Raw genomic sequence first — 72,089 nt, 5'->3', positions numbered from 1 at the left:
TTGGATTGTGGACTTGATAGTGTATCACTTCCCAATCCACCAAACTTTCGAGCTTCCTTGAGTGGACATGCTCCATAAAACTTCAAGGTAACCAAGCTAACTCTTGCACTCTAGTAAATGAGTTTATTAGCCAACTAAGCATGAAAGATAGCTTATCTTTAGATGAGCCTAATGTCTCTTTACTTCGTGATGATATGTATAACTTGAGAGCATAGATACACTAGTTGATCTTAATGATGACTAAATTGACTCTTCTAGTAAAATTAATTTAAGTCCACCTAGTGTTGAAGCCAAAGTAATGAGTGACAATACATTGTCTTGTGTAAATTATGAGAACCAACTTATGTGTGAACCTAGTACACCACTTGAGGATGTTGATGATGTGGTTAATGAACCTCAAGTGAGTGATGACGTTGAAAATGTTGGTTGATTGAATAGGAGTGACCCTATATTTGCCTTTGATGATGTTCATGCTAGTTTAGAGGGTATAACTCTTTGTATTGGTAGAACTCTTGGGGGAGGAGAGTGTTACCTAAACCCATGTCTATGAACACTCTACCCATTTGGACCTGGTGACTATTTGAATTGTGGTAGTTATTCTTCACACCACTTGGTGCTTGGTCAAGATGACAAGCAGTCCATGGTAGAGGTTGTTGGAATTCATCCCTATAATAAAAAGCCTTTATTGAAGACTTCTAATCTACTTGAGGGATCAAAGTTGTGTAAGGGGAGGATTTCCTACAAGGATGAGTGCTATATAGGGGTTATGTGCTTATTAAGACTTGGAATCCATGTGAACCTTCATGATCGGTTGATTGATTACCATGGTTCCTTTAGCCTTCCCCATTAATCTCTTGAATGGCCAAGTATCTTCTATAATATGGGGTTACATACCCTTGATTGATCATTTTGATGCTTAGTTATATCTTAAGTGTGAGAAACCTTGGCATGATGATATTTTTTTCACATTGAGGTTGTTTGGAAATCTTATTGATGGAACTAACTTAGGAGAGTTTCTTGATGCTTATCATAGCCAGCTCCTTTGCACTTTAAATGTTGACTTTTTTTTTATTGTCTTGAAGGATGTCTGGTTATATATGAGATGGGTGTCTCCTTGGCATGGATGTTTTGATTTTAACCCTTCTACTAACCCTCGTACCTTAAGAAAACATTAGTTGTGTTTTCTTCTCTTGTGTTTAAAGGTTATAGATTCGAGGATGAATCTTCTTTAAGAAAGAGAGGATGATACAATCTAAATGGCCTCCAAATTGCTAGAGAGTATGCTTATGGGTCAACAGACACTTGATGACTTCTTAATGGCTATAAAAAGGCATCCATTGGATGATTATGATGATCAAGGAGGCTCAAGGGATGTTACAGAGTCCAATGGAAGACAAAACAGGGCTAGAACACCCTCGAAAGAGGACATGTGCCCAATCCGCTTTGGAGGTGCACCCAACGCGCTCTAGATCCATTAGAATGGGTCAAAATAGCCCAATATACCCTTGGTATGCGCCCCATGTGCACCCCATGTTCTTTACAAATGCTTAAGCATGTGCTTAATGAGCTTTTATGTTTAGTCTTTCATAAATGGGTCACTTTTAGGCCCATATGATGTAATAACTTATTCTAGACAATAAATATGACTTCTTTTTCATTTAGTAAGTAGTTATTGATGAATTATGAATGGAAACACTTTTGAAAGTTTGGGGCAATCTTGTATTAGCATGTAGCAAACGTGGAATCGCTTGTGTGGACTTTTCATTTAAAACATGGATTACTCGGGTATCCAATTTCCTTGAGGTCTACGTAGGAGATTAGGTGATTTGTTTGACATTGAATAGAGGGTTTAGGGTTTTATACACCCTTTAATTGATATTCATTTATCCATTGTGTCTATCTATTATTTGTTCTCTATCTATCTTTAGCTTTCATATTTGTATCGTAGTTGTAGTTTTTGATTTTGTTCTTTGTTCATAGATCATTGGGGGTAGTGACGATTTGTTAGGACGATCCTTAATCAAATTAGTAACTTAGTGGCTTGACTTGGCTCTGAGTACGAGTGGCTCACTAAGAGCTGTGAGGATAGGTTACGAGGGTAGGGTTGAGTCGTATGTTGTCTAGCATTAACCTCATAGGTTTTGTCTTGCATACGACTAGACCATACGACTCGTATGGTCAGGTCCCGATTAGGAATCATGGAGTCGTATGGTAGACAATGTATGGGTATCCAACTCATTATCTTGGTGATGACTCAAGGGTACGAGTCGTATGTTGTGGTCATGAGTCAAGGGGGTCGACTCATAACCACCTGCGGTTTTTCTTACAGTTTTAAGTTGGGGGCACTTTGGACATGTCTCACTTGAAACCCTTAAGACCCCACGTCCCTAAAACACTTTTTGGTCATTCATTCCACACTTTACTAGATTAAACATCCTCTTTACTCTCTCAAAATCCTCTCAAGCAAAATTGGCTAGGGTTTTTTCAAAGTGGTCATCTAAGGGCTTAAGGATCAATTTCTCTCCATGAATCTTTGTAATTCATGCATGTGACTCTTCCCTCATTGTTAGTTTACGAAAAGCATATGTTTAAAGCATTGTTCAAGAATCATTAATGGTGGTTTTGAAACCAATTTTGGGGGGTTTGAATGCATATCATTGAATATTATTTTCTATAATCTAAATTGTGATTATGCATGTTCTAATTTTTGCTTTGCACATGTGGGTGCATGGTAATGGTGATTTAATTGAGGGGTCATGGTTGAACCCCAAATTTGATAGTTTGGCTTTGATAATGGCATGCCCTCAACCTGTTTGTGAAATTGTCAATAAGAAACATATTACCACAAGTTGAATTGTGTTTTTGAAATAAGGCTTTGGCATAACTAAGAAAATAATTGATGAAGAACTTTATAAAGGCTTTGATGACTATAAATTGAATTGAATTGAATTGAAAACCTTGTGGGGTACACGGGAATACCCCAAGTGATTTTAACAATGGAGTCGGCGGGGTACATGGGAATCCCCTAAGTGTTGTGATAGCCTAAATGGCTATGAACACACAAAATTGACACAAGAATGCAAAAATCATCAAGTAAACAAAGGGAAAATCAACACACTGGAAGGAGATAAAGAATAAGAATGCTTGAAATTAAAGGATAGATAGAAAGACCCTTACTCCTATTCAATGATTAGAACTAAAAGATATTTCAAATCTTCAAACACACCTCACAAATAAGAGTTCAAACCTTCCTCTTAGGTGACCCAAAGGACTCACACTTCCTCAAGTACACCTTTCTTGCCAAATCATCCAAGACAAGTGAAAACCCTAACTTTCAAATGTTCATGGACCAAGTTTTGGTTCTAAGAGCTACAACTACAAGACTAAAGCTACAAAATATGAGTAATACTCAATTTCGATTCATCAAAGTCTAAGGAAAATAGAAGATAATAGGTCTATTTATACTATTACATAACAATGATGAAAATGCCCTTAATGAAGGGTGCTCCTTTAGAGTGTAAAAGAGAGCCATGGTTCCAAAACGCCTTCAAGCATTTTCAAATCCGAGGCTTGAACCTTCGACAATCCTAAGCGTGAAGCTTTGATAAGACCTTGTAATACTTGTGATCTTTATGCTTGTATCATGTTGGCTAATAATATTACTTACAAGTTGTAGTTGGTACGACGATACCACTTTATAATGCCTTGATAATTGACTCCTGGAATTGGTGGTTTGGTTTTGTGCTAAGTGTTTTAATTTGGTAATAACGGGGGGTGTGATAGCTAGCTGTGAAGGTGTGAGTCTGATGGACAGACACTGGAAACTCATGTTTGCCAACATTAGGGTTAGTCTTGGTGACCTTATACTTGTGGGGTACACGAGAATCCCCCAAGTCTATACTTGTATATATGTATCATAGAGGGCGAAGGGTACACGAAAATCCCCGGCCCCTATGATATCTCCGATTCGTGTGGCTACATGCACTAGGGCCTATTCAGGGGGTAACACTGGGACCATATAGCTCATGTGATAGCCAAGTGACTACCAAAACCGAAAATGGAAGCAAATAACAAGACAACACAAGATAAATCAACACACACTAGAAAAGAGATGAAGAAGAATGCAAAAATGTAAAGATAGTAGAGAGACCCTCACTTCCACCAAGTGATTAACAAAATAAAATGTATCAAATTTCCAATCACACCTCACCAATGAAAGCTCAAACCACTCTCTTAGGTGACCCAAAGGACTCACAATTCCTCAAGCATACCTTTCTTGCCAAATATCCAATACAAGTGAAATCCTATTTCAATTGCATTCAATGTTCAATTTTGGTTTTCCCTATCTTAAGGAGAAGAGAAAGACTACAATCTAACACTAAGATTACAATCTAAAAGTCACTCAATTCATTATCTCAAAACTAATGAAAATAGAAGGCTACTTGTCTATTTATACTTATTACAAACAAAGACTAAAATACCCTTAATGAAGGGTGCTCCTTTGGAGTGTAAAAAGAAAGTCTTAAAGGACCATAATAGCCCTAACTTAGGGCGCCTCTTGGGTGTTGAAATATAAGGTAAAAAGTCCTTCTTGCCCTTCAAGTGAGGTGCCTCTTGAGTGTATTGATTCCCTTCTTCTCCTTCAACTTGACATGACTTTAAAAAGGCTCCAAACACTTGCCAATTTCGAAACTTGAGCCTTTGATCATGCCTTGTATTATTTGGTGCTCTTCATGCTTGTATCATCCTCTCCATCTTGAAAGGAATTTGTCCTAAAATTCACACCTTGCAAAACAAAAGGAAGGGAAAAAAAACACGCAATCCTCATGATAGGAGGGTTAGCATTAGTACCATAAGTGAGGTAAATATTTCAAGGGGGTACACTCTTAGACTACAACCAACCATCCTTTATGAGGAGTAAGAAAATCCAACCAATAATATCACAAAGGACACACTTAAAGCAAACATCAATGAGTGGAGGATACAATATGAAATCAATACATAGGCCACTTGTTTTCAAGGGAAGACAAACACTCAAAATTGGACATCTATAGCTTAGAGAGGTTCCCTTAACAACACATATCCTATCACTCACTACGTTTCTATGAACATGATTACTATGAAGCATACTACTATCAAGCTCTTCATCAAACAAATTCAAAGAACAATATTCATCATCAAGACCTACATTATAAGCATCTACACTAACTTGAAAGTCTTCAATCACACTATCTTCATGATCAAATACTGAGCTAGCCTTAGGAGCACATGATTTATTATACACATCAAGAGAGCTAACAATGGGAGAGACATGCACATCTATAACAAGAAAAACTGAGATCATTTCACTAGGAATCACCATTAGTAATACACTCATATCATCAATCCTTGGTTGTTAACACTTGACATACACCCACATATCCATGGTATTCAGCATAAAAGACTTGGCATAGAGGATATAAAGAAGGGGATAGTATCAACTGATACAAGCACAAGGAGCATCAAAAGCACAAAGTATGGTCTAAGGGTTGAGGCTTCGAAATTAGCAAGCAATTGAAGACTTTTTAAAGTATTTTGAAGCCTTGATAAAGAGACAGAAGGAAGGTAACTTATACACTCAAGAGGCACCTCAAGTGAAGGGCATTGAAGTCATTATGCACTATAAAACAACACTCAAGAGGTGCCCCAAATTCCCTCCCTCATTAAGGGCATTTTTATCCATTAAATATAATAATATAAATAGACCATTTTACTTCTCTTTTCATTAGAATTTTGATGATATTGAACTTACTCCTATATTGTAGTTTTTAGTCTTGTAGTGAGAGATAAAATCCAAAATAGGTGTGCTTGAGGAAGAGTGTTTCCTTTGGGTCATCTAAGAGGGTGGTTTGCACTTACATGGTGATGTGTGTTTGATGGTTTGATATACCTTCTAGTGCTATTCATTAGTGGAAGTAAGGGTCACTCTACTATCTTTACTTTTATGCATGCTTCTCCTTCATCTACTTTCTTTGTGTGTTATTTTTCTTTGATGTGCTTGCTAGAAATTGCATCTTTTGAGTCCATTTTTGTTATTTCATAGCCCTTAGGCTATTATTTGGTATTAGAGACTTGGGCAGGGTTGTTCCAACATCCCTAAATCTTGGTTTTAGTGTTCTTATTTAGAAAATCTCAACAAAAAAAAAGTCAAAAAATCAAAAAATACAAAAAAAAAATAGTGTCTAGTGTTGTCTTGTGTTAGATCCAATTTAGAGTCTTAGACCTACAAGATTTTACTTTGTTTTTTATACGGGTGTACAAAGCTGTCCAATACATTCTCGGCCATTCACACGAAGTCAAGCTCGGGAGTTACAAAAACTACAAGCCATGTTCATGCAAATAGCTGCGTGTGAGTTGGTACTTGATCCGCCAAAGAGCTTCAACATTTTTAAGTGTGAAAATAAGCCTTGAAGTGTAATAAATTACACTCTAAGGGCACCCCATGACTGAAGGGTAGAAAGGTTATCCTTCATTTTGTGTGTAATATAAATAGATGTTATTAGGGTTATTTTCAGCACTTAGTTTATTCTTCATATTTCACAACAACAAGTCTTGTAACATTAAATATTTCTCTCTCTCTTGTTCTTGAGAGTAGAACCTAAAATCCATCCAACAAGTGTAGTTACACTTTTGATATTTCTTGGCTAGAAACTTGAGATCTTGAGGTTCATGTGTTCCTCTTGGTCTAAGTAAGAACTTGGTGCTAAAGTCTTTTGGTCTTAAGGTCCTTTCTACAAGTTAGGGTTCATAGATTCTAAGATATCTTTGTGTCAAGTTACTATCTTTCATTTTGTACTCTTGAAACTTTGCAGTAACTTAGTGAAGCCTTGTGGGGCTGATTTTTGATTCACTATAGTTACTGCCATTTTTTGTTCTTGTTGTTAACATTGTACTCTTTGTAATCTATCATCTTGTGTTGTTGAACCATTGTTTAATGTTATTGTTATCTTCTTGTTCTCCTTGTGTAGCTACTATTTTGGTGTTGGTATTCCTTCAAAATTTTGTGATTGTTGTTGTCTTCACATATTGGAGTTGTTATCTTCAAGCTCTCAGAATTGTAGTGTGTTTGGACTGATTTTGTGGCAGATTTGATACGCTCCAAGTTAGTAGTGTATCAGTTTTGAAGGTTTCTTGTGTTAGATTCTTGTTCTCTAACACCTACTAGATCTACATTTGGAACAAGATTTGGTCAATTTTGAGCTAGATCCACCATGGTTATGGCATTTTGAAGCTTCAAGAAGCTAGATTCGTGTGGTTTTTATGTTGTGGACGTTGGTTGGTTGTGATGTATTGTTATTTGAGCTGACCTTGGCGTAAGGAACCTAGATCTACGAAAAAAAATCAGATTTGGAGTTCATTTGGTTAGGGGTCAAACTTTGGTCAACTCTTAAATATTCATCTTGTTCTTCCATGTTCATCAAGTCTTGCTAAGGAAGAATATTCAAAGAGTGTGTTTGATCCAAAAAAGGAGAAGAAAGAGAGTGTACTTGGTGTTTGTGAAAGAATATTCTTTGGTATATTCATTGTCATCCAAAGAAATAAGAGACAAAGGAATAATCAAAGTACAAAATCAAGTACATTCCAAGTACAAAGGGGGGACCATTTGTTTTTTAATTCATTTGAAGCTCAAAAAAGGCTTTCAAACCTTCATTTTTCCCTCCCAAACAAAATTCTTCTTCACCAAAGGGGTTCTAGGCCGAGACTTGAGAATTAAGGTTGAAAATTTTGAAAACTCAACGACCAATCACAAGCTGCTACGTCATCACTAGCTAATCGGCCAAATTGAGTTCTTAGGTAGATTTCCTAGTTTCTAACTTTTTATTCTAGTTTCTTTTAAGTTAATTCTATCACTAATTAGCAAACTATTAAGTACCTACTAGGTTGTTAATTAGTTTAGAGTCCGTTTATTTCGTATCTCCAGTCTTTTGTGTGTTTTTCTCGTTTTCAAGTCATAGTATTTTGTTGGTTCAAGTTCGTGCATCACTTATTTTGAGTCGTTTCAAACAAAGATCAATTTCGAGTCAAAGCTTCTCACCTCTCAAGTAACTTGCCAAGTATTGTCGATTCTCCAACGCTTGTGAATCCAAGTGTGAGGTGAGATTGAGAGTGAGTGAAGTGAGGCTTTTGAACTAACGTGTTTGCTCGTTTTGTAGGTTGTTTGCTTGCTGTTTTTGCACTTTTTAGGTACATTTTCCATGGAATCCGAAGGTACTACTTCCCAACCCTTGGGAAATGATGCTATTGGAGCCTTGATGGCTCAAATTGATGCCTTGGGTCGAGACTTTGCTCAAAGAATGGAAGATAGTCATGATGCCTATGTAGGAGGAACTCACGACCTTCTACTCATATTCCCTACCATGCATCCTCTAGTGTCCAAGCCAATAACTCTTCCATAACTATAACCCCCGAAACCCTCCACCAAATGCTTAATCCTCCAAGAGCTCCAGAAAACCAGCCACTAAACCCACCCCAAACCTCTCCTAACCGAACCCTACAAAGACCACTACATTCCTAAATGAACTAAGTCCAACAAGAGGGACTTGGAACTCAAACTCCACCACCCAATTCGAACCAAATACCACCATGAAACACCACCTACCAAATGCCAAATTCCATGGACTAAAGACCTTACCAGCCACCACCTCCAATACCACAAGTCCAAGCTCCAAATAACCAAAGACCAAATCCACCTCCCCAAAGACCCTAAATCTGAAACTAACACCTTTACTTTGAGGATTATGGTAGAGAGAAGTATGAGGGTTATGAAGTTACTTATGGTGATGATTGGTTTATTGAAGAAGAAATGAGGGCAATACATGATCAAAGAGGGCCTTATGGTAGATTTCGAGGGCAAGATATAAGGCATGGGCATGGTGACCAACCAAGAATCTGAGATATTGGCATTAATTCAATCAAGGTTGGCATTCCAATTTTCAAAGGTGATAGTGATCCGAGAGTGTACTTAGCTTGGGAATCCTCTTGTGAAAATTTGTTCCAAGTGAATGACTTAACGGAGGAGAAAATAAGTTGCTATGCCATTGGACAATTTGAAGGCTATGCAAATACATGGTGGGATTACACTAAGAGATTTGGGAATGTCTTGATTGGTGGCCAACCACCCCTTTGGGAAGACTTGAAAAGAGTAATGAGAGAGAGGTATATGCCGGAACACTATAGGCATGAACTTCTTGCAAAACTTTATAACTTGAGGCAAGAAAGCAAGAGTGTCATGGCCTATTATGACGAATTTCAGTAACTCATTTTGAAGCTTGATCATAGAGGTAAACAAGTGCAACATGATGTTATTAGCTTCAAGGTTGGGTTGAACAAGGACATATCCTCCCGTTTAACTCTTCACAAGTTTGAAACCGTGGTTGAAGTCTTCCAATCGGCCATGGAGATTGAAAAAGAGAACAAAGAAAGGTCGGCTTACAAGCTCAAAATCCAACAAGGTTCGGGTTTGACAAGAAACAAAGAGGTAAGTCCTTTGACTTTGGATTGGCACAAAAATAAATCTTCTTTATCTTCTCCCTCTTCTCAAATCCCAAATAAGCAAGTGTCATACCAACCTCCAAAGTTGGAGGTGAAGCTGAATGCCCTTCCTACTTCATCTAAGGGCTTGCAATGTTTCAAGTGTCAAGGTTGGGGTCATTGTGTGAGTGTGCTACTAAAAGAAATGTGATCCTAAGGAAAGGTAGGTTGTACTACCTTGGTGAAGAAGTTAAATTACAAACAGAGGGGAATAATGAAAACTCTCAAGATGGAGAGTGCATAGAACCCGAAACTCAAGATGGAAGTGAGGAAGAGGTGTTGCCTTGTGAAGGGGAATGTGATGTCCCTAGTTATGTGGTTTGGAGGATTTTGTTTAGTAAGGTCTTGAAATAATAATAAGGGTGACTGGAACCTCCTTGTCACTTTAACCTCCGCGTCGGCAAATGCGATTTTTAGTATTGGTTACTCGGACCTCCACTTTTATGACTCAGCTACACAACCTTTATTAAAGCCCAATTAAAATAAATATCAAAGATTCTCATTCATTTAATCATATTCCGTATAAAGGCATACATTGTTGGTATTGTCATATTAACTACACTTTTAAGGTAACAACAACATGCCAAAACAATTCCCATTACCTTGGAAAAAATAACTCTCTTTGTTCATTAATACACAAAGAGGGTTACCAACTTCTTTTGTTCATTAAACCATACCATTGTATTTCAAATACCTCTTTGTATCATGAAATAGTTCAAGAGTAGTTCAATTTTATAAATTCCCACAGTTCTCATAATCAAAACCAATTCTATATTTTGGGGTTGCGGTCATAACCACTTCAAAAGTCACAAGTTTGGAAATATCGCAATTTCCTAGTTCGTTCATCATACCCATGCACCCATAAGTTCAAAATCATATTTAAAGCATGGAAATCATAAATAAACCATTAGAAACATTGTTCAATTCATAACCATTCAAAAAACCCCAACCTTTGTTTCAAAACCCATATAAACATCTCATGAACAATACCTTAAAACACATGATTTTACAAAATTAACAATGAGGAAAGAGTAACATGCCGGTAACAGTAAGATGTACGAAGAGAAATCACCCTTGAGAGCCCTAATTGATCAACTTCTTAAGAACCCTAAGTGTTCTTGACCTTGAGAATTTGAGAGTATTTAAGACGTTACTTATATTGTTTTTAAGAGATAAGGACACCCTAAAGAGGTTAGAAGACATGGGTTTCAAGTTGGGTAAGATGAAAAATGTTTAGAATGCCCTCAACTTAAAAGCTGAAAACGAGTCGACTTTGATTATGAGTCAACCCCTTGGCTCATAACCTCTCCTTACGACTCGTCACCATGAGTCATAACCAAGGCAGTACCACCAAGACACCCTACATTGTTATCCTTACGACTCATGGCACCACTTGTAATAGGATCCTACGACTCGTAGGATCCAGTGTAGTCAACATAAAATCCGATTTGGGGTTTATAATGGACACCCTATGATTACACCTAATGACTTATAACATATCCTTATGGCTCACAGTGAGCCATGATTTAGACTCTCCATTGTGTGGGAAATTGAATAAGTTTTTCGTCGATACCAATTTCTCCTAAATTCGATACTCAGTTAAGAAGTTATGACATTTTTAGTATTGACAGAATGCCATTTATTTAGAGCTTTCCTATAACTTCCCCAAGTTATTTATGACTTGCTGGAGATGATTCTTGATGCGCACGGCTTGGGGATTCCAAATCTTCAATCAATTTCTAAAATAATTTTTAAGGTAGATAAGTTTATTTTATCTAAAAATGGCATGTTTGTTGGAAAAGGTTATGTTGCAAATGCCAACGTATCCAAGTGGAATCAGGTCATGACATAGTTCAAATATAATAGGAGAACTGAAAATATGAAATACGGTGATCGAGCCTGACTCAGGATCTTTTACAAGATCAATTCGGATTGGCTCTGGTTCATTTAGAAAATGTGGTTCAGGGGACTATATGTGGAGCAATTCGGACTAGTTGATAAAATTATGATATGTTGATGTATATTTCCATTCATGTACAATATTATGTAACCATGTACTAGTACTCAGATCAGAACAAGCCACAAACTTGTTGGTTTGGTTACGACTCGTCAGGGCACCCTACGACTCATAGGGTCCAGTTGTAACCAGCAAAGTAGCTCAAAGCTCAGGAAAGTTGCAAGGGCCAAAATTTGGGGTGTTTCATTTACGTAATTTTCAAATATATAATAGATTAAAATAGAAAGAAAAATAAACAAATATAAAAGAAAATATCTGAGTAGCAACACAAGCAAACATGTCAAGTTATTGCCTGCTTATCATTCTTTATAAGTGAGGTAATGAATCACAAATGTCAATTTAAGTGACATAATGATTATATGACCATAATAACTAATTCGGGGTGATATAGTAAAGTCAGGATCGAAGCAACAAAGTAGATATATCTTAAATGACTTACAACAACTGATTAGAAGTGATATAGCAAAATTACTATAAAAAATATTTGTAAAACAATTTAAGTGGGCCTCATATAATACGTCAAATTAATTTAAAACATCAAGAGTTAATTTATCATTTTATGTCTATTTTATTTTTTATTAAATATTGTTAAATTTTTCTTACTTAGTTGACTCATAATAATCAATTAGGAGCTATATTTAGTAAAATTCCGGTTGAAGCAGCTGAAGAAGACATGTCATAAATGTCTATTTTTCTTTTTTAATTAAATATTATTAATTTTCTAATATAAAAATGACTTATAATAATTACTTAGGGTGATATAGTAAAATAATGATTGAAGGACATCAACTTAATTTAAAACATCAATAGTTAAATGTATCATTTTATGTATATTTTATCTTTTTATTAAATATTATTAATTTTTTAATACTAAGATGACTCATAATAATTAATTATAAATGATATTGAGTAAAATTATGATCGAATCTGCTGCAGCAGTCTATTTTTAATTAAATATTATTAATTTTCTAATACATAAATGACTTATAATAATTAATTAGAGGTGATATAGTGAAATTACGGTTGAAGAAACTAATCAGAAATGCCATAAATGTTTGTTCTCTTTTTTAGTTAAATATTATTAATTTTATAATACATAAATGACTTATAATAATTAATTAGGGATGATATAGTACGACAAAAATGCTCTGCTGGGCCAATACTGACATTGAGAGATGAAAGCTAGAGAATGGAATTAGATACCTCAGTAGTTATTGCTATAAACAAAATTAAAGTTATCAATATATTTTTGTGAAAATAACAATTATTTATCGAACATGTACATTAATTTATTTCTGTTACAAATATATTCATAGTATATTCATGTTCTTATTAAAAATTTCCATTTTTAAGAGTACAGTAAACATTGGAGGAAGTTATTTTTCAACATTAAAGGTGACTTTATGGATTCTAGTAGACTTTTAGAAATAGGCATTGCGGATCGAATTCAACTACATCGGATTAATTATTAGGTTTCTTTAATTAAAATTTTAAATTAGATAAATTTTAAATTTTACAAAAAAAAATGAAAAAATATTGAAGCGGCTTGATAAATTTATATGACTAAAATATGCTTTATATAACGTTAAAATTTTCACTTTAATTTGGAATGATGTAAATGATTACAAGCCGATAGATAATTACCGCCTATGCTACTCCTATAAAAATTAACATAGTTTTATCATTATCCGATAGTAATCATAGATAACTCACCGGAGTGGTATATTAATCAAATACAGGATGTTATATTTTGCATATACAAAATACAATATTATTAAACATTATTTGACAGTGCGTTACATTTATCTATCACAATAATAAAATTATTATATATTTTAATTTATTTCTTTTTTATTTGATACATATTCACCCAACACAAATCTTAAGAAAATATTCATTAGGAATTTATTAAATTAAATTATAAATTTTATACTTTAAAAATTTAAAGTTAAGTTTAAATATTAGTATTTCTATATAAGACAAATATATTTTAAAATCTAAATTTACTAAAATAAATAAGTAAAAAATTAATTTTGAATATAAAAGTCAATTAAAATAATAAAATTTGTCAATTAAAATAATAAAATTTACTTACTTGAAATATTTAGTTATAATTAATTAAGATAAAATTATCATCTTATTAAATTACTTAAATTTAAACAATTTAAATTAAACATATGCAAAGTTGGAAAGTACTGTTGGACCACACATCATTATATTTAAGCATATTTTAAAGCTTACAGGGTGATTAAATGGAAAAAATTAGACCCTTTTTAAGGGCATAGTTTGTAATTAAATAAAAGATAATGGGCTTTTTTTAAAGCTATTCATAGGATTCAAATAATATAGCGCAAAAGACAAATTCTTTAAGCAGATTCATCTTGTAAAAAGACTGAAATACCCTCAACTCTTTATTCAATTCCAAGAAGTTGTTATGTTGAAGATAGCTTTTCCAATACTTATATAGAAACTAGTGGCGGTAGGCCCATGCTCAGCACGGGCCCAAAATGCTAATGTTAATTTTTTTTTAATTAGTATGAAAATAGTGAAATAAATCGTTATAAGTAACTATTGATATATTTATATAAAATATGAGTATATTTAAAAATTTAATCGCAGTTTATATTCTCCCGATAATTTTACTACCTAAAGTTTAGATATTTCATTAAGTTTTAAGGAAATATATTTATGCATGAAGTGACATAAAAATTAAATTATTTTACATAATTTAAGTTTTTAGTTATTCTGCCTTATAATATTTTTTTCTTCTATTACAATTTAAGTGACACTAATATAATTTCGAGAGTTAAGCAAGTAGCGAAGCAACTCATACTAACTAATTAGAAGTGATATAATAAAATTGCTATAAAAAACACTTGTGAAATTTGCTATATCAAGTTAATTTAAAATATCAAGAGTTAATTTATTACTTATGTCTATTTCACCTTTTTATTAAATATTATTAACTTTTAATACCTAAATGACTTATAATAATTAATTAGAGGTGATATAGTAAAATTACGATTGAACCAGCTGAACCAAACATGTAATAAATATATATTTAACTTTTTTTAATTAAATATTATTAATCTTCTAATACGTAAATAACATACAATAATTACTTAGGGGTGATATAATAAAATCATGGAGCAAATAGTAGTCGGCATGTATGTCGACCACCGAAATGAAAAAATAGTTAAAAATTAAAATTTAATTTGCTGACGTATTTTAGGCTTCATTTAGTTGTACCTAATAAAGATTGATATTTTGATTATTCAGATCTTAGCTCGTATTTATGTATTTAATTTTTTGTTTGAATCTAATTATTTAGATCTCAATAGGTATACGTTTCATACTTTCTTTTAGATACAGATACTACTACTATAAAGTATTTTATCTAATCATTTTTAATTTATATTTTTTTTAATCTATTTTATCTTTGTTATTAAATATTATTTGATTTAATACTTAAATGACTTATACTAACTATTTAGAAGCGATATAATAAAATTACTATAAAAAGTAATTGTACAAAAAATTTAAGTGAACCACATATATGTCGTCAAGTTAATTTAAAACACCAATGGTTAACTAATTAGAAGATATATAGTAAAATTATTATAGAAAGTATCTATGAAAAAAAAATTAAATGGACCCCATATAAGTCGTTAAGCTAATTTAAAATATCAAGAGTAAACTTATAAATTTGTGTCTATTTTACCCTTTTTAATGAAATATTATCAATTTTCTAACGCTTAGATGATCTATAATAATTAATTAGGGGTGCTATAATAAAATACGATTGAAGCCGTTGAAGCAGGCATGTCATAAATGTCTATTATACTTTTTAAATGAAATATTATTAATTTTCTAATACATAAATAACATAATAATTAATTTGGATGATGTAATAAAATCATGGTTGAAGCAGCAGAAATGGGCATGTCATAAATATCTATTTCTTTTTTAATTAAATTTTATTGATTTTCTAATTTGTGAATGACTTATAATAACTAATTAGGGATGATATAGTAAAATCACGGTTGAAGCAGCTAAAGCAGACATGTCTGTTTACAACATAATTTAATTCATGGAAAATAAACTTCAACCACAAATAAAAATATGAAAAACAACAATTTGTATTGATAAACGACTTGGGTACAAATCTGTTCCTTCCTTGATTCTTCTCTCTTAATTTTCTCCATAATTCAAGGATTGACAGTAGCGTATTTCTCAAACATAGGATTTGATATGGATTTCTTCGTAATTCGAGGGTCATTAGTGGCGTATTCTCGAATGTAAGAATATTTGAATTTGATCTCTATGAAAGGAGGTTTTGTGGATCTTCTTGATGTATTTGATTATCAAGAAGAAAGGGTTTTGATCTATAAATATCCCATGAATTTATTGAGACTTTAAAGATATCTTTTAAAGAAATATTTGCCTCTTTATATAGGCATAATTCAGGGTTTAGGTTAGAGTAGCATCCAACAACTCTAACAGGATTTGGATTCTTCTTGAAGAGTCTCACAAATTTTAGAACTCTAACGAAAATTGGATTCTTCTGGTAGTTAGCACAATTTTTTTATGTCTACAAATGCCCCTACTTCAAGGCTTGTCGAAGTGTAGACGTGATGATGAGTTTTGAAGTACCCATAAAGCTTTCATCTTTATGCAACGGTTATAAATTTGCAAATCTGATTTATGAGAGAAGAGATGAATGGCAGATTTAGTCCCACTGGGTGTGCCAGTTTTTTTTACAATATAATTTAATTCATGAAAAATAAACTTCAACCACAAATAAAAATATAAAGAAACAATAATTTGTATTGATAAACGACGTAAGTACAAAACTGTTCCTCTTTTGATTCTTCTTTCTTGATTTTCTCCATAATTTGAGGACTGTCGGTAGCGTCTTTCTCAAACGTAGGATTTGATATGGATTTCTCGGTAATTCGAGGGCTACTAGTGGTGTATTTCTCGAACGTAAGAATATTTAAATTTGATCTCTACGAAAGGAGGTTTTGTGAATCTTCTTGATGTATTTGATTATCAAGAAGAAAGGGTTTTGATCTATTAATATCTCATGAATTTATTGGGACTTTGAAGATGCCTCTTTAAAGGGATATTTACCCTTTTATATAGGCATAATTCAGGGTTTATGATAAAGTAGCCTCCAAGAACTCTAATAGAACTTAAATCCTTCTTGAAGAGTCCCACCAATTTTAGAACTCTAACAAAAATTGAATTCTTCGTGTAGAGTCCACAAATCTTTGATGTCTACAAATTTAATTCTTCTTAAGTTTGTTTGAACATAATTTAATTCATGGAAAATAAACTTCAACCACAAATAAAAATATGAAGAAATAACATTTTTTATTCATAAACGATGTGGGTACAAATTTGTTTCTTCCTCGATTCTTCTCTCTTGATTTTATCCATAATTCAAGGATCGTTAGTGGCGTATTTCTTGAACATAGGAATATTTGGATTTGATATGAATTTTCTTTGTAATTCGAGGGTTGTTAGTGGCGTATTTCTCAAACATAGGAATATTTGGATTTGATATGAATTTTTCTCTATGAAATGAGGATTTGTGGATATCCTTGATGTATTTGATTATCAAGAAGAGAGAGTTTTGATCCCTTTATGAATATCCTATGAATTTATTAGAACTTTTGAGATACCACTTTAAAGGGATATTTAGCCCTTTGTATAGGTATAATTCAGGGTTTAGGATAAAGTAGCCTTCAAGAACTCTGATAGAACTTGAATCCTTATTGAAGAGTCCCACCAATTTTAGAACTCTAACAGAAAATGAATTCTTCTTGTAGAGTTCACAAATTTTTTATGTCTACAAATGCCCCCTACTTCAAGGTTTGTCGGTATGTAAAGCTTGTCGACATGTAGACTTGATGAAACTCAAAGGCGAATCTTGAAGTATCGACTACAGATTTGCATATATGATTTATGAGAGAAGAGATGAAGGGTAGATTTGGTCCCACTGGGCGTGCCGATTTGTTTGCAACATAATTTAATTCATGGAAAATAAACTTTAACCACAAATAAAAATATGAAGAAACAATAATTTTTATTGATAAATAATGTGGGTACAAATCTGTTCCTCCACTGACTCTTCTCTCTTGATTTTCTCCTTAATTCTAGGGCCGTCAGTAGCGTATTTCTCGAATATAGGAACATTTGGATATGAATTTCTCTGTAATTCGAGGGTCATTAGTGACGTATTTCTCGAACATAGGAATATTTGGATTTGATATGGATTTTCTCAGTGAAAGAAGGGTTTATGGATCTCCTTGATGTATTTGATTATCAAGAAGAGAGGGTTTTGATCCCTTTATGAATATCTCATGAATTTATTGGGACTTTTGAGATGCCTCTTTAAAAGATATTTACCCCTTTGTATAGACATAATTCAGGGTTTAGGATAGAGTAGTCTCCAAGAACTTTAGTAGAACTTGAGTCCTTCTTGAAGAGTCCCACCAATTTTAGAACTCTAACTGAAATTGAACTCTAGTAGAACTTGAGTCCTTCTTGAAGAGTCACACAAATTTTCGTTATCCCACTGGTCGTGCCAATTTGTTTACAACATAATTTAATTCATGGAAAATAAACTTCAACCATAAATAAAAATATGAAGAAACAACAATTTGTATTGATAAATGGCGTGGGTACAAATCTATTCCTCCCTTGATTCTTCTCTCTTGATTTTCTCCATAATTCGAGGGCTGTCAATAGCGTATTTCTCGAACGTAAGATTTGATATAGATTTCTCTGTAATTCAAAGGTTGTTAGTGGTGTATTTCTTGAACGTAAAAATATTTGAATTTGATCTCCACGAAAGGAGGTTTTGTGGATCTTCTTGATGTATTTGATTATTAAGAAGAAAGGTTTTGACTTATAAATATTCCATGAATTTTGGGACTTTGAACATGCCTCTTTAAAGGAATATTTGGCCCTTTATATAGGTATAATTCAGGGTTTAGGTTAGAGTAGCATCCAACAACTCTAACAGAATTTGAAAATTTCTTGAAGAGTCTCACAAATTTTAGAACTCTAGCACAAATTGTATTCTTCTGGTAGAATCCACAAATTTTTTATGTCTACAATGTCATAAATATCCATTTTACTTTTTTTTAATTAAACATTATCATTTTTTAATACATTAATGCCTTATAATAATTGATTAAGGATGATATAGTACAATCACGTTTGAAACAGCTGAAGCGGGCATGTCGTCTACAAGTTGCCTACTTCAGTTGCTTCATTATTTTACTTTTTTTTTTGAAATGTTATCAATTTTCTAATGCTTAGATGATCTCTAATAATTAATTAGGGGTGATATAATAAAATCACGATTGAAGCAGTTGAAATAGGCATGTCATAAATGTCTATTGTACTTTTTTAATTAAATATTATTAATTTTCTAATACGCAAATGACTTATAATAATTAATTATGAATGATACAATAAAATCATGGTTGAAGCAATTGAAGCAGACATGCCATAAATATCTATTTTACTTTTTTTAACTAACTATTATTAATTTTTTTGATATGTAAATAACTTATAATAATTAATTAGGGATGATATAGTAAAATCACGATTGAAGTATCTAAATCGGAGATGTTATAAGCATCTATTTTATTTTTTAATTAAATATTATTAATTTTTTAATATATAAATGACTTATAGTAGTTAATTAAAGATGATATAATAAAATCACAATTAAAATAGCTGAAATGGATATATCGTCCATAATGCGCCTGTTTGAGTAGCTTCATTACCGCTTATAGATTAGTATTAGTAAAGTAATAGAGCTTATATATTAGTAACAGATAAGACAAAAAAACGAAGTGTAGGGCTCCAATATTGAGTATATCAATAATTGAGGATCGAAAGTTTGTGAGTTAAATGGCAAATTCAGAAATATTGGAATTATTAATTCTTTTTTTGATTTCTTATTTTTTAAAATTTAAACATTTTTCAAAATTTTAAGATTTGTTATAAATGTATTTATATTATAGTGAATGCCCATCAAGATCTAGTTGATATCTATCAGGATTTGAAATATCTGTCTTTTAGTGAGAAACTAAGAGTAAATTTCTCCTATAAATAGAAGGCTTTCCTTCATTATAAATCACACAAGAAGATCCCTCAAGAGAAATAACAATTACTCTCTCTATTCTCTCTACTCTTCTTCCTTATTCTTTCTTGTTTTATAACACGTTATCAGCATGAACTATAACCAACTGAAATATTGAGAAATAATGTAAAACCTGTTACACTCCAAAGAAAATATTAGTTAGGTTTCTTTTTGTATGTACAAACAGTGCATGAGGTTTTCCCAAAAAGAAAAAAAGAGGAAGAAGGGAGAATGACATCATTAGCATTATGCATACGATTTTTTTTGTTTTATTACTTTAGTCATGCCATTCGCCATTCGTGATCTAAGAGTTCTGTCGCATAAAAAAGGTAAGATATAAATCTAAAGAAGTCTTTCCTCTTCTCAGGTTAGTAATTCCTTATGTTATTTGTCTTATGCTACTAATGATATAATTATTATTGGATTTGAAGAAAAATAATTGGTTTGGAACCATTTATGTTTTAAATTTATTCCTAAAAAATAATATTATCAAGGGGGATGATAATATGTTGGGTTCAAGTCCCAACGATTTATGTCTAAGAAGCCTTTATATGGACAAGACGTTGAGTTTGAATCTCAATGCACCATATTGATGATATTATGATGGCTAAGGCAAAATAATGAGTATTTGGTGAAATATGTCCCATTAAATATGCTCCATTCCTTGAATTGAATGTGGTAGCAATAAATCATATGTATGCCTCAATTTGCTTGCTTTTGTAGTAGTTATCATAATTTGATACGTTTAAGGCATGATTATATTCCATTCCTGGGGAATGAGAAGTTTATAATGCAAACGTACACTTGATTGTGATGGTATCACAACTCACCTCCAAAAGAGACTGAATAACTAAGAAGAGTTATTTTGAAATCTACTTTTAAAGTAGTGTAACATCCCATATTTTGCTTGTACTTGTTCTAATTATGTGGAACTTGGTATAGCCTTTCGATATATATAACGTATGAGAATTGTTATGCAAGTATTAATGGTATAGATGGAATTATAGATGTTGCCCGTACAGTTTAATGTGATACGACTAAGTTAACGTTAAGATAACTATTTAAACTTGAAATCGCAAGCTAGTATTTGAATCTAAAGTTTAAAGTGACCAAGTGTATATAAGTTAAAGGTTAGATTAAAAGGATTAGGAGCTGAAAATGGAGCAAAATACTGAGGTGCTTGCTTGACTTATTTAAGCTAGTAGGTGAGTCACCTACTTAAGTTGTTTGGACCAAATTAATGGACCCATGGCTATGGATCAGATTTGGGTCTATGCTAATATACTCATTTGGGCCAAATTGAACAAAAGAGAAAGAAAATGGATAAGTGGCCCAACACACCAATCTGCCAAGGCCGAAATATAATTGAGCCCAACAAGAAATTAAGCAAGTAGGTGCATCACCTACTTTGAAGTTTCAGCAGCTTGGACCCTTAAGTAGGTGCATCACCTACTTGGGTCAATTTGACCAATTTTATGGTCCAAAATGCAGCTAAGGAGGTGGACAAGATAGGGCCTTTAAAAGGCCAAGTTGCTGGTCATTTTACTTCACTTTTAAGTCACAAAAAAGAGTATATTTCAGCAAATCTCTCTACTCTCCCTAAAATAACAAGAACAGCAGCCCTATTTTTCCTTCTAGGGTTCTTGAAGAAACCCTCACCTTTGCAGCCCAAGGTAAGTGAAAAACACTTAAGGTTTTGTTTAATTATCTCATGGAAGATTAGGAAAACAAGTTATAAGTGTTTGACTATAAGTATATGGCTGATTATAGAACAAGCTGTTTGTTCACGTTTCCTTGTTATTGAGGAACTTTTTTTCTTCATCTTTGGTTTAAGTGTGAAGGAAAGTTCAAGCTCTTGAAGAGTTCAATTAAAAGAATAAGTTTCTGAATTGAGGTAAGGTGACTATTCCATTTTGTTTTTCTTATATATGAATTTGAGAGGGGATTATAGATGTCTTGTTATTGAGAACTCAAGAGATGATGAGATCAATAATTGATTGCTACAATAAAAGGGATTTGGGACTATTTTGTGGACTGTTTTGTATGTATAAGTTATGGGCTGCCAGGTTGAAGTTGGATAAAGGTGTGATGAGTTTGTAATGAATTATAGAAGAAAGATGTGGTGATACACCACCGAACTAATGTTTGCTGCCCAATCTATTTTGCGTATTGTTTGAAATGTGTAATGAAGTCGAGGTGGTTTTGGTGAACCTTATAAGAACCTATATGGTATGTGGGTGTAATTGAAGGGAAAAAAGGTTAAAATAACACCCTTATTTGATAGATTAATAGTTGCTGCCCGGTTACTGTTTTGGGTGAAATTAAGCATCTCAAATGTGTTGATTGGTTACTAATACTAGTTTACCATATATTCTATTGTAGATAAGTAATCTAAAAGGCGGGAAGTCAAGTCGGGTTAGTTTAGGAGTCAACTAACCAGGTATGTAAGGCATACTCTATTTCACACTCTTTGGCATGAAATCGTACAATTGTTCCATCAAGCAAGTTTCCAAGGTTATCTTATAACAAAGTGATACATAATGACAGCACATTACACTCCATGTATCCAATGACCTTGTTCCCACTCTCTAACGCATTAGAACACCTCAATACGTGCTTATTATTAAATATGCGCGTCTATCTTCACTAGAAAATTTCAGAAGTTCCCCGTTTACTCAAATAAGACCCATGTGTATTTTCAGCTTTTAAGCACTTCATTTTGTGTGCCAACAGCTCCCTACCTCATTGTTGTTGCATTAAGTATCCATTTATATGTCTCTTATTAGCAGATTATTGGTTCAAGGTACCATAATGTGATAACCACCAAAGTAACAATCTCAAAGGCTAAATAAACTAAGTAATGCAAATCTGTAAAATGACGAGTGGCAGCTCAGGGGCACTTGCATGGGCCGATCTCGATACCTTTATTTGTGGGTGGTAGCTCAGGGGCATAAGCCTAGTATGGGCCGATCCCAATCTTTATATGTAGGTGGTAGCTCAGGGGCGTAAGCCTAGCATGGGTCGATCCTAATTTATCTATTTACCACTGATCAGCTGGTCATTTGCATTATATATGGCTTACCAAGATTATGAAGTAAGAAGGGTAAAAATGAAGAAAGAAATGTAATATATGTAGTCCCACGAGTTTATATAAAGGTGGTCTACTAGAACTACTTATACACTTGTATCTGATTTTTATTGAGCTCGTGTACCATGTGTTGTTACTTTTAGCCTTACATAATTAGTACATATTTTCGTACTGACGTCCCTCACGGGGAACCTGCATTTCATGCTGCAGGCATAAGTACTTCAGCTCATACACCTCACTCGTAGGAGCACAGGTTATTTCGTGCATATTGGTGAGCTCCAGGTTGATTCGGGGCTTTCCGAGTCTGTTCTATATGTTTTGGTATTGTGCAGTAGGTTAAGAGTAGGATAGGGGGTTTGTCCCGTTCCTAACTAGGTATATGTATCTTTTAGAGGCTTTGTAGACTAATGTAAAGTTATGGTAGTGTCCTGATTTTAGACACGGTGGCCCCATCGGCCAAGTGTTGTACATATCAGTTTGTGCGTGCATGTGTAGTTATTTTCATCGATACATAATATCATGTTGTCAGAACATTTGGTTGTCATAGTTACATGCATGGGAAGTACAAGGTTATGAATTGGTTCTCTCGGGCCTTTACGGCTACGGGTGCCTGTCCGCTCCAACAAGATTTGAGGCGTAACAAGTAGTAAATCTGAAATTTATTCATGTAATAGTAAATATGAAATTTACTAAAGTAAAAGACACATGTCATGGTAAACTTGGAGTTTACTAGATTAAAAGTTCATAAATTGACATGAACGATTGCAACATCCCAAAGATGATTGTGATGGTATTGAACATATATTAAAGAAATAGAAAATTCTTTAATTTTAATGTTTGGACCAACTAATTTTGGGATTAAATCCCTTAAAATTTGAAAAGTATAAAAGGTGAAAAATGACCCATTTACCTATCATGTGATATGTTTTGAAAAGATGCATCAATAAGATGATAACATGTACATTTATTGTCAACCTATAATTTGACATTCATAAAGTTGCTTGCTCAATAAAATTGAGTTAAGAACATAATTTTCAGATTGTGTAATCAAGACAATTCATCTTGATGATGATGGTTTGACATTGAATGCCTTTGATAAATAGCTAAACCATTGCTAATGAGAACAAAGCTTCATGTGTTGGTCTGAAATATGATATGTTGCATACAATACCACTTGTATGTGTTAGACCAGTAAATTATGATTATTTCTTCCCTCTCAATTGGTTCAAAGTCAGGAACCAACTATTCCATCTAATAGTTGATGTGCAGTATACGATTAATGAATATACCATGATGCACAAAGATAGATTTCTCAAAAAAAGATAGAAAATGCATGTTAGTTTTCCTAACATAAGGGAGAGATTATAAACGGTTATGAAATATGTTAGGAATTATATCATATCTTCATTCAAAAGATAATTCAAGTCAAATACCGAAAACATCTCATATTTAACTGGCAAGTGCTCCTATTTTGTGTCCTTAAAGGACAAAGTCTACACATGCATGAAGCATGGTAGACCAGTCGGTTCCAAATAAAATAATTCTTGAAAAGAATAAGGAGGAATAGTCATAACAAGAAGACAATGTGCACTTGAAGAGCCTATGACATAACACGTCATGAAACCTTATGAGAGGTTCAGGTATTTGAAAATAATGAAGTGATGAGATCTCAAAATATTATGTCACACAGTGAATCGATACGAAATGATATATCATTAATATCTTTAATACAATATTGACGCAATATTGTGAAAAATCACGAGGATCTGAATTCTACGTTTATTTAAGCATGCTGACGTAGAAACATTTATTAAGTAACACGAAAGGATGCCTCTTGGTAAGCGTAAAAACTTATTTGATTTGCAGTCCAGACGCTTGAAGATGTCACACATGAAATGTTGAATATCGTCACTTGACAAAATTTATATGAAATCTTCTTTAAGGATTCAAAATATAAAAGTTTTTGGGAAACTTATTGATAATCCTTATATTGTATAAGCTTATAGCTTGAAAATTATTAAAACTCCTGGAGAGTTTTCAAAAGTAATAGATTATTTGTTGAAATAAGAAATATATCGAATTAGATTGGTTATAAAGTACTATGTCTTAGTGCAAGTGGTGCACTCATGTATCTTGCAAATACTAAAAGGCCTGATATAGCCTTTCCAGTCAATTTGTTAGCAAGGTATATTTCTGCTTCTATTATGAGACATCGAAATAGGATAAAAAACATGAGTTTATTTTATTCTAAAGCTTGCAGTTCCTATCTTGTTGGCTATGCTAATGTTGGGTACTTATCTGACCACATAAATCTCAATCTCAAACATGCAATATGTTCATATGTGGGGATACTGCCATATCTTATAGATATACAAATCAGTCTATCTAGTACTTCATTGATCATGCTGAGATAATAACTGTTAATGAAGCAAACCGAGATGTGTATGGTTGAGATCCATGATACATCTCATTCGGAAAAAATGTGGTTTGAAATGAGACAATGTACCCATAATTTTATATAGAGATAATGCATCATGCATAACACATCTTAATGGAGGATTTATAAAAGGAGATAGAACGAAGAACACTTCATTAAAGCTTTTCTACATTCATGAGCTACTAAAGATTGGTGATATTAACATGCAACAGATTCGTTCAAGTGACAGTGTGACTAATTTATTCACCAAGTCTCCTCCAATTGTAATTTTCAAGAAGATGGTGTACAAGATCGAGATGCAAAGGTTCAAGAATATTCTCATTAAGGGAGTTAATACATGCTGTACTCTTTTTTCCGTACAAGGTTTTGTCCCACTGAGTTTTTGATGAAGCAGCCTATATGCGTATTGTTAGAGATGTATACTCTTTTTCCTTCATTAAATTTTTTTTCCCACTGAATTTTTTCTAGTAAAATTTCAACGAAATATGTTATGTATTAAATAGACATTCAAGAGGAGTGTTATAAATATAAATGTCTATCCAAATGTAATCGATATTTATCATGATTTAAAATATTATCTTTTATTGAAAAACTAGTTAGAGTAAATTTCTCCTAAATTGTAAATCACACAAGAAGACACGAGAAACAACAATTATTCTCCTTTCTTTTTCTTTCGGTTTTATAACAAGATTAAAACAACTATTATTGTTGTCTCCCTACGATGGTGAAAGGGGATCTTGGAAACGCCATTTTTTTTCTCTTCTCCCTCTTTGCTTGTGTATTTCGCCATCGTTCTTCAAGCTGAGAAGAGGAAGCCATCAGAGCCTGTTGGAGCTATTTGAGTAGAGCAAGGAAGAACCATTATTGCTAAACCAAATCCTCAGTCCAAACCTATGGACGATAAAACAACTGTCTCATTTGCAAGCTTCGAAGTTGTTCTGTAGAGAGCGATTTTGAGTAGTAATGTGATTAAGAAACCTCTGTCCTGCAGTACTAGTAGTGGTTGCTGGTGGTTGGGTTGTTATTGTTGCTGCTGAAGTCGACGAGAGAGAAAATGTGGAGGAGGTTCATCGAGATCTTGAGCCTGTATCGCTCTCAGATTCAGTAGTATGAAGAGAGCCGTACCTGTATTTCTCACTTGCACTGCCGTTGCTAGGGTCTTCTGCCGTCGCCATTTCCATTTCCGAACCTTTTTTTGACTTTTCTCCATGACAACTACCAAGCGTGCTTATAAGTTACGTATCCTTTTCCCTTGCTTTTCTGTTTCTTTGCTTTATGCATTGTTTTTCCTTGCTGGAAAATGTATTTTGATCCTAGCGACTGAATGATATTTCTTTCTGTTGTTTGCTTTGCTGGAAAATGTGGAGACATACCTTGAATTATAATAGCATTATCCTTCTCGTGGATCTTATTAGACAGTTGAAAAGCATTGATTAGGATCTTAATGTTTTGAGTTAGTTCCTTTTGGGTGATAAAAGGGAAAAGTAAAGAGCTCAAGCCAAACTTTGGAAAACCTTGACAATATGTCTTAGAGGAATTTGTAGCGCATTCTTTAAGCGTGAACTGCTTGAAGATTGGAAGGAAGCCATCCAGGGTTCTTCTAACCGGGGGAGAAGATCACAAGGTTAACCTTTGGGCCATTGGCAAGCCCAATGCCATGTTGGTCAGTTTCTCTTATCTTCTTAGGCTGTTATTTAATTTCATCTTTTGGTTTATACCCACATTGAAGTCAAAATCTTTTCAGTTTGAACTGAAAGAGAAGCTTTTGAGTATAAAGGTTGAACTTAAGAATCTGCAGCTAATTTGCTCTGTTTAAGTTGTTTAGTCTCCTCCTTTTGTGGCCGAGCATAATGGTTCATTTTCCGTAATCGAGGGCTCTAGTTGGGTGTTTTCCATTTTGTTGTTTCTTTTTGCATTGGAGGCTATGTGCTTTGTACTTACACATGGTCTTCTCCGTGTATTTGTTTAGAGTTTGTCAGGTCATTCAAGCGGAATTGATTCAGTTAGCTTTGATTCTTCAGAGGTGTTGGTAGCTGCAGGAGCAGCAAGTGGTACTATCAAGCTTTGGGATTTAGAGGAGGCCAAGAGTATGCTTGTTATAATACTTTTTCATTTGGGGATTTTAATTTTTTTTCTTTTTTTTTTGTTTACAATGGATATATTAACCTCTCTCTCACACACATTTTCTCAGTTGTTCGCACACTCACTGGACACCGATCCAACTGTATATCATTGGATTTTCATCCCTTTGGTGAGTTCTTTGCATCTGGATCTCTAGATACAAACCTAAAAATTTGGGATATCAGACGCAAAGGGTGTATCCACACATACAAAGGTCACAGCAGAGGTGTCAATGTCATCAGGTTCACTCCAGATGGCCGATGGGTTGTATCTGGTGGGGAAGACACTACTGTCAAGGTCAGATTTCTCACTTTTTATATCCCACGTATTCAAGAATTTATTCAATTAAAGAGCTTGAAGAGAAATTTTCCACGTTGAGTTGCCTTTTATGTTGGGTATATATCGCTTTCAAAGCTCTGAGGTTTTTTGGAGTTTGCCTACGCCGCAAGATTCGAAGTAAGTGGAAGATAATACCATCTTGCATTTGGTGGACTATGTGGAGAGAGAGTAATGGCAGATGGTTTGAAGATAGATCCAATTCTATCCCCAATGTGAAATGGAATTGCATCTTTTTATTTTTTGGTGTAATGAACAATATATAGAGGATACAGACCAACTTGTAGATTTATTAGGAGCTCTGTAAATTATTTTCCTTTTCTTTAGCCCTTTTTTTGTTCCCTTTTGAAGGTGGCCAGCGTATCCTTATTGTTGAGCAATACAACATTATCAGTTTCAAAGAAAAGAAAAAAGAATTTGAAGTAACCGTTTGACGATTATCAACATACTCTAATTTAATGAAAGTGTGCACTCTATGTTTGTTGACTAAAAAACTTGCTGCATCCTACCGAAACTATTTTGCTATAGATAGGTCTATTGCTATTTGCCAGCTTAACGAGTGAATGGATGATAAATCATAATTTTTGGTTAATCTTTGTATTTTACCCAATTCTGTGTCAACAACAACAACATACACAGTGTAATCCACAAGTGGGGTTTGGGGAGGGTAGTGCGTAAGCAGGCCATACTCCTACCTGGGGAGGTAGAGACTGTTTCCTGCAGATCTCGGCTCAAGAAAATAACAGGAGTGAAGAAACCATGGAGGGTAGTGTGTAAGCATGCCGTAGTCCTACCTGGGAGGTAGAGACTGTTTCCTGCAGATCTCGGCTCAAGAAAATAACGGGAGTGCAGAAACCTTGACAAAATACTGAACAAAGCATCTCAAGCATATTGAAAAAGGAATATTAACTACAACAAAATAGTACGATAATTGAATTACTAGGAACAAATTAACAAAGCTCGATGGGACAAGAACCTGCAAGAGCAATGCTACGACTACTAGTATGGAAGGATAACAAGACAAAACTACCTTAATATATGTCCTCCATAATCTCCTACCTAAAGTCATGTCCTCGGTAAGCTAAAGCTGTTCCATGACCTGTCTAAATCCCCTGTACCCATTTCCATGTGAAAATAAAGAAAAAGAAAAACTAATGGAGATGCCTCTCAGTGTCATCAAAGGCGTGCTTAAGCCCCAAAGCTAGGCTCAAAATGTGTCGAGTGCTTCGTCTCGCTTAATGTGCACTTCAGTGTCGTCATCAATTTCTTAAGGCATACTTTTCCTTGCCTATGAGCCTCTTCTGAAGAGGCGACACCAAACAATTGCACTTTATTGTTATATGTTTTCAATTTCTTTGTTCATATATTTGTCATTCATACTTATAATTATTAATCTTACTAAACATATATATCTGTATTTTTTCTCCCTTTGCGTTTTTTTTCATTAAATCCCACACTTTATTCACATTTTGCTCTTAAACCACAATGGACCGTAGAGCTTTCTTCTGCGCTTCACTTTTGATAACACTGACGCCTCTCGAAAAAAAAATTCCTCTAGAAAAAAACCAATAGCCATGTCCATGACAGGAACAACTGTTTCATGTTTTTTAATTGTTCCCTTCATGTGCATCTAGTCTTCTTCTATGATATTTACTGGTGGACATTATATCAAGTATTTACATGAGGTTATGAGATTTTTTATTTATTATTATATTATTGATAATAGTTTTGTTTTGTGGCAGCTTTGGGATTTGACTGCAGGAAAGCTTTTACATGATTTCAAATGTCATGAAGGGCAGATTCAGTGCATAGACTTTCACCCCCATGAGTTTTTACTTGCAACAGGTATGATTAAAAACTGTGATGCAGTCTCATTGCATCTTTTCTCACAATGGTCAATCTGGTATTCGGTCTATCGGAAACAGCCTCTCTACTTCTTTGGAGGTAGCGGTATGGACTGCATACGCTTTACCCTCCCCAGACCCCACTTTGTGGGAATACACTGGGTTTGTTGTTGTTGTTGGTGGTGGTGGTCAATCTGGTATTCAAAATGCCGGTCTTTTATTGCTTTCTGTGTTGTGCTGGCTCCAGTAACTTTAGTTGTATTCAATGAGATCTTTAATTCATGCTGTGTTCTGTGTAAAGTCTTGAGCCGGGGGTCTATCAGAAACACTGTCTCTACCTCACCTCTACCTCACCTCTGTGGTGTAGGGGTAAGGTCTGCATACACTCTACCCTTCCCAGATCCCACTTTGTGGGATTATACTGGGTATGTTGTTGTTGTTGATGATGTGCTCTTTGTAAAATGTTAACTTGTTGGCAATCTAACTCTTTCCTAATGATTTAGGCTGTGTTACCTGATAAAATAACTGAATATCTGAATCGACAAACAGCAAGTGTACACAGATTATATGGACTTGTAGATTCGGCTACTTATTCCTGCCAACTCTTAGTGCTCTAAATATTTTCTCAGTTTGAAGCTTTTAACAATGAAGTTTTTGATCTCACGATGCTCTAGGAAAAAAATGACTTCCTTCACCAATCACATCTGTAGAAAATTCCCTCCATCCCAAATATTGGCCATGCTAACTTTTCAGGAGTAAAATTGAATGTATGTTAAATGGTGATTTTTAAAAAATTATACAGGTTCAGAAAATTCTAGGTTCTCCCATGATAATATTTTTCATGTGGTTTATTATTTTTAATTAATAATCTGTGGTTGTAAAAATATATTGAAGTGTAGTCTAGAATGGCTTTAACCAAAGCCCAATCTGGCCATTGAAAATCGAATCTTGCAAATTTCTTGCAATTGAGGGAGTATGATGGAAACCAGTGATTCTGGCTTTTTGTTGTTTTGCAGATTCTCATGTAAAAATGGACTAAGAACTCACTATATCACGATGCCTAAATCTTTCCATGTAACTAGTTGATACTGAGTTTTGCTTGATGCTTATTTTTCATGATTGAAATGACAGTTCCGCAAAAGGGGGGGATGGTAAAAGGGAAATGTGCGCAATGTATGGCGTTTCTACTTTCTAGAAACTAAAAGGTTCTATCTATTAGAAGTTTGCATGGTAATGCTGACAATCCCATGAAAACAGGATTGTGGGATGGTGGTGGTGTTAGGATCAAATGAATAAAAGGAGGTCATCAGAGTTGGATGCTGCATTAATCTAATCATCATCATCATCATAGCAATCAGATGCTCATTGTTTTTATTTCTTGATCTTTATCTTCACCAGGTTCTGCCGACAGAACTGTAAAATTCTGGGACCTTGAAACTTTTGAGCTCATAGGTTCAGCTGGACCCGAGGTTAATAATTTCATCGTATTTGCATCTTCTTTTTGATCTCAGTTTTAATATTCGATAACTGCTGCTGAGTGCTTCTCATGTTTCTTGGAAATGTTTTGAGATCGTAAAAAACTCAAAACTATTTGTTTATCTCAATTCTAGACATCAGGGGTGCGCTGTATGACCTTCAATCCTGATGGAAGAACCCTTCTCTGTGGTTTGCATGAGAGTTTGAAGGTAGCCTTGGCTATTTGCTGTTTCCTTGAGAAATAGTTGCGCCATGTATTGTGGCATCTGTGATGTTCCCTTAAAACTTTTCCTTTGTAGGTTTGCTCGTGGGAACCAATAAGATGTCATGATACAGTTGATGTTGGATGGTCTCGATTGTCGGATCTTAATATTCATGACGGGAAACTCCTTGGCTGCTCTTACAACCAAAGTTGTGTTGGAGTGTGGGTTGTGGATATTTCGGTAACAAACTGTATTTTCTTTTGGTTGGAGTTATCTTGGATGTTATGATTTTTAAGTTAGGTTTAATTTATTTCATGCAGCGGCTTGAACCATATGCAATGGGTACTACTCGATTAAATGGTCATTCTGATGTAAAATCAAATTCAAGTGTGAATTTATCCAATCTGGCCGAGGATGCTAGCAAAGCAGATGCTAGCAAAGCCAATTTGGGTAGACTCTCAATTTCTCAAAATTCTGACACTGTTAAAGAGACCAAATCTTTTGGAAGACTTTCAATATCACAAAACTTGGATCATCAAAGGGATTCTAGGACTCTTACTAGTATGCCATTCTTCCCTCTTTTTTCCCTATCCGTGGTAATTTGTTAGCTTGCTACCTTGTCTCGAGGTTCTTTTCTTTCCTTCTGTTTTGGTAGCATTTTTATTTGCTTCTTTTAACGAAGTTTGGCTCCCAGAAAGTTCTGACAATCTTTACTTATCTTCCCAATGAAGCTACTGCAAATGCACCTGGCACTCCTCAAAGAATAAATCTGAGTGTTAGCTCGAAAGCACCTCCAATTAGTACAACAGCAGTTCCTAATACAACTGGTCTAAAGAGGAATCCAGCTAAAACCCAATCAGCAGCTAATTCTTCCATAGCCAATAGGTCAGAGGTCCTACCTGTTATTGTGCCAAGAAATAATGATAGAATGGAGCAAGCATCTGAATCCAGGAAAGAAGGAATCGCAACAAGGGCAATGCAGCAGTCATTGCAGACAAAAGTCTCTGATTTACGGAAGTTTCCAATGCTCAAGGAAGACCATGGGGGGTCAAATGCAGAATCAGAGTCTGATATTGAAGTCCCCAAGGCTATTGAATTCAGTAGTGTAGCAGACAAGAATGATTTCCCTTCAGTTAAATGCTCAATTCTCGGAGCTGCAGGAATTGAGAGGAATGTGGAGGATGACAAGAGTTTTGTCTCAACAAAACCTGAAGCACTTTTAGGACCTGAGTTGCTTTCCAGAAACAACAATGAAAATTGTGCGTATGAGTGTGTTAGCGATTTTCTTTTTCACAAATGCTGATTTCTAGTGACTAATTTCTTCTATCCTTTGGTTGTCTGTTGTGTTTGTTATATGAAATATCATTTTGTCTTGTTAGCAACTCTGGTGAATACAATAGTATCCGTTTGGTGTGCCCATACACACAAAGTGTGTGTGTGTATATATATAACAGTGGTGTCCGGGCTAGCTTGCATGTACCTCAAGTAATTGCACCGGCACCTGCTACCTTCCTCCACAGATTTAGGGTGAAACTGTCCCCCAAAGCTTAGATAGATAGGAAGAAACCACTAGTGTTGTTTGCCTCCTTTGGGATTTGAATGAGACCCCCCCTCCCCCTCCCAAATTGGCCACTAGATCCACACCCTTGGGTGCCCATTTTATTAAGTCTTAGAACCTTCATTTTTATTTTTAATTTATGAAAGTTCCGTGAGGGACAACAGTTCGTTTTTCCCTTTTCATTTGATTCTTTCTGTTGCCATCTGATGTTTATTAACCTTTGAGTGGTAGGACTTGTATAGGAGAGCTCGAAATGACCAATTAGATTCTTTCACCAGTACAATAAATGAAGAATAATATGAGATGCTAGTAAAAATATATATTACAAGATATGATTATATACAGGACAGACCCCACTTTGTGGGAATACGCTGCGTATGTTGTTGTATGATTATATACAGTACAGCCCCCGACTTTTTCGTAACATGCATTTCACCCTCAAATTTTATCGACTCTTTTTACTCTTTCCATGTACAATGTTGGCTCCAGCTCTAGTAATCCTGCATCTTCCATCGATTTGTACGCCTGTGTGTATGTATATTTGTCACTGAGCAATGTTTGTGGTGCCTTTCACTTCTATGTTAACGTCTACCTCGTCTAGACAGATTGATATTTTTCATTGCTCTTGCCTATGTTTACTCATCTCCTAGAAAAAATATGTTGCTTGGATTGGTTTCTCAGTTTGCCTTTTGTTTTGGTGTCCTCCACCATCATTGCAGTAGAAGGAGATGTTATTTCATTTATGATTTGTTCATTTATGTTTTTCACTGATTTTCTCTGCATTTTATTGCTTTTGGCACAATACATAAACACGCCCTTTAACTTGGTCTCAAATCACATCTATAACCTCCAGCTTTGGGTGTGCACAAGTAGGCACTTAAACTTGTATAAAGTTGAACAAGTAAACACATATTGTCCTATGTGGCGTCCTACGTGGCTAATTTTTGTCCTACATGGCGTCCTATGTGTATTATGCCACATAGGACTTGTGTAACTACTTGTTCAACTTTATACAAGTTTAAGTGTCTACTTGTGCACACTCAATGTTGGAGTTCATAGATGTAATTTGAGGTTAAGTTAAAGGGCATGTTTATGTATTATGCTTATTGCTTTCTTGTATTTGTGAAATTTCTTGGAAGGTCAATGTTTAATGGACCTTTTACCTATTGGATTAAAACGGAGTCATGGATTGAAGTGGAGCAGAATGTATATAGGGATTTGTATAGCTGACCCAAACTAGTATGAGAAGAAGCACTTTTATTGTTGCTGTTGTAATTAACAGATGGAATTCTTTATTTCTTTTTCTTGAATAACATGGAGTAGATGCAATGTATCAATTCTTGCAATTTGTTCCAGATGAAGCACGCGGAAATGTTGTTAGGAGTGTTAATCCCGTGGAAGGTCAAAGAAGAGGTACAATTTTCACTTTAATCCCGAGTCTATGTCTGCACATTCCTATAAAGTTACTTAACTGGGTTTTTGTTAAATTAGCAAGGACACGGTCTATTGTTGCAACTTGGGAGAAGAGAGAGAAAATTCAATATCAGGAGTATATTGCTCCCAGTAATGTTGTTGAGACAGTACCTGCTCTGAAAATGATACATATCAACTTGGTATTAATCTAATCTGAGATTTCTTCTTTAGTATTCTTACATATCTTTTAATACTATGTTACGATTTAAGAGTGCGCGTGCACACACACATGTATGTTTGTATATTATTCGTGTTATTCATATAATATTCATGTTTGTTGATATTGTACATGATGATGTGCTTCCTCGTTTTTCAAAAGCAGAATACACAACAGTTTAGCCAGTATGGTCCCACAAGTGAGGTCTGGGAAGGGTGGGGTGTATGCAGGCCTTACACCTACATTTTCTAAAAGCATGTGGAGGAATTATATTTGGTTGAAAAAGGTGAGCTTAGTTGTAGTACCTAAAATAGATCATTTGCTACCTTCTAGAAAGGCAATTTTGGTCCTTCACTTATTGTCTAATTCCAATCTTAAAAGAGCTAGCACTTGGCCTGTGTATGAGTACTTTTAGTCCAATAATTGATGGGCCTGGTTAACACAGGTTGGAAATTGAAAAAGTGGTTCATGTGCCTCCTCTTAATGAATTCTTTTAGGGGTTTGAGCCGAATTTTACCTTGGTAGCTCTTGAGGTTGCTTGTCACAAGCTGCTTATCTATTTCATATCTTTGCTCCTTGTCCATTCAATGGGATGGAGATGTTGAGGTGCTGGCAACAGGATCCTTGAAATCACCCTTGGATAATTGACTTTTTCCTTTCCCATACGTGGTTTCTCCATTGCCTTCTCTAAGTTCAGGGTGGGTGTCTGTGTTATCATCTGGGTAGTTTTCTCTCTTTCTATGAATGGTTCTGCACCGATATAGAGAGTTGAGAATGCTACGATAGGTGCAGATTTTCCTATGAGCTCCTTGAAAAACCTAAGAAATTGGGGCATTGTGTGTCTTCTAGCTTTAATGTGATCAGGGTGATTGTTTTCCAAGAAAAGTTTTTATAAACTATTTCCTGGTAAGTCAACAATTTTAACTAGTAAACACCAAGTCGGTGTAAAAAGTATGTATCTTGTAACTCTACTTAGTCACAGATTCTAATCCAGCTGCATACAAGAAACCTGATATTTAAGAAGAGAAGGGTAGAGGGGTGGCCCATTATCCATGAAGCCTTGGGAATTGTTTTGGTTATTAAAACAGAAAAATGTAACTTTATTTAGGACACCCACAGTCATTCTTTTAGTTTTACAATCTATAGAACAAGGTCTTTTTCCCTTAAATCAATATGCGAATGGAACAAGATGAATATCTTAATGCTTTCTACATCATTAATATTAGGAAATAGTCTTCTATAACTTTTGTTTCGTACGCTCCAAAAGAGATGTGGTGCCTTTGTCCATGTTGGCTTCCTTTCCTTGCCAATCCTTTGTAATGTCAACACATGAGTTGCTTTCTAAACTATCCTTCTACCCATGAGGTAGAGCACGAGGGTCTACAGTTGCGGAACAACATGCAATACAACAAGGTGTGATGAGTAACTTCTCCAGATTCTCTGCACATGGAAATCAAAACTCACAAAATTCTCCCTATCTGCTGACTAGTTTTCTTTTGTCATCTGGAGCTAGCACTTTATCTATATTAGCTTGGTCTCTTAGTTTTGTTCTGCCTTTGTCCACTAGGGACTTTGTTAGCTCCCCGCTTTAGCATAGTCAAAGCTAACAATATTTCTTTCATATGCATTGCATCTTCTTGATGAAATTAATGAAAAACTTATTTCATCAAAACAGAAAAGTAGCATCAGGCATTGCATACCAGTCAAAGAAAGCTACTTTCACTGGATAGTTGGTGCTTAGATCCCTTCACCGACAACTTCAAATAGTAAGATTCAATTTAATTGTAAAAGATTTTGCCTCCACCTCCTCCATATCATCTATCTCCCTCGTCATTCCCCATTTTATATTTATATTCTTCTTATAAAAGAAATTCTCAACTGTATCCCATTCGTAATCTTCAGTAGCTTTGCTAAAATTTATATCTCATATGACCCCATTACTGGCTCGTCCAGTTTAATTAACTATGGTAGCACTTTTCTCGTTAACTGATTTGTAATTTGTAAAGTAGTGGGATATGAATTCTCGATGGATCTCCCCTTACACCATACATTCTTCCAAAACTTTACCCTAGAGCCAGTATCCACCCCCTTTATAATCCCTTTCTACATACTTAATCCATAAGTATTTACCCCCTATCAAAGAAGCATCCATTGTTAACACAACAATATTTAGCAGATGACTTCTCTCAATAATGCATTCTCCTTTGCGAGAATCTTCACAACACTTTTTCCAATATTGCAGTATCAAACGTGATTCCTAATTCCCTTTCACAACACTTTTTCCAACATTGCAGTGTCAAACGTGATTCCTAATTCCCTTTCCCCATGGGTATTGCAATCTTTTTTCACTCTATTGAATGATATATCTATTCTCCTCCCCGGCTTGTTGTAACACCTATATGAATACGAAACTAAAGGTGGCTATGTTAGAGGGATTCAACTTTAGTGATGTTATCTTTCCTCCCTAGATAGTATCTTCTATTCACTCCAATCCTTTCTTAAATTTCCCAGCAACTTCTTATTTACCCTCTGAGGCAAGCCTTACATTGTAAGTAGTGTGGTCCTTTTGCACTGACCTATGCATTCCAATCTATGGTTTTTTTGTATCCCTCTGCCGTATCTTTTTGTAAAACACTTAGTCTGGATGAACGTTTTCTGACAACAGATTATAATTAACAACCCCACTTTTCTTGTGGGGTTACACTGGGTATGTTGTAGATTTTAGCTAACAACCTTTGTTTGTGAAATTATCTGTCAAACCTCAACGTTAGTAATTCTAGCCTCTCAAAGTTGGTATGCAATAGCAGTTGAACACTAAAATTTTGTTAGTGACCGCATAGACACTTAAAGCTCTGGTTAATGAACACATGAGTCCATATCCTTAAGACTCAGCACATGTGACTTGCAACTGCTGTTTGACGTCGTCAAACGATGAATAAGAATTGACACGTCAACACGAAAAAAATGTTTAATCTTCTCTTTTTTTTCCTTCTTTTATGATTCGGTTTCATCTCTTTCACTGTCATCAAACCCCTATCTTCCGAGAGAAAGAAAATCTACTTTCTCTCCCACAAAATAATTAGCTGAGTGCTCTGAAACAAGAAATTACTAGATACAGTTGGGAAATTGTAAGTAAACCTTGTCAAAGAAAATCACAGCTATTGATCTACGAAGTCAAAGAAAAGAAAAGGGTACAAGAAAAGATCAAAACATGATTAAATAACAAGAACAAAAGCCAAGTACTCAGCGTGTCTTCGTATCATCAAATAACTTAGGGAAAACTTCATCTTCATAATTTTGACCTATGCTTCAAAAACTAACAAGAAGTCGAGAAAAGGGAAACTCTAACAACTTAGAAGATAAAACAGAATGTCCATCTAGTGATTAAAAGATATAGAACTGAATTCTTGAGACCAAGAATCACAAATTTAATCCCCATCCATTTCAGACTCACTTCTAGCCCTCACTTGTCCATAGCAGATTCATGGCAAAATGAAGGGTGGTTCATCTCCTTTAGAAGGAACTTTAATGACTGGGAAGTTGAATTCTCATGGCTTTTGGAGTTACTCGACACTTCTCCTCCTCTGGGCTTAACTCCAGACCTTTTTTTTTGGACTTCCAACTCTAAAGGTTTATTCTCTGTTAGAAGCTGCTATAGTACTCTTATCAGAACATCTTCACACTCCCTTTGGCCATGGAAGACTATTTGGAAAAGTAAGGCGCTTCACAAAGTCAACTTCTTTGCTTGGTTGGTAGCTCATAGAAAATGCTTTACTCTTGAGGACTTGCAAAAGAGAGGCATAATACTTTGTAATATGTGCTCTCTTTGTGGAAGGGATTTGGAAGATGTGAACCACTTATTTCTTCATTGCAGCTTCACCATTCAAATTTGACAGTTTAGTCTGAGTTCTGTGGGAGTTAAATGGTGCATGCCTTGGGGCACGGCTGATTTTCTCCTTTAATGGCACAAACGGATATACATAAAGCGTCAGGTTACATCTGGAAGTCTGTCTCAGCAGTAGTTTGGTGGGTTGTATTAAGAGAAAGAAATGCTAGAATTTTTGATAACAAAAAGGACAATATAGTTAATCTAAAGCACAAATGTTTATTTTTGCTTAGTTTTTGGTGCAACATGACCTCGATAAATATATTAGAGCCGGAAGCGTTGGCTGACTTTGTTAGCACTTTGCACTCTCTGTAAATTTTTTGGATATTCTAGAATTGTAGAGAATTCTGAATATTCTAACATGAGGCTTAAAACGCGTGAAAATTAGAAGGAAAAAATAACTTGGAGGAAAAGATGGTAGAAATATCAATTCATTGTTAAAAGTTCAAGCACATGCTTTAAGATTACTTCTCATATTGCCAATTCTTATTAAAATAAATGTCATTCTAGATAGACGAACCTTTCAATGACCATGTGGACAATACAAGGTCACAATTTGTAGATCCCCAATGTGACTGCTAATTCTTTGAAAGACTTCCACATTATGTATATAATTTAGTTGCTTTTATACTTGTCAATAGGATAAACGCCCGTTGATGTGAAGTTATGTTAATAAGTTTTGTGTTATTTTCCTCTTCATTGATGTGAAGTTATGTATATTTCTATATCACTATCCTAATACTGATTTTCACTCAACTTTCGTTCTTTTCTGATTGCATGGAAAAAAGAGAGGGTGTCCTTCATCAGCTGAAAGTGTAACAGTTTCTGCTACAGATGCGGATGCCATCGCTGACTTGATGGAACAGCATGACCAATTTGTTGACTCAATGCAATCTCGTTTGGCCAAATTACAGGTAACTAATAATACAGCAGAAGCAAAATGATTTACCTAATGATGTTTTGTAGATGCTCTGGTTTGTCATGTGAATGGAAGTACACCCTTTGTGCTATGATTTTTAATCTTTGCTTGTGGTGCTTTACGACTTAAAATTTCGAAAGAAGTACAAAATTATACTTATGGAATAATGCGCTTTGGAGGATTAAAGGATAATGTTATTGGGTCAATGACTTACAACACGGTCCTTCCTGTTTTGAGCATTTCAATGTTCTCAGAATTAATGAAGTAGAAAAAATGTCCTATTCGATAAAAATGCAAGCAGGTCCACTCAGAAATCTTCTCATGTGTTGAAACTAGTTGTAGAGACCTCTAACAGACTCTTCTAAATGGTAGACATCATTGTTATGTCTACTAAAAATTTATTTGGATGTCTATTTCATTGTTATACTTGTATCGTTTTTAACCGGTCTCTTTCCAGAAAAGGTAGACCTTCACTGAAATCCTTTCCCAAAATAGTTTGGGATTGCGGTATTTTTCATTGATTAACTGATATGTATTCAATTAACCCCTTTCTTAATCTGGACTTTGGAAAGGTAAGAACCCCCCCCCCCCCCCCCCCCCCCCCCCCCCCCCCAATGAGGAGGCCTGAGAGGTTGATCATAGTGGGTCTGAGGAGAGGTGATTAGGAAAGACATGACACGCCTGCAACTTACCGAAGACATGGTCCTAGATAGGAAGATATGGAGGTCGATGATTAGGGTAATAGGTTAGTAGGTTGTTGAGCGTTGTATAATTTTCCTTAGCAGTATTTATTATTATTATTCTTCTGTAATTTTATTCTTCGTTTTTTATTACTTTTGTTCTCTTTGCTTCGATTATCACACTATTTGTTGTTGTTACTGCTATTTTCTCCATTATTTCCATCATGACTTCTTCACTAATGTTTTCCCTTTTCATGCCTGCTTTAAAATGTTTTACTTTAGCCGAGGGTCTTGTCGGAAACAACCTCTTTATCTTCACAAGGTAGGTTGAAGTTTGTGTATACCCCACCCTCCCTAGACCCTACTTGTGGGAATACACTAGGTATGTTGGTGGTGTGGTGTAAAAAGTAAATTATTTACAGTTCCCTGTGGCTACTAAACTGACTGTCAGATCCATGCCTGGTTGTCAATATGCTACTAAGTATGTTATCACAACATGCTACCTGGCTAAGGCGTCCTGTCAAATGAGATTCAGATTTATGGAGAACTTGGTAAGTTGAAGAGAAATCCTGGTTATGGATGCTACTAGAGGGTTCAAAGCGAGTTCTGTTGGCAGCTGATGGTGTATGCCATACTTAGCCAAAGTGCTGGTTGGCTTGAAATTGAAGGAAGAAACATCTTTGAAAAGCCACCTCAAATGGGCGAGAATAAAGATAAAAAGAGGAAGACGAAGGTGCCATTAGAAGTGATTATAGCAGACAAGTGGATCAATACCTGTCTGGAGAGAAACTGTGGCAAGGGTGCTCGTCGGAGAAAATTTATGGAATTTATCAGGGGGACCGCTGCATAAATGATGACTTCTATTATAACGCTAGGGTTGACAACTTGTGTACAGATAAGGCTGGTCCTGTCACTTGTACCTCTTTTCAAATCCATCCGAGGGATGGGTCATGGACACGTGAGGCATAATTGGTTCTTGACATAGTAGTTAATAGAAAGGAGAGTGGGCCAATGAACTGTATGCCTACATCAAGCAGGTAGAGGAACATAATTTCACGCCAGGCGTCATGTGTATTTCTTTCATTTGGGCTTTGACCAGTGAAAAGTGGTATGCCCACATCAAGTGGGTAGAGGAACATAATATCACACCAAGGGTGATGTGTATTTCTTTCGATTTGGGCTTTGGCGAGAAGCTAATCGTAGAGAAAAAGATTTTGGCCCAAATGTTTGTTTTTTCACGTCTGATTGAGGAGCCCAATTATCTCTCAGCTTATCACCCTATTAACAATGAAATAGAAGGCAACAACCAATGTTTCTTCAATCAAAATTCAAACCTGTATGCAGAAGAGAGATGGGAGGAAATTCTAGAACAATATACATGCAAATCACTATTAATCCAAATTTAGAAATACCTGGGAACAAAATTTACAAATGGTTCAAATTGAACAATTTGAGCAGTGGCTAATTGAGGATATACAACCTCTGGATATTCAAGTGCAAATAGTGGAAGTGGATGCATCCTTATTGGTGCAACACAATGTTATGGGGCTTAGTAAATAGTTTGGGGTGGACTTTCAGGTTTGCGAATGGGAAGCATGATCTCCTTTGATGAAACTAGATAAAAGAAGAGGAGAAACAAAACAATGCTGAATCTTCTTCTCCTAAACCAAAAGGTCACGAAGTGATGAATCTTCCTCAGTTTGGGGTTAAATTTACAGATGGAGAACCGGAGGTCTCACTGGAAGTCTGTATCATCTCATAGAATGTGAGGGGATTGAGTGACATTGACAAGAGGAGGGTGATCAAATCACTAATTCATGATTGGAGAATTGGTATTTACTGTTGAAAGAAACTAAAATGGAAGAGGAATGGAGAAATTGTTAAACAAATATTTAGCAACAGATGAGCTGAATAAATTGGTTTGGAGGCCAACGGAAGAAGTTGAGGGATTCTTATCATGTGGGGTAAAAGGTGCTGGATAGGGGAGTCGATAATCTGTGACTTACATTCTATTTCATGTAAGGTAAGTTGTACGATTGACAACTATAACTGGTTTTTGAATGGGGTTTATGCTCCTTACTGTCGAAAGGAAAGGAAAGGAAGGATCCATGGTGTGAACTTGCAGCAACTAGAGGGGTATGTGATGAAGCCTGGGTAGTATGTGGGGACTTTAACACTACCAGATATCCCATAGAAAGAAAGATTTATATTGACATTTCTAGAGCCATGAAGGAGTTTTCTAATACTGTGATCTTGAACTTATTGATCCTCCACTTCTAGTTGGGAGAATACACTTGGTTCAGAGGAGATAATCATGAAGGGTCCTCAACAATTGGTAGATTCTTACACTCTTATGAAGTGGGATGAAATGTTCAATAAGATCAAGTAATTCGTCTCCATCTTTGAAATGTGGGGAGTGGGACTTTGGGGAGGGACTTCTCAAATTCTTTAAATTTGAAAATTGGTGAATCTGCCGCATTCATGGAGAGGGTGGAGGAATGGAGGAACTCGGTGAAGCTCAAGGTAGACCGGATTATATTTTGTCTTGTTAGCTAAGATATCTGAAACAGAAACTGAAAGAGTGGAATACTTCTAACGGAGGGAATCTAAAGGTTAACAAATCTGATATTTTTTATCAGATTAGTTCTGTGGATACCGCACAAGAGCAAAGAGTGCTATTTGAGGATGAATTACTATTGAAAGCAAGCTTGCAAATGGAGTATCAAGAGGTGGCTAAAGATTAGGAAATTTCTTGGATACAGAAATGCAGAATATTATGGTTGAAGCAAGGAGATAAGAATATCAAATTCTTTTAAAGGATGGCTAATTGTCAAAGAAGATTTAACCATATTGGCATTATAGAAGCTCAAGGAGATACCATCACTAAGCCAGATAGAATCAAGGAGGAGATTGTGGATTTCTATAAGAAACTATATTTTGAGACAAAACCTTGGAGACCTTTATTCAACTTTCAATCAGGCTCAATAATCACTCAAGATGATAATGACCAGTTACTAAGGGAATTTGATGAATAAGACGTGTTGGAGTGCCTGAAGTCATATGCTGCTGACAAACTCCGGGCCCAAATGTTTTTTCTTTTGAATTAGGTAACCTTGTATTGAATCCAAAAACATCATCCCTTGAAGGTGCTAATGGGGTACGTTACTAGCAAAATTCCCAAAACAGTGTACAGGGATTGTTGTTGTTAACTTACAATTTACACATTGCCTAGAAACTCTACCAGATATTGTACTCCCATACCCCCCACTATATCCTATTTACACCAAAAATAGGGAAGACTTAAGACAGTTCATTTTTATTTTCTTAATGGAGCAAGGTCTATCTTCAAACTGTCTTGAGTTTCTCTCCTTCCAAATTGTCCACCGGATGCAAACTGGAATAGACTCCCACCAATCCTCCTTTTCCTCCCCTCTTCAAATTTCTTTCCAGTTACACTAAAGTTCTAGAGCTGATCTAGGTAGCACCCAAGTCATTCCCAGGATATAAAAGAACATGTGCCACAAATTTGCAATTGTAATGTAAAAGTAGCTGTTCATTGCTTTCTGCATCTTTCTCACAAAAGAGACATCTTGAGCATATTTGTAAACCTCTTCTTTGTAAAGCATCTTGTGCTAAGCAAGCCTTCCTTTTAACCAGCCAAACAAAAGCAGAAACCTTAGTTGGAATTTAATTTATCCAAGTAAGTATCTGGGAGAAATAGGAGAAATTTTTTATTGAATTGTTGTATCTACATAATTACATTGAAACCCTATTCATAGACACTACATTACAATCCTTTTCCAAGAAGGATTTTGTATACTATTCCTATTCTTACTCATATTCTAACACTCCCCCTCAAGCTGGTGCATACAAGTCATATGTACCTAGCTTGTAGTTAATACTAGGACTGGTGAGGGATTTGGTGAAGATATCTGCAAGTTGATCAATTGACTTTACAAATTTTGTAACAATATCTCTTGAGAGTATCTTTTCTCTAATGAAGTGACAATCAATCTCTATGTGCATAGTCCTCTCAACTGGATTAGATGAAATATGAAGGGTTGCTTGATTATCACATACAGGTTCCATCTTACCGGTTTCTCTAAATTTTAGTTCTCTCAGCAACTGTTTGATCCAAACCAGCTCACAAGTTGCTGCAACCATTGCTCGATATTCTGCTTCCGCACTAGATCGATCAACCACACTTTGTTTCTTGCTCTTTCAGGATACCAAATTACCTCCTACTAAAACACAATATCTGGATATAAAACGTTTACCAGAGGGTGATCCTGCCCAATCAACATCTGTATATCCAATGATATGCTCATGGCCTCGATCCTCGAAAACGTAGTCCTTTACCTAGAGATGACTTTATATATGGCAAAATACGAACAACTATATCCCAATGACTATAAGTCATAAAATGACTTACAACACTCACATGAAAAAAGATGTCAAGTCTAGTCACTGTGAGATAATTCAACTTTCTAACCAACTGCCTATACCTTCCAAGATCACTGAGTGGCTCTCCTTGTCCTAGTAGAAGTTTAGCATTTGGATCCGTAGGAGTGTCAATGGATCGACATCCCATCATCCGTAGGAGGTCTAGTCACTGTGAGATTACCCTTGTCAAATCTTCAAAGGGAATCTTCTCTTTTGGCACTTATTCTCCTCCGCTTTCCATGTGGGTACCTACACAAATGTCCTTCTAAATAGTTGGACAAACAATGTTAGCTCGGATTGGTGGCAACCCCCTCATTTGCTCCTCACAATCTCTTTTTTTCCACTCTTAGGTTGCCACCTTGCACACCCTTACTCCTCAATTTTTTCTCTCTTTTTCATTTGGCTTGGAGTAAGTGATCACATCTGTTTGAGATTTGGGAATAATGGATGGAAAGAGATGATTTCCCCATTGGTCTTTTACAATCTTAGGCAATTTTGTACTTTTGGAACCTTATATTGTGCAAACCAATTGGCACCCAATCATAGATGTCTACGTTCCAAGGGGAAGATATCGCACCATACCTCCTCATAGTACCCAAATCGGGTAAAGGAAACCTTCACTCTCTCGGAGACCTTATACCCATCCAAGAAGTATGGAACACGTAGAGGCTCTCGAGATATCCCTAGATGGTCAACCATGAGTGGAATGATGTAGTTTCTATAGCACTAATCATCTAGCACAAGGAGGCATCCCGGAACCCCACAAATGCTTACCTTTTCGGAGTGAACGTTTCTTCTTGGATCAACATTTTAAAGCTTAATGGGCATATGAGTACCCCTTATGAGTCCTTTCAAGGCACTCCATGTTCGGCCGGACTTCCTTATGGATTCCCACCACAACGGTGTCGGACCTTGAATATGTTTAAGGGCACACGTAGCTCTTTCAACTTCACTCATATCATAATCCATAAAGATCCTTTCACACTTCCATTCCCAATCAAGGTATTCTTCGGGACCCGAATCTCTTATAAAGATGGGAAGAGTAGGAAGATCTTGACTCCTACTATACCCTCCATATCGACCTTGGTTCCCGCTTCCAAAAGTTTGGGTACTAGAACAAGAAGCTTGAGATGTAACACCCTTAGACTTCGGAGATGCATACTCTTTTCTATTCATGGGACAACCTCCACTATAACTAATATAACCATTCTCAAACTGCTTCGACTTTGATAAGAGGTACTATAAGGTGAGGAATATGAATCTTCATACTCCACATGGGTACTCTCACCATGACTCTCATAAGATTTGTAAATGAATGGGTTATACCTTATATCACCTCTAGGCTCGGAGTGGGAAGTGTAATACTCCTCACATGCCCCATCTTCATCATAAGAACCATCACAAGGCTCTTCATCACCTCCACATTCACTATAAGCACTGGGTCATCTTTCATCCCACATTCTTCTTCGGAATAGTAACACCCATTTTCATCCATCTCTTGATCATGGCTATATTCATAGCCCCCATAATCTCCATCTTCTTCTTAGCCATAACATTCTTCACCACAATCATAGTTTCCTAGATTGTAGTCACATTACTCTTCAACTTCTCCCCATCTCTAAAGCATTAGCCAAAGTCAAGCTACCCCACTTAATCCTGGATCGAGCCTTCCACACTCCTCTTCTTTCTGCCCTTATTGATTACCAAGTCCATCACCAACAACCTATGTTGAGTCGAAAGATTCTCGCTAGGTATTACTTTACAGTCCTTACATAGCGCTCTATCACCCTTCCTAAGGAGCAAAAAGTCAATTTGAGTCTTGGTGACTGAGATAAAATCACGAAAGGGAATTGAGAGATATAATAGAGAAGAATTGATGCATCAGTTTAGCTTATTTTACAGAATCATTGTCTCCTGATTTAAATAGTTGACATACATAAATAAACAAAAATAAAGCAATCCTATTCACTGTTATGAAAAATCAGTAAAAAAGCTAACAGTTTCCTATAGAATGGGATACCCATTCGCGTAGGAAACACTTTCTATAAAATCTGGTGCCAAATAAAAAAACATGTCACTTGCATTCCTGAAAGCAAACGTTTTAACGTATCTTTTTTCTCACAGGTTGTCTATCAGTACTGGCAAAGACATGACATTAAAGGGGCACTTAGTGCAACGGAGAAGATGGCAGATCCTGCTGTAAGTCTTTTCTTTTCTGTGCCCTATTCTTGATCTTGAAATTTACCTTCTTACACAATGTGGTAATGGAGAAGATGACAGAGCCTGCTCTAAGTCTCTCCTTTATATACTATTCTTGATCTTAACCTTTTTAACACAATGTGGACCTTCTGATGCATGATACAGGTGCTTGCTGATGTAATAAGCTTTTTAACAGAGAAAAATGACATTATTACCTTAGAGATTTGCACATGCCTTCTACCACTCCTTGTGGGGTTGCTTGAGAGCAACGTGCATAGGTACAAATTTGAGCTTAATGAAAAGATTTATTTGTGTAATCTGATTTTCATTTTGGCTTTTGGTGGACATTCTTTAGGCATCAAGACACTTCATTGAATATGCTGCTCAAACTTGTTAAAGTATTTGGTTCAGTGATTTATTCTTCAATGTCTGCGCCAGCATCAGTGTGGGTTGATATTGAGGCAGAGCAAAGGTACTATCTCATATTTTCTTATATTTCCCTTTTTTGGTATGTCTAATTTAAATGCTCTCTTCCTTGTTAGGATGGAGCGCTACAACCTTTGCTTTGTTGAGCTTGAAAAAGTAAAAAATTGGCTGCCCGCTCTTACTAGGTGCGTCAGTGCATCTTCACAAGTTTTGGTCCAGATTTTACACAACTGAATTCACTCTCTCTATTTTTTCTCTTCATTTTTTCATTCAGGAGGGGAGGGTCCATTGCCAAATCTGCTCAGGAGCTGAGTCTAGCACTTCAAGATGTTTCGTGACTTAAATGCAGTATTGCATGGATTAGTAAGAGTTATACTTTGGGCAGTAATGGTGATGTTTGTATGGAGCGGCTTTTGGAGGTCTGGAGTTGCCTGTGCTGATACCTTGCAGAGCATCATATTCCTGCCAAGATGAAAACATTGACAACTCAATTCTCTTATTAACTGATTACTGAGATCTAGGGGACAACGTGATCTACACTGCTGCTGCTCCAAATATTTTGCGATTTTGAATGTGCATTGTGGAGGATCCATCGTATTTATTCTTATATAACCCTGAATACCTGACATGTTTATTTGTAATTGTAGGTAAAATCCATGTATCCATATGATTATTTCTGTATCAATAGTAGGGTGAAATCTAGAAAATCTGGTCAGCCTGACAATTCGACATATAGCATTTCTGACCAGTAATCTAGGGCATGACACAAAGGGTGGTGTGAAATCCACGTGACAACTATGTTGTATTTGAAAAAAGTAAGATTGCAAATTGCATTTCTTGGTGTTGGTTATGAATTCTCTTTTTCTATTTGTTTTCGTTCTACACTCACCTAATTAAATTAGTTGCTGGCGGAAACAAGTGAACGTACGCGCACGAACAAGAATTTATAGACTTAAAGCACGAACAAGAATTTATAGACTTAAAGGTGGGCAACGGGCGGGTTTTAAGTTATGCGGGTGTGGGGTGGGTTGAAATAATCTTTTCTAAATCGATGCGGGGCGGGTGTGGGTGTATGTAATGCATTAACAATTAGATCTAAGTTAATTATATATATATGGTGGGTGTGGGTGTATGTAATGCATTAACAATTAGATCTAAGTTAATTATATATATATGGTGGTTAGTTCTAAAAACTAGTGAGAAATCTTATTCTTGTGATGTTGTATGGCGTAATCCAGATGAAAGTGAGTCCGATTAAAGGTCATAGCCCACCATAATTGAGCCCTTTTGAAGATCTTGAGAAATGGTCCTTGCCTAATAAATTTAGTAGCAGCCATTAGAGCTGTCAAAGTGGGCTAACCTAATCCATCCCAATCCAATACTAGCAGGCTGGAGAATGAAATGGGCTAGGACGGGTTAACCCTTTTTAACTAAAGGGCTTTTAAAATAGCAGCTCAACCCAGCTTTAAGCGGGTTGCGGGTTGGGACTGGTTGGCCCTTCAGAAAAAATAAAAGCAATTCGAAATATGATAAATGAAAATATTATAAGTACTAGATTGTCACCAACTTTTATGGCGTCAATTATTCCACCATATATACGAATAATTTATCTCATCTCTATGGTGTAAATGGTGCGATAAATAATGTCGGTACTAATTAATACCTCACACCAAACATAGGATAAAATAGTCCATTTATCTTGGACTATTTATTCGTTATACCTCACACTAAATCGTCCCTTAGTTGTAATTAGCTCATGACATTTACTGTAATAAGTAAAGAAATGATGATTAGCTACAACTTCCATAGAAAAATTCTAGTATGGTTAAGATAATAAATACAGATATACACAAAGTATCTATATAAAAGCAACATGATTATAACAGAAGAGACCCTAAATTTAAAGAACAGAATATTGCATTACGCAAAGGCGAAAACTACTAAACCATCACGAGTAAAAACAACTTTTTGAAGTTAACTAAAAGCAGCTTACCATCCATTTCAAACACTACAACCAAAGAATGGATAGAAAAAAATAAGTAACTAGTTAGTTAGAAAAGATTGACAAAATTCTAATTCCTAATAAATAAATAACCAACTTAAAAATATTTAATAATTATTTTTAATGTCCCAGCCCATGGGCTGGCCTCTGAGGCTAACGAGTTAGGCCTCTAAGGCGGCCAAGTGAGGCTGCGCTTATAAGCCTCGTTTCTAAATGGGTTGAAAAAATTTAACCCAACCCCACTTGATTAAAGAGTTGGGTTGGGCCGGCCTTACGGGCCAAACCCATTTTGACAGCTCTAGTAGCCATTCTCAACACTTCTTTCTTCAGGAAAAAAGGGTCATATTTTCCCCTCTACTTTCAGAAAAGATCATATTTATCCTTCATTATGCCTTTTCAATGAATTTGCCTATGTCATTCAACATTGAATTCATATTTGCCTTTGAGATGTTAAGTCTTGTGTCCCCACTTGTATTATCTTACATAGAGATTACTTGGATATTATTTATCTCAATTAAAAATTTAATCTCTAAATTAATCTTCTATCCCACCCACCAAAAGAAAGCCTTCTTTCTTTTATTTACACTAAGAAAACACAAGATGTAACAACAATTTTAAGTGTGTAGACCAAAATCCTTTAAAGCTAAACCCATATATTACATTGACCATCACAAACGTAGAAACAAATTGATTGCGATGTGGCAGAAGGATTGCTTCCTATGCTATTACCAAATGGTGTTGCATCTTGTGTTTCTTAGTGATATTCCTAACTGGTCAACATGCTTTGGTATCATTCAAATTTAGCCAAATAGCCAAACCTCATCCAAGATTGGAGTTACATTTGTTTTTGAATTATACCATATCACGGTCAATGTATCAAATATTCAACAATACTTACAGTTACATTTTGTTTCTACATTTGTGAAGCTTATTCATCAAATATGGAACTTTATAAAATATAATATTAGGGAATCAAATTTTAAGTTTCTACATTAGAAATTGGTGTTACATCTTGTGTTTTCTTAGTGTAATTGAAATGAAGAAGGCTTCTTGCTGCAAATAAACGCTAAGAAGGGGAGCTAAATTTGGGCCATTTGGGTGGGTGGGGTAGAAACTTCATTTAGAGATTAAATCTTTAATTGAGATAAAATAATATCATACGAACCTTGGCCCACATCTTGAGATGGCTGCTGTCACCTGACCTAGCCTAAACCTGATGGCCCCATCGGCTGTCAGTCAGCCAGCTCCGATGGCTGATCTGACTTCTTCTTCTAATGCGTTAGACATTTCCATCCCCCACCAAATTCTAAAGCCAGCACGGTCCCTCTAGATATAAATCAAAATTCCTTGCCATTGAAGCAACTTATCAAACTATGCAAATTTGCTTAAACATAAAAAGATTCATCAAATTATAAGGGCCAAAGAAATGAAAGCAATTGAAATTGTCAATGGAGAAATCTCCAATATGTAATAGTTGGAAAATTCTCGTATGAATGACCTTCCTTGGAGGAGTTGCAAACTAATCCCTCAGCAATGTGGTGCGAAAAGGCCCGTCAACTTGGGTACTTGTGCAACAAATAAATTCTGATTAGATGCAACCAACTTGAGGATTTTGTGACCAAAATGTCAAAAAGTGTGTATTATTTCAATGACAAGGAGGGATACAACTATCAAATGAGACCACTTATTATACAATGCTAAATTCAAAGTAGAAGAGGAAACAACTCAAGCCATGTCATGGGTTTCATTCCTGAAACACCCCGAACTTTGGCCTTTGCAAAATTTCCTGAGTCTTGAACCTTCTGTGCATCATACAACTTACACCATACCACTTGTATAGTGTGGATATGGGTCTAGGACCCTAGTCGTATGTTGGTCAGTGACACATTAGCCAAGTTCTGTTCTTGACATGAGAAGACTCCATATGAGTTGCATGTACATGGTACGAGAAGTATAATGCCAAACCATATATTGTCCAGTGTTTAATCTTGATGTTCTGCCTAGGATACGGTTTACAGGTACTAGTTGTATGGTTGGGGTACGAGTTAGGCTAAGGAGTCGTATGTTGGACAGAATGTGACGTCCAACTAATCAAGGGACGAGTGAAAGGTACCACTCGTATGATGTGTGTACAGTGGAGGGGTCCAACTATACCCTCCCATGAGTCTTCTGCAGCTTTTAAGCTAAGGATATTTTAGACATTACCCACCCCCAAGCCCTTAAGACCCCACATCTTATAACACCATTTGTCTCTCATTCTGACTTTAGAAGATCAAAACACTCTCAGAAACTCTCTAGAAACCTCTCAAGGAGATTAGGGTGGGTAATGTGGTTATCTAGAGGCTTAAGGATCGAAATCTCTTCGTGAATCTTCGTAACTCAGGCATGTGACACTTCCTTTATTGTTGGTTCATAAAAATCACGTGTTTTAAACGTTATTCTTGAATCATAAATGGTATTTTTGAATGGTTGAGGGTTTGAATACATATTGTTGAGTATTGTTCTCTCATGATTTCACTTATGTTTATACATATTTTTGATGATGGTTTTGCACATGTAGGTGCATGAAAATTGTGGTTTACTAAATAGGTCATGGTTAACCCTAACATAATGGTTTTTGATCTGAATAATGGTATGCCCTCAACCTGTTTGTGAAAATGTCTATGAGAAGGATCTTGTCATATGATTGTAACGACCCAAAATTATCTTCCGGGACGTAACACGGTGCTTGAGGCTACAAGTAGCCCCGCCCCACCTTTGAGCCTGTTTCTACTAATAACATTCATTTCAAGATGAAATAATTCAAACACTAGCATAGTCATATCATATGAAAGAAATACGAAAAAAATGCTCGGTCCAAACGACCAAGCAATACTGGAAACCTCAACACAACCACAATCTAATAACTAGTCTGACAAAGCCTCTACTAATCCATGAACTAGAGATCCATTGGGACAGGTCCCCAACTGACTTGAAATGAACTGAAAGTAAAAACATAGTCTCTCAAAAGTCACTGACGAGGCTGGGACTGAGCACCTGAACCTATATTATAAGACAATGTAGCACATAGACGTATATGTGGATCAACACTTGGGAATGTACTGAGTATATGGGGGTGCATGCATTTATATAAAACAACATCAATACTCTTTAATCAAATCATGCATGTAATAAGTAATGACTCACATGGCTTGAATCATGTATAATGGAACATGATTGGGCCCGAGGCCGAGTTTGTTTACGAAGCTTATGAATCATGTAAAATGGAACATGTAACATAATCTTGTGAGTCATTATACTTTCAGCTTTGAAATTTGTACTTTTCTCTTATTCTCATTACTCAAGGCTAAAGAAAACTTTAAGCAATACTTTCAGCTCATGCATATGTCTCATGGAGAGTGAAACTTCTTCAATGCTCAAGAACTCATAACTCTTTTGAACTCAAATACTTGGAATTCAAAATCATATAACTTTGGAACATACTTGAAGGCATTTCAATCACGTTAGGAAAATATCTCATTTCAATGAGCTTTAGGAAAAAATACTCATATCAAGGGAAAGTATTTTAGATTAAAGAAAAATATCTTATCTCAATGGAAAATACTTTAGTTTAGGGAGGTAACTGATCTCGAAGTTTAAATGTCAAGGGAGGTTCTCTTAACCGACATAAACCATGCGAGCTACATGGAGTCCAACGTTTTGTCCTCCTAAGAAAGAGACCTCACGTTGGGGAGAGGCGTCATACTCTTGCCAGGGAGTATAACCTGGTCCAGTGATCACTAAACAAACTCGGCCTCGGGCCCAATATTAACTCGGCCTTAGGCCCAATATAATTATAAACTCAGCATCAGGCCCAACCTACGGTGGTATGTAGTTTTGGGGTAAGAAACCGTAGTAACTTACCCGCTCGGTGCTAAATACTACTCCCTTTAGATTATCTGCGCTCATCTAGTAAAAATCCACTTTTAGAAATAATCTCACCACGAACCCAATAATCAAATCTAAACTCTCATGTAGGAAAGTGGATTTCAAAGCTCAATGACCATTAGATCAAAACATTTCTCAACAATCTCAAAATACTCAAATCATGGGTGCTTATAGCACAAGAGTTCATAAAATCTCAAGTCTCAAGTAGGGATTAGTAACCCATAGTTCAATGTTAAGTTAAAACTCATCAAAAACATTATAGATAGCATATAGATTCATAACTCATGTAGAAATCTGGAGGTTTCAGCAATTTATCTCAAAATCTCAACATACTCACATACTTCAATGTTTCAAATATTTCAACTATTAACTTGTCAAGGATTAAAATCATAGGGTATAGACCCAGCTGCAATTTCTCAAGACAACATGTAAAATCATGCCATTAGACTGCAATTCAAGGGAAACATCAAAAGCTTGCAACCAATAACAATGGGTGAAAACCCCCAATTCGATTTCATGTAAAATCTTATAAATTACAGAGAATTTTAGTTTAAATAAGCCTTTGGGCACAAGGGTGAAAGGATTACCCTTGTTCAAAATCCCACATACCTTGAATTTGAAGCTTTGGATGAACTCTCGCTTTTGGGACTCTATTTCAAAACCCCACATACCTTGAATTTGAAGCTTTGGATGAACTCTCACTTTTGGGACTCTATTCATACTCTTGAATGAGGGTTCTTGGAAGACCTTGACTTGGAAACCTTGAATCTTGACTCAATTAAGAAAATCTATGGTGGATTCTTGAGATTCTTAGAAGAGGTTTTGGATACTTAGGGTTTTTGTTGAGAGAAAACTTGAGAGAGACTTCATAGAATGCTTGTAAATGACCTTGATTTGGTGTTTACACGGTTTAAGAGGCTTGGAAAAAGTCCAAAATGCCCTTTTTAACTTCTGTACGAAGTTGGAAAAATTAAACTGGGAACCCGATTTCATGGGCCACCGCGACGCGCCACTATCATGGTGCCTCACTGGAAATTGACAAATGGGAATCTAGGAGTCACCGCGACGTGGAGCCATCACGTGTTCCCACTAGTTGGGACTGGAACTTCAGCGCGACTATCACAATCGCGCCAGGCCACTAGAAATTGACTATTGGGAAATTGGGGTCCTTCGCGATGCGCCACTATCACGGAGTTCCACTGGAAATTGAAAATTGTCAAATAGACGCTCTTCGCGATGCGCACCAAAATGATGTTGTTTTATGACTAGGACTTAAATTAGCCATAACTTGTTACCTGGGTATCGGATTTGGGCGAATCTTATATCGACGGAAAGCTTATCAAATTTCCCATGTAATAAAAAGTCAAAATTTGGGAAATTCCATATGGTTAACACGATACTCACTTAGAAAGTCACTTCTTAATCTTTTACGGCCGGGATTACACTTCACTTGGCACAATCTAAGGCTCAGACTATGAGGGAACTTTGTGGGGTCTTACAATATCTCCCCCTTAGAAATATTCGTCCTTGAATGTCGCTAGTTGGACAGGAACACAGGAAAAACAGAGTTCACATAGATGAAGAAAATTTGCTAAATGGCTCAACATCTCTCTAAACTCTTGAATACCTCAGAAATTGCAAGAACTCATGCAAGAATAGATACATAGCTGAACTTTAGATTAAAAAGGCCTGAATTAAGGAAGAATAATACCTTCAGATTGATCTGAACTCGCGAAAAGAGGTGCGGGTACTTGACTCGTATGTCTACTTCTGCCTCACAAGTAGCACCCTCAACAGACTGGTTCCGCCATAAAACTTTGACCAAGGAAACTTTTTTGTTCCTTAGTCTATGGATTTGAAAATCTAGGATCTAAACAGGAATCTCATCAAAGGAAAGACTGTTCTGAATATCGGTATTCTCTGAAGGATCTACTACTATGGAATCACCAATATGCTTTTTAAGCATGGAGACATGAAAAGCACGATGAATGGCTGACAACTCTGCGGGCAACTCAACCTCATAGGCCACCTTACCAACATGGATCAAGACTCTATATGGGCCAACATAACGGGGACTAAGCTTTCCCCTTTTACCAAACCTCTTCACCCCTTTCATGGGTGAAATCTTCAAGTACACCAAATCACCTACTTTAAACTTAAGATCTCTTCTCCTCACATCGGCATATGACTTTTGACGACTCTGAGCTGTCTTTAACCTCTCTTTAATCAACTTAACTTTCTCCATAGCTTCAAACACTGCATCAGGCACAATTGCGGCAACTTTACCCACTTCAAACCACCTTATGACCTATATCTCCTACCATATAAGGCCTCAAATGGTGCCATCCCGATGCTAGCATGGTAACTATTGTTATAGGCAAACTCTATCAATGACAATTGCTCATCCCAACTACCTTTGAAATCAAGAGCACATGCCCTCAATATATCTTTTAGGGTCTGAATGGTCCTCTCAGGCCGACTATCTGTTTGCGGATGAAAAGCAAAACTCAAAAGAACTTGGGTACCAAGATCCTGCTGAAATACCCTCTAAAACTGAGAAGTAAATTGAGTGCCCCTATCCGAAATGATGGATGAGGGAACTCCATATAGCTTGACAATCTCCCGGATATATAATCTAGCATAATCCTCAGCTGCATAAGATGTGAGCACGGGTAAGAAATACGCGGAATTAGTCAGCCTATTCATAACAACCCAAATAGAATCATGATGACGATGCGAAAGAGGCAACCCGATCACGAAGTCTATATTCACCACCTCCCACTTCCAAGTGGGTATACCAAACTCTTGCATCTTACCACCAGGTCTTTGGTGCTCTACCTTAACCAGTTGGAACGTTACACACTTTGCTACAAACTCAGCTATATCCTTTTTCATACTATTCCACCAATAGATTTCTCGTAAGTCGTGGTACATCTTGGCGATGCCGAGATGAATAGAATACCGTGTGCCATACGCTTCAGCCATAATCCTCCGCCTCAAATCATCAACACACGAAACACATAATCTACCTTGCACCCTCAACACATCATCTACCCCTTGGGAGAAAACCTCTACCTTTTGGCCCTAAATTGACTGCTTCAGTCGGACCAAACTAGGATCCTTGTCTTGCTTCTCCTTCACTTCCGAAACTAAAGAGGATTCAGAACTACTTTGCACCAATGTACTCCTTTCGGGTGAATCAACCTTACACCCAATCTAGACAGAAAATGCACATCACGAGCTAACTCTTTCTTTCTTTCCTCCACATGAGCAACACTACCCATAGACAATCTGCTAAGGGCATCTGCCACTACGTTGGCCTTGCCTGGGTGATACAGCACACTCATATCATAGGCTTTTAACAACTCTAACCACCTCCTCTTTCTAAGATTCAACTCCCTCTGAGTAAGCACATACTGCAAGCTCTTATGATCAGTAAACATATCAACATAAACACCATAAAGATAGTGTCTCCAGATTTTTAAAGCGAAGACCACAACAGCTAACTCAAGATAATGGTTGGGTAATTCTTCTCATACGGCTTTAACTGCCTAGAGGCATAGGCTATAACCTTACCTCTTTGCGATACACACAACCCAAACCAATTCTAAAGGCATCACAATACACCATAAAACCATCTGTACCATCAGTTAAAGTCAACACAGGGGCTGAAGTAAGTTAACTCTTCAACTCCTGAAAACTCTTCTCATAGAAATCTGACCACTGGAACTTAACTTTCTTTTGGGTTAATCGGGTCATGAGAGATGCAATAGAAGAGAAACCTTCAACAAATGGTGGTAGTAGCCCACTAGACCCAAGAAACTTCTAATATTAGATGGAAAGATAGGTCTAGGCCAATTTCTTACAGCTTCTGCCTTTTGGGGGTCAACTCTAATACCTTTGGCTGAAACAATATGACCCAAAAAAGCTACAGACCTTAGCCAAAATTCACACTTACTGAATTTGGCGAACAACTGATGATCTCTAAGAGTTTTCAAGACAACTCTAAGGTGATTCGGATGGTCATTCTCATTACGAGAGTATACAAGGATGTCATTTATGAAGAGAATGACAAACATATCAAGATATGGCTTGAACACTCGATTCATGAGGTCTATGAAGGCGGCTGGGGCATTGGTTAGCCCGAAGGACATGACTAGAAACTCAAAGTAACCATAGCAGGTTTGAAAGGCTGTCTTTGGAATATCACATTCCCTCACTTTAAGTTGATGATAGCTGAATCTAAGGTCTATCTTGGAGAAATAACTTGCACCTTGCAACTGATCAAACAGGTCATCAATGTCGAAAGCGGATACTTAGTTTTGCCTGTGACCTTGTTAAACTGACGATAGTTAATGCACATGCGCAAAGAATTGTCTTTCTTTCGCACGAGTAAGACAAAAGCTCCCCAAGAGAAAATACTAGGCCTTATGAAACCTTTGTTTAAAAGATCTTTGAGTTGCTCTTTCAACTCTTTAAGCTTAGCAAGTTCCATACGGTATGGCGGAATAGAAATAGGCTGAGTATCGGGAAGAAGGTCAATCCAAATTCTATCTCTCGATTGAGAGGTACCTGTAACATCCTGTATTTTGCTTGTACTTGTTCCAATTATATGAAACCTGGTATAGCCTTGTGGTATGGTAACAGATGAGATTTATTATGCAAGTATTAATGGTGTAGATGGAATTATAGATGCTGCCCGTTTGTGATGCGACCAAGTTAATGTCGATACAACTATTTAAACTTGGGATCGTAAGCTAGTAGTTGAATCTAAAGTTTAAAGTGACCAAGTATGTATAAGTTGTAAGTTAGATTAAGGTGATTAGGAGCTGGAAATAGAATGAAATATTGAGGTTCTTGCTTGACTTAATTAAGCTAGTAGGTGAGTCACCTACTCAAGCTTTTTGGACCAAATTAATGGATCCGGCTATGGAACAGATTTGGGCGTATACTAATGTACTCATTTGGGCCCAAATTGAATAAAAGAGGAAGAAAATGAAAAAAAGGCCCAATACTCAAATCTGCCAAGGCCCAAATATAATTGAGCCCAACTAAGAAATTAAGCAAGTAGGTGCATCACCTACTTTGACATTTTAAGCTGTTTGAACTCCTTACGTAGGTGCATCACCTACTTGGATCAATTTGATTAAATTTGTGGTCCAAAATCAGCTAGGTGGATGGCCAAAAATCGCTTTATAAAAAGACGTTACTGGTCATTTCCTCATTATTAAGTCATAAAAAAGGGTTACACTTCATAAACTCTCTCTACTTCCTTTTAAGAAACTAGGAGCAGCCCTATTTTTCTTTCTAGGGTTCTTCAAGAAACCCCAACCTTTGCAGCCCAAGGTAAAATAAAACACTTTAGTTTTTGTTTTATTATCTCATGGAGGATTAGGAAAAGATGTTAGAAGTGCTTAATTATAAGTATATGGTAGAATATAGAACAAGCAACCTGCTCACTTTTCTTTGACATTAAGGAACTTCTCTTTTCTTCTTTGGTTTAAAGTGTGAAGGAAAGTGAAAGTTGAAGTTCTTAAGGAGTTCAAATTTAAAAGAATAAGTTACAAAATTGAGGTAAGGTGACTGCTCCATTTTGTTCTCCGTGTATATGAATTTGATAGATAATTATAGATGTGTTGTTATTGAGAACTCAAAAGATGATGGGTTTAATAATTGATTGCTATAATAAAAGGAATTTGGGGCTGTGTTGTGGAATGTTTTGTGGGTATATGTTGTTGGCTTCCACATTTTTGTTGGAGAAAGGTGTGACTAATTTGGATTGAAATATAGAAAAAAGGTGTGGTGGTACACCACCGAACTAATTATTGCATTTGTTACTACGCAATCCATTTTGTGTATTGTTTGTAATGTGTAATGAAGCTGAAGTGGTTTCTGTGAATCTTATAAGAACATGTATGATATGTGGGTGTAATTAGAGGAGAAAAAAGGTTAACATAACACCCTTGAGTGATAGAGTAAAGGCTTACTGCCCAATTACTATTTTGGTGGAGTTAAATAGCCAAAATATGACAGTTAGTTGCTAATATTAGTTTGCCATATATTTCATTATTGATAAGTAATCTAAAAGGGCGGAAAGTCGAGTTGGGCTGGTATTGGAGTTGTACAACCAGGTATGTAAGGCGTACTCTATTTTGCACTCTTTGGCATGAAATCGGACATTTATTCCATCAAGTAAGCTTCCGAGGTTATCCTATAACAAGTGATACATAATGGCAGCGTATTATATCCCATATAGCCAATGACCTTGTTCCCACTCTCTAGTGTGTTAAAACTCCTTGATACATGCTTATTATTTGACCTGAACATCTATTTTCACTAGAAAATTTCAGAAGTTCTCCGTTTACTCAAATAAGACCCATGTGTATTTTCAGCTTCTAAACATTTCATTTGTGTGCCAACAGCTCCCTACCTCATTGTTGTTGCTTTAAGTGTCCATTTATATGTCTCTTATTACAGATTATTGGTTCAAGGTACCATAATGTGATGACCACCAAATAACAATCTCAAAGGCTAAATAAACTAAGTAACGCAAATCTATAAAATGAGTGGCAGCTCAGGGGCGTAAGCCTAGCATGGGCCAATCTCGATACCTTTATATATGGGTGGAAGCTCAAGGGCATAAGCCTAGCATGGGCGGATCCCAATCTTTATATGTAGGTGGCAGCTCAGGGGTGTAGCCTAGCATGGGCCGATCCTAATTTATCTATTTACCACTGATCAGCTGGTCATTTGCATTATATATGGCTTACAAAGATTATGAAGTAAGAAAGGTAAAAATAAATAAAGAAACGTAATGTATGTAGCCCCACAAGTATATATAAAGGTGGTCTACTAGTACTACTTATATAATTGTATCTGATTTCTATTGAGCTCTTGTATCGTGTGTTGTTACTTTTAGCCTTACATAATTAGTACATATTTTCGTACTGATGTCCCTCACGGGGGACCTGCATTTCATGCTGCAGGCACAGGTACTTCAGCTCATACACCTCACTAGTAGGAGCGTAGGCTTTTCAGTGACTATTGGTGAGCTCCAGGTTAATTCGGGGCTTTCCAAGTCTATTCCATATATTTTGGTATTTTGTAGTGAGCCAAGAGTAGGGCGGGGGTTTGTCCTGACCCTAACTAAGTCTATGTATCTTTTAGAGGCTTTGTAGACTAATGTAAAGTTATGGTAGTGTTTTTCTTTAGACGTGGTGGCCCCAACGACCAAGTGTTGTATATATAAGTTTGTGCTTGCCTATGTAATTATTCTCATCGATACGTAATAACATATTAGTTAGAACCTTTGGTTGTCATAGTTATATGCATGAGAAGTACAAGGGTATGAATTGGTTCTCTCAGGCCTTACAACTATGGGTGCCTGTCTGCCCCAATAGGAGCTGAGGCATGACAAAAGTGGTATTAGAGCAGGTCGTCCTAGGGTGTCTACAAAGCTGTGTCTAGATAGCGTCTTATTTATGGGCGTATTGTGCACCACATCTATAAACAGGAGGCTATGAGACATTTAGGGGTTTTTTTTTTTCTTTATATCTTAGATCGTGCAATAGAGCCCATGTTGTAGGTGAAGTCATATTTAACCATTGAACCTATTTTTTTTCCTTTTATTATAGTAAAGATGCTGATTACAAGAAGGAGTAAAAATACAGGTAAGCAAATAGATATGGCTGCTGGAGAAGGGACCAGCAAGTTACCACCTAGACAAGTTAATCAAATCAAGGCTCAAGCTAAGTTTATGTCCCAAACTTCTTCTACTCCTCCATCTCCAGAAGAACTAAGGAGGAGAAGAACCGCATCCTCAGAACTGCCTATTAATTCTACTGACCAAGATCTAAGGAATGCGGTACAATTATCAGCTCGTATAGTTTCTGGACAAGCTCCAGGACAAGCCATTCCAACCACAGGTTCTAGTGGTGCAGATAGGGCAGCTAGTCTACGAACGCAGGATTTTCTTAAATTGGATCCTCCCATGTTCACCGAATTAGATCTTAATAAAGACCCACAGGACTTTATTGATCAAATCCAAAGGGCTTTAAAGGTCATGCATGTATCAGGTAAAGAGACAGTTGAGCTAGCAGCATATAGATTCAAAGGGGAGACTATATTTTGGTATGAAGACTGAAAATGGTCTAGGGGTATTGATGCACCTTCAGCTACTTGGAAAGAGTTTAAAGAGGCATTTCTTGATCATTATCTTCCATTTGAGATTTGGGAAGCCCATGCAGATCAGTTCCTGAATCTTTGCCAAGGGAACATGAGCATGAGAGAGTGAGTATATCCTCTGGTTTAATTCTTTAGCTAGGTATGCTCCTAATGTAGTAGCTACTATGGATAATAGAGTTCATCGATATGTGGATAGATTGGATCCAAATCTGGTTAGAGATTGTACTATTGCTTCTTTGAACAAAGACATGGACATAGCAAGGATACAAGATTTTGCATAAAAAATGGAGGATCAGAGGCAAAGGAGAAGAACACAAGAATTGGAAAGAGGATATTCCAAGAGGGCCAGATCTACGTGGTAGTTTATGGTATCCCAAGGAGAGTTTAGACCTCGATTTATAATAGACCACCTAGGCCATTATCTTCTTATTCTACAACTAGTACTCCACCACAGTTTCAAGAATCTAAAGGCAACCAGTTTGGGCAAAGAGTGAGAGTCAGAGTTCACGAACAGTGGGGTATCAAGAGAAAGAGAGTATGAGCTAATTAAGGCCTTCTCAACAACCATGTAAACAATGTGGAAAGCTTTATTTAGGTGGATATTAGTTTAGGACAAATGCTTGCTTTTGGTGTGGTACGTCAGGACATATGATGAGAGAATGCCCTCAAAGGGGCATAGGTGGTATGGCATGACCTACTGGATTAGCCGTTGCATCATCATCATCGGTGCCTTATTCAGGTAGAGGTGTACAGCCTATGGGTCATGGTAGAGGTGCTAAAGGAGGAGCTAGCTCTGGTGGAGTTTAGAATCGTACATATGCTTTAGCAGATTGACAAAATTCAGAGGCTTCTCCAGATGTGGTTACAGGTACATTGTCCATCTTTTCACATGATGTATATGCATTAGTTTATCCAGGTTCTACATTATCATATGTCACTCTATTGGTTGCTGTAAAGTTCAAAAAAACACTAGAATTGCTAGTTAAGCTACTTTAAGTATCTACGTTGATTGTTGAATCTATTATAGCTAGGAAAGTGTATCAAAATTGTATAATAACTATTTGCGGTTGCAATACAATGGCTGACCTGGTTGAGTTAGAAATGGTAGATTTTGATGCTATAATGGGTATGGATTGGTTGGCTTCTTGTTATGCCATAGTAGATTATCGAACTAAGAAGGTGTATTTCCATTTTCCAAATGAGGCAACCCTTGAATGGAGGGGTAATATTGGTGCACCAAAAGGTAAATTTATTTCTTATTTTAAGGCAAAAAGGATGATTTCAAAGGGTTACATATGTCATCTAGTTAGGGTGAAGGATACAGATGCTGAGCCACCAACTCTTCAAACTATTCCAGTAGTAAATTAATTTCCCAATTTATTTCCTGAAGATCTTCCAGGTTTTCCTCCAGAACGAGAAGTAGAGTTTGGTATTTATATGATTTCAGGTACTCAACCAATTTCAATTCCTCCCTATAGAATGGCCCTAGCAAAGTTACAGGAGTTGAAAGAGTAATTAAAAGACTTTCTAGAAAAAGGATTCATAAGGCCTAGTGTGTCCCCTTAGGGAGTACCATTGCTATTTGTGCCTAAAAAAGATGGCTCATTGAGAATGTGTATTGACTATTGGCAACTGAACAAGGCGACTATTAAGAACAAATATCCCCTTTCAAGAATTGATGACTTATTTGATCAGTTGCAAGGCGCCAAGTGGTTTTCAAATATTGATCTGAGGTCTAGTTACCACCAAATAAGGTTCAAAGAGAAGGACATACCCAAGACAACTTTTCGAATACGGTACGATCATTACGAGTTTCTAGTCATGTCCTTTGGGCTAACTAATGCACCTGCAGCTTTTATGGATTTGATGAATAGGGTGTTCAAGCCATTCTTGGATGTGTTTGTGATAGTTTTTATAGATGATATTCTGGTTTATTCAAGATCAAATGAGGACTATGCCAATCACTTACGACAGGTGTTGTAGATTCTTCGTGATTGTAATCTATATGCAAAGTTCTCTAAATGTGAGTTTTGGTTAAAATCTGTGGCATTCTTAGGCGATATTGTATCTGATGAAGGGATAAAGGCTGATACTCAAAAGATAGAAGCCGTGAAGAACTAGCCAAGACCTAAAACGCCCACGGAGGTTCGTAGTTTCCTTGGGTAGGCAGATTATTATAGAAGGATTGTTGAAGGATTTTCTTCAATTTCTGCACCTTTAACAAAGCTAATACACAAAGCTTCCAAGTTCCAATGGAGTGATGCATGTGAAAGAAGTTTCTAAGATCTGAAGAATAAGTTGACTTCTACACCCGTATTGGTACTTCCAGAAGGCACAAAATTTGTACAGTGTATTGTGATGCTTCAAAAATTGGCTTAGGGTGTGTATTGATGCAGCATGGTAAGGTCATAGCATATGCGTAAAGAAAATTGTGGCTACATGAGAAAAATTATCCAACGCATGATCTGGAGCTAGCAACGGTTATATTTGCCTTAAAGATATGGCATCACTACTTGTATGGGATTCATGTTGACATATATACGGACCACATGAGTTTGCAATATATCTTTAATCAGAAGGACCTAAATTTGAGGCAGCGAAAATGGCTTGAGTTATTAAAAGACTATGATGTTGATATTTTGTATCATCCGGGAAAAGCAAATGTGGTAGCTGATGCATTAAGTCGTAAGTCTATGGTGGTCACTTATGGGCAGTCTATAGAACAACAAGGGATGACTAAGGATCTACACCAACTAGCCAATTTGGGGGTTCGCCTTCTTGAAACTCCAGATGAGGGGCTTATTGTGCATAATGCTGTAGAATCTTTACTAGTAGCTGAAGTGAAAGAGAAACAATATGCAGATCCCATTCTATTACAGCTTAAGGAGAATGTACAATATGATATGACAAAGGCATTTGACCTTACGCAAGAAGGAGTGCTTTGGTGCCAAAACAGATTGTGTGTGCCTAATGTAGATGTGCTATGAAAGAGGATTATGACAGAAGCACATCATTCAAGGTGTTCCATCCATCCAGGGTCAACAAAAATATACCATGATTTGAAAGGGATATATTGGTGGGGTGAAATGAAGAAGAACATTGCAGAGTTTTTGGCCGAATGTCCAAATTGTCAAAGAGTTAAAGTAGAGCACCAAAAGCCCGGGGGTTATATGCAATGTATAGATCTTCCAATCTGGAAGTGGGACATGATCAACATGGATTTTATCACTGGTTTGCCTCATACATCTTTAAGGTTTGATTCCATATGGGTGATCGTTGATAGGCTTACCAAATCAGCGCACTTTCTACCGGTTAGGACCACTTACACAGTTGAAGAATATGCCAAATTATATATTAAGGAGATAGTTCGACTACATGGAGTTCCAATCTCTATTATATCGGATCGAGGAGCTTAATTTACTGCCAATTTTTGGAAATCTTTCCAGAGAAATTTGGGAACACAAGTGAATCTAAGTACAGCTTTTCACCCTCAAACGGATGGACAAGTAGAGCGTACCATTTAAACACTTGAAGATATGCTACGAGCTTGTGTATTGGACTTTAAAGGTAGTTCGGATGATCATTTACCTCTCATCGAGTTCTCCTACAACAATAGCTATCATTTAAGTATCAAAATGGCACCATATGAAGCTTTGTATGAAAGAAAGTGTAGATCACCAATTGGATGGTTTGAAGCGGGTGACACTTCCTTTTTCAGGCTAGATCTTGATCATCAAGCTATGGAAAAAGGTTAAAGTAATCAAACGGCGGCTAGAAACAGCCCAAAGTTGATACAAGTCATATACAGATGTTAGAAGGAGGGGGATTGAGTTTTCTATAGGTGATTAGGTATTCTTGAAGGTGTCACCAATGAAGGGGGTTATGAGATTTAGTAAGAAAGGAAAACTAAGTCCACGTTATATAGGCCCATACAAGGTTACTCGGAGGTTTGGCCAAGCCGCTTACGAATTAGAACTATTCCAAGAGCTCTCAACAGTCCATCCAGTATTTCACATCTCAATGCTTCAAAAGTGCATGGGAGATCCATCTCATATAACTCCTATTGAAGATGTACAAGTTACGGAAGATCTTACCTATGAAGAAATGACTATTTCTATCCTAGATCGACAAGTTAAGAAGTTAAGGAATAAAGAAATAGCTTCTGTAAAAGTGCTTTGGAGGAACCAACAAGTAGAAGAGATAAAGTGGGAAACTGAAGAAGCGATAAAATCTAAGTACCCCATTTGTTTAAACTGATCAGCTGGTCATTTGCATTATATATGGCTTACAAAGATTATGAAATAAGAAAGGTAAAAATAAAGAAAGTAATGTAATGTATGTAGCCCCACAAGTATATATAAAGGTGGTCTACTAGTACTACTTATACACTTGTATCTGATTTCAATTCTATTGAGCTCTTGTATCGTGTGTTGTTACCTTCAGCCTTACATATTCAGTACATATTTTCATACTGACATCCCTCACGAGGGACCTATATTTCATGCTGCAGGCACAGGTACTTCAGCTTATACACCTCACTAGTAGGAGCGTAGGCTTTTCAGTGACTATTGGTGAGCTCCAGGTTAATTCGGGGCTTTCCAAGTCTATTCCATATATTTTGGTATTTTGTAGTGAGTCAAGAGTAGGGTGGGGGTTTGTCCTAACCCTAACTAAGTCTATATATTTTTTAGAGGCTTTGTAGACTAATGTGAAGTTATGGTAGTGTTTTTCTTTAGACGTGGTGGCCTCAACGATCAAGTGTTGTATATATAAGTTTGTGCTTGCCTATGTAATTATTCTCATCGATACGTAATATCATGTTGATTAGAACCTTTGGTTGTCATAGTTACATGCATGAGAAGTACAAGGTTATGAATTAGTTCTCTTGGGTCTTTACGGCTACGGGTGCCTGTCCGCCCCAATAGGAGTTGAGGAGTGATAGTACCCCTGGGAGATCTTCCGAAAAAACATTTAGAAACTCATTAACAATATTGACTGACTGAATAGTTGGAGCCTCAGACTTAGTTTCTTTGACTCTAACTAAGTAATAGATGTAACCTTTGGACATTAGCTTTCTGGATTTGAGATAGGAGATAAAATGACTCTTGGGAAATACCAAAGTCCCGGACCACTCAAAAGCTAGTTCATCAGGAAACTGAAACTTGACCACACGGATACGATAGTCTATAGATACATAACAAGAATGAAGCCAATCCATACCTAGAAGAAGGTCAAAATCCACCATGTCTAACTCTATTAAATCAGCAAGTATGACTCTATGAAGAACAGTATCAAGGATAATCTCTATACACTTGTTTAGCAATGACTAACTACCCAATGGGTGTAGAAACTAGGAAAGGCTTAAGAATCTTTTCGGGACTCATTTTGAAATTCATAGCTACAAGTGGGGTCACATAAGAGAGACTTGACCCGGGGTCCAACAATACATAGACATCAAAGAAAAAGACACGGAGCATACCGGTAACAACATATAAAGAGTTCTCCTGCTCCTGATGGGATGGTAAGGCATAGAATATTTTCTGGAGCTGATCCCCAGTTGTGCTAGTTAAAGCACCCTGAGCAGGGGCGGGATGGGGTACAAGAGCTGGTGCACCTGTAGCCTGTGCCTGAGGTTGGGCATCTCTATTCCCCTGTCTAGTATGAGGACAATCTGTAAGTCTGTGGCCCTGCTTGACACAACCAAAACAACCCCTTAGATCTATAAAACACTCCTCGAGATGAAACCTACCACACTTAGCATAAGAAGGATAGTGGGGCCTGTTACCAATACTGTTCTGCGACCTAGACATAAAAGATCTACCCCCTTGCTCCTGCTTGATTCTAGGCGTGGGAGCACTAGCTGATGAAGGCACTGGCATAGACAGATGCCTCTAAAACTGAGGGCAGTTCCCTCCATGGAACCTAGGCTGGCTAAACTCATGCTGTTCAAATCTAGCTCTCTTGTTACCCCTCACTCGATCTCTCTCCCTAATATTATCCACCTCTATTTATTGGGCATGCATCATCAACCTAGCTATATCCATATCCCTATGCAACATCGCAGTCCTACACTCCTTTAGTACCAATCCAAAAACACCGGTCACAAACTTTCTCTACTAGCCGAGGTGTCAGAAATCAAATCAGAAGCGTACTTGGCCAACTGGTTGAACTTTAAGCAGTACTTCTTAACAGTATAGAGCCCTGCCTCAAGTTTATAAACTCCTCAATCTTTGCCTCCCTCATCTCAAGCGAAAAGAACTTGTCCAAGAATGCATCTTGGAATACCTGCTAAGTCATAGGAGTAACATCGTTACCTCTAACCTTCCTCCATAATACAACCCAGTCATATGCTGTGTCTTTTAACCTGTATGATGCCAACTCAACACTTTCTTCCTCAGAAACATGCATCAACCTACGCGATCTTTCTCACCTTCTCCAGGTACAACTGTGGGTCCTCACCTTCCTTGGACCCATAAAACTCTAATAGATTCATCCTAGCTGTGGCTACATCACCTCCCTACTGATTAGTAACTGCGGCCTGGTTATTGGCTTGAACATTAGTGGTGACTGAGTGGGTTAATTCCTAAAAGGCCGCCCAAAACTCGGCATGAGACAGTCTCATTCAAAGGATCAACAGGTGGGGGTTACTCATCGTCATTCCTGTAGGCATTCTGTCATGCCTCAACTCCTATTGGGGTATGACAAAATTCGTATCATAGTGGGTCATCCTAGGGTGTCTATAAAGTCATGTCTAGTCTTATTTATGGGCGTGTTGTGCACCACATCTATAAACAGGAGGCTCTGGGACATTTAAGGGTTGTTTTTTTTTCTTCATATCTTAGATCGTGCAATAGAGCCCATGTTGTAGGTAAAGTAAGAATACAGGTAAGCGAATAGACGAGCCTGCCAAGGAAGAGACCAGCAAATCACCACCTAGACAATCTAATCAAAGTGAGGCTCAAGTTGAGTTTGTGTCCCAAACTTCTTCTACTCCTCCATCTCCAGAAGAGCTAAGAAAGAGAAGAACCACATCCTCAGAACCACCTACTAATGCTACAGACCAAGATCTAAGGAATGCAGTACAATTATTAGCTTGTATAGTTGCTAGACAAGCTCAAGGATAAGCCATTCCAACAACAGGTTTTAATGGTGCAGATAGGGCAGCTAGCCTGCGAACGTAGGATTTTCTTAAATTGGATCCTCCTACATTCACCGGATCATATCTTAATGAAGACCCACATAACTTTATTGATCAAATCCAAAGGGCTCTAGAGGTCATGCATGTATCCGGTAAAGAGACAGTTGAGCTAGCAACATATAGATTGAAAGAGGAGGCAATACTTTGGTACGAAGATTGGAAATGATCTAGGCATATCGATGCACTTTCAGCTACTTGGAATGAGTTCAAAGAGATATTTCTTGATCATTACCTTCCATTTGGGATTCAAGAAGCCCGTACAGATCAGTTCCTGAATCTTCGCGAAGAAAATATGAGCGTGATGGAGTATAGCCTTCGGTTTAACTCTTTGGCAAGGTATACTCCTAATGTCGTAGCTATAATAGATGATAGAGTACATCGATATGTGGATAGATTGGATCTTTATCTGGTTAGAGATTGGGCTATACTACTTTGAAGAAAGACATGGACATAGCAAAGATACAAGCTTTTGCACAAAAAATAGAGGACCAGAGGCAAAGAAGAAGAACACAAGAATTGGAAATAGGGGTATTCCAAGAGGTCTTGATCTACGAGGCATTTTATGGAATCCCAAGGAGCGGTTAGGCCTTATTTTTTTTTATAGATCGCCTAGGCCATTATCTTCTTATAGATCGCCTAGGACATTATCTTCTTACTCTGTAGCTAGTGCTCCACCATAGTTTCAAGGGTCCAAAGGCAACTAGTTTGGACAAAGAGGTGAGAGTCAAAGTTCACGAACAATGGGGTATCAAGAGCAAGGGAGTATGAGCCAATTAAGTCCTTCTCGACAGCCATATAAACAATGTTGGAAGATTCATTTAGGTGCATATTGATTTGGGACAAATGCTTGCTTTTGGTGTGGTACGTCAGGATATATGATGAGAGAATGCCCTTAAAAGGGGCATAGGTGGTATGGTATGACCTGTAGGATCAGTCGTGGCATCATCATCATTGGTGCCTTATTCAGGTAGAGGTGTACAGCCTATGGGTCGTGGTAGAGGGGCTAAAGGAGGAGCTAGCTCTACTAGAGTTCAGAATCATACATATGTTTTAGCGGATCGACAAAACTCAGAGGCTTCTCCAGATGTAGTTACAGGTACATTGTCCATCTTTTCACATGATGTATATGCATTAGTTGATCTGGGTTCTACATTATCATATGTCACTCCATTAGTTGCTGGAAAGTTCAAAAGAACACCAAAATTGCTAGTTAAGCCACTTGAAGCATCTAAGCCGATTGGTGAATTTGTAATAGCTAAGAAAGTGTATCAAAATTGTATAATAACTATTTGCGGTCGTGATACAATGGCTGACCTAGTTGAGTTAGAAATGGTAGATTTTGATACTATAATGGGTATGGATTGGTTGGCTTCTTGTTATGCCACAGTGGAGTACCGAACAAAGAAAGTGTATTTCTATTTCCTAAAAGAGGCAATCCTTGAATGGAGGGGTAATATTGGTACACCAAGAGGTAAATTTACTTCTTATTTTAAGGCAAAAAGGATGATTTCCAAGGGTTATATATGTCATCTAGTTAAAGTGAAGGATACAGATGTGGAGGCACCAACTCTTCAAACTGTTCCTGTGGTAAATGAATTTCCTGATGTATTTCCTGAAGATCTTTTAGGTTTACCTCCAGAACGAGAAGTGGAGTTTGGTATTGATGTGATCCCAGAATGGCCCTAATAGAATTATGGGAGTTAAAAGAGCAATTGAAAGACTTTCTTGAAAAAGGATTCATAAGGCCTAGTGTGTCCCCTTGGGGCGCACCAGTGTTGTTTGTGCATAAGAAATATGGCTCATTAAGAATGTTTATTGACTATAGAAAACTAAACAAGGTGACTGTTAAGAACAACGGTTGGGGGCAATGAAGTAGGTGAAGTGGTTGGATTTTGCAAGCTGTTCCAACCACTGTTGGATGTGATTCCAAGAGCCGAACGAGAATGAATACCACACAGAAGAGTCAAGACCAGGCTACCTAATGGAATGCTTAACCGATCCATTATCCACTTTCGAGAATTGATGACTTATTTGATCAGTTGCAAGGTGCCAAGTGGTTTTCAAAGATTGATTTAAGGTCTGGTTACCACCAAATGAGGGTCAAAGAGAATGACATACCTAAGATAGCTTTTTGAACACGATACGATCATTACGAGTTCCTAGTTATGTCCTTTGGGCTAACTAATGCACCTGCAACTTTTATGGATTTGATGAATAGGGTGTTCAATCCATTCTTGGATGTGTTTGTGATAGTTTTTATAGATGATATTCTGGTTTATTCGAGATCAAATGAGGACCATGCCAATCACTTATAATAGGTGTTGTAGATTCTTCGTGATCGTAATCTATATCAAAGTTCTCTAAATGTGAGTTTTGGTTAAAATCTGTTGCATTCTTAGGTCATATTGTATCTGATGAAGGAATAAAGGTTGATCCTCAAAAGATAGAAGCCGTGAAGAACTGGACAAGACCTATAATGCCGACGGAGGTTCGTAGTTTCCTTGGGTTGGTAGGTTATTATAGAAGGTTTGTTGAAGGATTTTCTTCAATTTCTGCACCTTTAACAAAGTTAACACACAAAGCATCTAAGTTCCAGTGGAATGATGCCTGTGAAAGAAGTTTCTATGATCTGAAGAATAAGTTAACTTCTACACCCGTATTGATACTTCCAGAAGGCACAGAGGGGTATGCAGTGTATTGTGATGCTTCAAGAATTGGTTTAGGGTGTGTATTGATGCAGCATGGTAAAGTCATAGATATGCCTCTAGAAAATTGCGGCCACATGAGAAAACTTATCCAACACATGATCTGGAGCTCGCAGTGGTTATATTTGCCTTAAAGATCGTCGTTACCTGTACAGGATTCATGTTCACATATACACTGACCACAAGAGTTTGCAGTACATCCTTAATCAGAAGGACCTAAATTTGAGGCAATGAAGATGGATTGAGCTATTAATAGACTATGATATTGATATCTTGTATCATCCGAGAAAAGCAAATGTGGTGGCAGATACGTTAAGTCATAAGGCTATGGAGCCATCTATATAGAAAGACAAGGGATAACTAAGGGTCTACACCAACTAGCGAATTTGGGGGTTCGCCTTCTTAAAACTCCAGATAAGGGGCTTATTATGCATAATGCGGCAAAATCTTCATTAGTAACTGAAGTAAAAGAGAAGTAATATGCATATCCTATTCTATTACAACTTGAGGAGAATGTGCAATGTGGTATGACAAAGGCATTTGAGCTTATGTAAGAAGGAGTACTTTGGTGCCAAAACAGATTGTGTGTGCTGAATGTAGATGGTCTAAGAAAGAGGATTATGACAGAAGCACATCATTCAAGGTATTCTATCCATCCAGGGTCAACAAAAATGTACCATGATTTTAAAGGGATGTATTGGTGTGGTGAAATGAAGAAGAACATTGCAAAATTTGTAGCCGAATGTCCAAATTGTCAAAGAGTTAAAGTAGAGCACCAAAATCCCGGGGGTTATATGCAATGTATAGATCTTCCAATCTGGAAGTGGGACATGATCAACATGGATTTCATCACTGGTTTACCTCGTACATCTCGAAGGTTTAATTCCATATGGGTGATCGTTGATAGGCTTACCAAATCAGAGCACTTTCTACCGGTTAGGACCACTTACACAGTTGAAGAATATGCCAAATTATATATTAAGGAGATAGTTCGACTACATGGAGTTCCAATCTCTATTATATTGGATCGAGGAGCTTAATTTACTGCCAATTTTTAGAAATCTTTCCAGAGAAAT

The 72,089-nt window shown here is 36.5% G+C and overlaps 1 protein-coding gene across 3 annotated transcripts; it reads left to right on the top strand.

Moving 5' to 3' along the window:
* The first annotated feature begins 25,879 nt into the window (after positions 1-25,879).
* On the top strand, positions 25,880-47,847 carry LOC107858498 (katanin p80 WD40 repeat-containing subunit B1 homolog KTN80.4). 3 transcript variants are annotated; one of them, XM_016703171.2, is made up of 18 exons: positions 25,880-26,515; positions 26,809-26,939; positions 27,246-27,363; positions 27,468-27,694; positions 29,476-29,578; positions 30,976-31,046; positions 31,188-31,262; positions 31,353-31,496; positions 31,577-31,817; positions 31,988-32,515; positions 34,171-34,227; positions 34,306-34,427; positions 39,119-39,244; positions 46,497-46,571; positions 46,737-46,849; positions 46,927-47,043; positions 47,114-47,182; positions 47,272-47,847. In XM_016703171.2, exons 1-18 carry the CDS (start codon positions 26,485-26,487, stop codon positions 47,333-47,335), a joined length of 2,412 nt encoding a protein of 803 aa, XP_016558657.1. In that variant the 5' UTR covers positions 25,880-26,484; the 3' UTR covers positions 47,336-47,847. The 3 variants fall into 3 exon arrangements, with proteins under 3 accessions (XP_016558657.1, XP_016558658.1, XP_016558660.1); XM_016703172.2 differs by lacking the exons at positions 46,497-46,571; positions 46,737-46,849; positions 46,927-47,043; positions 47,114-47,182; positions 47,272-47,847 and adding an exon at positions 34,610-34,730 and having other exon boundaries at positions 25,930-26,515; XM_016703174.2 differs by lacking the exons at positions 39,119-39,244; positions 46,497-46,571; positions 46,737-46,849; ... (1 more) ...; positions 47,114-47,182; positions 47,272-47,847 and adding exons at positions 34,610-34,730; positions 36,120-36,135 and having other exon boundaries at positions 25,930-26,515.
* Positions 47,848-72,089: the final 24,242 nt, after the last annotated feature.

The sequence above is a fragment of the Capsicum annuum genome, chromosome 2, assembly GCF_002878395.1.
Source record: "Capsicum annuum cultivar UCD-10X-F1 chromosome 2, UCD10Xv1.1, whole genome shotgun sequence".
Taxonomy (NCBI): domain Eukaryota; kingdom Viridiplantae; phylum Streptophyta; class Magnoliopsida; order Solanales; family Solanaceae; genus Capsicum; species Capsicum annuum.
The sequence above is the reverse complement of the archived record's forward strand: the minus strand, read 5'-3'. Positions and strand labels throughout refer to the sequence as shown.

Excerpts from the sequence above, each read along its gene's own strand:
- LOC107858498 (XM_016703171.2), top strand. The coding sequence starts at position 26,485 with ATGACAACTACCAAGCGTGCTTATAAGTTAC. Across the intron at positions 31,263-31,352 it reads GTTTGCATGAGAGTTTGAAG|GTTTGCTCGTGGGAACCAAT; the intron begins GTAGCCTTGGCT and ends TTTCCTTTGTAG. Across the intron at positions 46,572-46,736 it reads AGAAGATGGCAGATCCTGCT|GTGCTTGCTGATGTAATAAG; the intron begins GTAAGTCTTTTC and ends TGCATGATACAG.